Source organism: Lactuca sativa, chromosome 7 (genome assembly GCF_002870075.4).
Source record: "Lactuca sativa cultivar Salinas chromosome 7, Lsat_Salinas_v11, whole genome shotgun sequence".
Lineage (NCBI taxonomy): Eukaryota > Viridiplantae > Streptophyta > Magnoliopsida > Asterales > Asteraceae > Lactuca > Lactuca sativa.
In genome coordinates this window covers 117535971-117608059 of record NC_056629.2, presented here as the reverse complement: position 1 = coordinate 117608059, position 72089 = coordinate 117535971, and the positions used below count along the sequence as shown (strand labels likewise).

The 72089-nt window shown below is 39.0% G+C and overlaps 1 protein-coding gene across 1 annotated transcript; it reads left to right on the top strand.

Annotated features, from left to right (window-relative positions):
* The first annotated feature begins 36469 nt into the window (after positions 1-36469).
* Positions 36470-38379, top strand: LOC111897073 (zinc transporter 1). Its single transcript, XM_023893042.3, has 3 exons — positions 36470-37208; positions 37306-37455; positions 37747-38379. Exons 1-3 carry the CDS (start codon positions 36567-36569, stop codon positions 38050-38052), a joined length of 1098 nt encoding a protein of 365 aa, XP_023748810.1. The 5' UTR covers positions 36470-36566; the 3' UTR covers positions 38053-38379.
* The last annotated feature ends 33710 nt before the right edge of the window (positions 38380-72089 follow it).

The following is a 72089-nucleotide window of genomic DNA, read 5'->3' as shown; positions in this document are numbered from 1 at the left end:
AGAGAGGGCCTCGCATGGTCCAACCCTTTGTTCAACTGCAAGGGCAAGGAGATTGCTTCATCAGGGTTGCTCGGGATTTATGGCTTATATCTCAGACATGAGGGTTGAGACCACGACGGATTTGGGCAATGCACAAATTGTACAAGAGTTTCGGGATGTATTTCCTGTGGAGTTACCTGGAGTGCCTCCGGAGAGGCAGGTGGAGTTTTAGATTGATTTGGTGTAGGGTGTCGCTCTGATAGTCAAGGCACCATATCGGCTAGCTCCGCCCGACATGCAGGAGTTCTCTACGTGGCTTCTAGATCTGCTAGATCGAGGGTTTATTCGTCTGCGTAGTGCCCCGTGGGGAGCTCCGATCCTATTCATGAAAAAGAAGAACGGGTCACACAAAATGTGTATTAATTATCGAGAGCTAAACAAACTAATGGTGAAAAACCGTTATCCGCTATCAAGGATCGACAATTTATTCGATCAACTGCAGGGTGCGTCTTGGTTTTCCAAGATTGATCTTCAGCCGGGGTACCATCAGATGATGACTCGGGATGAGAACATATCGAAGACAGCTTTCAGGACCCGATACTGGCACTATGAGTTTGTGGTGATGCCATTTGGGCTCACCAATGCCCTAGCAACTTTCATGGATCTCATGAACAGAGTGTGTAGACCGATGTTGTATCGGTCAGTGATTGTTTTTATTGATGATATCCTGGTCTATTCTAAGACCAAGGAGCAGCATGAGCAGCATCTGAGGGAAGTATTGGAGACACTGAGAACAGAAAGTCTTTATGCTAAGTTCTCAAATTGTGATTTCTGGCTGCGAGAGGTGCAGTTTCTGGGGAACATCATCAACCAGGAGGGTATTTCAGTTGATCCATCTAAGGTTGAGGCAGTGATGTAGTGGGAGGTACCGATGAACGCATCCAAGATTCGTAGCTTCTTGGGGTCTAGCGGGTTATTATCAGAGATTTATTCAGGGTTTCTCCAAGATCCTAGTGCCTTTGACCCTTTTGACAAAGAAGAACGTGACATATCGATGGGGCCCGAATTAGTAGTTGGCTTTCGAGACCTTGAGACATAAGTTATATTAGGCCCAATTTTAGTACTACCTGAGGGACTAGATGATTTGGTAGTGTATTGTGATGCATCGATCTCAGGGTTAGGCACGACACTGGTGCAGAAGGGGCATGTGATTTCCTGCGCCTCGAAGCAGTTGAAGCCTCATGAGGCAAATTACCCCACTCACAACCTGGAATTGGCGGGCAGTGGTGTTTGCCCTCAAGATTTGGAGACACTACTTGTATGGAGTACGATGCACTATTTATACTGATCATAAGATTTTGAAGTATTTGATGGATTAACAGAACCTCAACATGCGACAGAGGAGGTGGTTGGATGTGCTGAAAGATTATGACTGCAAGATCTTATACCATCCGGGGAAGGCCAACGTGGTGGCCGATGCTTTGAGCCGCAAGACGGCGGATTCTCCAATTGGGAATGCTTGTCTAAGGATGACGGTGGTCTCTCCACTGCTATATATGATCAAGAAGGCTCAAGTGGGGGGTTTGAAGAAAGAGAACTGGAAAATAGAGCGTATCTGGGGGCAGTTTCCCTTATTTGTACGGGATGGTCGGGGGTCTTGTCATAGGGTGGCCTGATCTGGGTATCGATCACCGGGTAAGTGAGACAGAAGATGTTGGAGGATGCACACAAGACCAAGTTTTGTATACATCCGGGAGTTGCAAAAATGTATAGAGATCTGAGACTGAGCTATTGGTGGCCCTGCATGAAGCGGGAGATTGCTTGGTTTGTGGAGCGGTTCTTGACCTGCAGGAAGGTCAAGGCCGAACTTCAGCGGTCGAATGTCAAGGTTCAGTCGTTACCCATTCCTATGTGGAAGTGGGAGGATATCACCATGGACTTCATCATGAAGTTACCAAGGACAGCGACGGGTTAATGCCATATGGGTGATTGTGGACCGATTGAATGAAGAGTGCTCACTTTATTCCGATCTCTGATATCATCTCTGCTGAGAAATTGGCAGATATTTATGTGCGAGAGGTGGTGGCTAGACACGGGGCACCAGTTTCAGTAGTCTCTGACAGAAATGTTCGACTTACATCTAGATTCTGAAAGAAGTTCATTGAGGAACTGGGTACTCAGTTACATTTCAGCATGGCGTACCACCCCCAGACAGATGGCCAGAGTGAGAGGACAATCCAGATACTTGAGGATATGCTTCGAGCATGCATGTTGCATTTTGGAAGGAGTTAGGATACATACCTCCCACTGGCAGAGTTTTCATACAACAATAGTTATCATTCTAGGATCGACCGACCCCCATTCGAAATGTCGTACGAAGGTGTATGACCCTTGTTTGTTGGGGTGAAGTAGGGCACTGGGTCCTGGGGAGCACCAAAGTGGTGCCCAAGACTATTGAGTTGATTCAGCAAGTGAGTGACAGGGAACGAGTCGCACAGAGCCTTCAGAAAATCTATGATGACCGGCGCCGATCGGATCTTGAGTTACCTATGTGAGAGACTTCGTCTTGCTAAAGGTATCACCATGGAAAGGTGTTATTTGGTTCGGGAAGAGGGGTAAGTTAGGTCCCCAGTATATTGGCCCATTCAGGATTTCGTCCTGAGTGGGCAAGGTGGTTTACCACTTGAATCTGCCGGATGATCTTAGCCAGATACAAAACACCTTCCATGTGTCTCAGCTCCGGAAGTGTGTCACAGATGAGGCCGCGATTGTTTATCTGGATGAAATTCAGGTGGATGAGGGCCTGAACTACATTGAGAGGCCCATGGCGATTTTGGATAGGAAGACCAAGGTCCTTCGAAAGAAGGAGGTGAAGTTAGTAAAGGTGCAATGGCAGCACTGAAGGGGCTCCGAATGGACATCGGGGAGATTTGTAACACCTGTTTTAGGTATCATTTAATTTTCTATGTTTTAGAGATTTGTGCTAGGATGCGATGAGTTGGGGAGCTCCAACTCATCGAGTAGAGATCATTTATGAGGACACGGGACTTCAGATCTACTCGACGAGTTGGAAGGCCCCAACTCGATGAGTAGACACTGTAAATAGAAACTGTAATTTTTAGGGACTTGTACAGTATTTATAGAACTTATGGCTCATTTTAAGCCTCTTTCATCATTTTTACTATCCAGAGAGAAACCCTAGCTACATCTTGGTGCTTTCTTGAGTGTGTGGGCCTTGGAGAGTGGAACTTGTGCTTTTGGAAGGAGATTTGAAGGCTAAAGAGGTTGAAGTGAGGATAAGACTTTGGATCCGGCATTCACCTGTTGTTTGCATCCACTTAGAGGCAAAAGGTTGCTACCTTGGTCTCTTTTTACTTGGATGCCATCTTATGGAAGAATATGGTCACTTTTGGTGCAAAAATGGTGTCATACTCAGATTTGGACTTGTTATGAAGATATGGTTCAAGATTTGGACACCTCTAGGTCTTTCATGACATAAAGTTGCTTCTTTTACCTAGTCTAAGCCCTTTTCCATGTCCTAACTATTTCATGAACCCTAGTTTTAGTGTTTAAGCCTTGGGAGGCCTTGCATGCACGTAAAGTTTGCAACTTTACGTGGTAACTACACCATAAGGGGTTGGATCTGTGATCTAGAGCAATAGATTACATTAGAAAGGACTTAACACAAAAAAGAACTAAAGGGACTCGATGAGTTGCTTAGCCAAATCGACGAGTCAGGTAGGTTTTACTCATTTTCGGTTTGCATGAGCTTACGGTCTTCTGGACATTAAAGGAACTCGATGAGTTACTCAGGTGACTCGGCAAGTTGACTCGGATTTCGGTTGTATGGATTTAGCAGGAGCTCGACGAGTTGCTAGATGCACTCGACGAGTTGAGGTCAACATGAACTGTTGACCTTGACTTTGACCAGGGTTGACTTTGAGGGTATTTATGATATTTCGGGATTATGACAAGTTAATCACATGATGATTATAGGCAGTTGTGTTGGAGTTGTGTGTGGGATTTATCTGATCGTATCTTGTCAGCTCAACATTCGCGAGAGGTGAGTCTCCTCACCATACCAATGGGTCGCAGGCACCAAGGCCGACCCATTTCATGATATGTGGTACACTAGCTGAAGTTATACTATGAGGCATGATAGTTGGTTATGTGCTAGAAATTATGTTGTTTGTATATATGGTATATTTGTATGGAAGACCATGGGAGAGCCCATGGCTTTCCTACTAAAGAACATGGGAGAGCCCATAGCAACCGAATGTAAGACCATGTGGAGAGCCCATGGATTTCCTATCAGAGACCATGGGGGAGCCCATGGCACTTAGGTGTAAGACCATGTGGGGAGCCTATGGCATCCTGGAGTAAGACCCTGGGGACGAGCTCACGACATCCCTATGTGTTGTATGCATGGCTTATGTGGTTTATGTAGCTTTTATAGCTAACATGATTATGTGATTATGTGAATTGTGTGGGGTATGCTCTGGGGAATTCAATAAGTATTAGCTTACAGTTTGTTGATTTGTTGCAGGTACATTTGAGCCTAAGGGCAAGGGCAAGGCTTGATGGCATGACATGCACTCTTTCTCAGGCGTTTTTATGGGACACTCTGATGTTTGGAACGATATTGATTGATGTTATGAATTTGAAAACAAATGTAATTGAGATTTATGGTTGTTGGAAATGTTTTTGAATATCTAAAAATGAAAAAAAATTCTGTTGAAAATTGGGTCGTTACAACACACTTACTAGGAAATGTGCAAGAAGCTTCTAGTTCGGTGTCTACAACCTGGGATCAGGGATTATCAACTTTGCAACTAATTTTGTGAAGGTTTGACACCCATGGAGAGGCACCTGATAAATGCTTCCAGTGGTGGTTCCTAGGGTGATACGAGACCAACTAAAATTCGGGAGTTGATCGAGAAGTTGGAAATAGAGTCAAAGCATTCCGGAGACAAAGACGAGTGGTATCCAGATCAACCAAGGGTTGTCAAGGAAGTCAGCAATGCTCATCTGGAGTCTCAAATATTTGAACTGACAAAGGTTGTTTTTCTCCTGACAAAAGAAAAACAGCTGCGAAGAAACAATGTGGTATCTGTCTGAAGATCGAACATCCAACAAGTATGTATCCAATATTACAAGAGGATGTTTCTACGGTCAAAGCTGTCGAGGGTATCAGCAACATAAAAAATTTAATCAGTCTCCATTTTTTTATGAGAATAGTTATCAGCAAATACAATAATTGTAGCCACAGTCGGGTTTTCAACAGATGAACTTTCAACAAAATCTCATTTCCATCCCAACTTTCAGAATCTGAATCAAAAGCAAAACTTCAAGAACTTGAAATTCAGAACTAGAAGTTACATCAACAAACCAACAGTTCCAATGTAGCCTTAGAAGTTATTTTGAAGAGTCTTGCCATGAGTACCCAAGAATTCCAGACAGAAACCCAAGCTAGTATCAAGAATCTGAAACAACAGGTGTCTCAACTTGCCACTTCTATGGGTCGCCTGGAATCTCAAGCAAAGTTACTGAGGCACACTGAAAACAATCTGAAATACAATATGAGTGCTATTTCATTGAGAAGTAGGAAAAGATATGAAGGCCCGAGCTTATCTGAACCAGAAAAAAAAAAGATGATGAAGAATATGAAGAAGTTCCGGTAAAAGAAGGAGATGTAAAAGAAACAGAAAAAAAAGCAGAGGAGGAGTATGAAGAGGTGTTGGTTGAAAAAGAATCTAAAAAGCTGGAACATAAAGAAACTTCAAAACTAGTGAAGTCAAATCTGAAAGAATATAAGCCCCTACCTCTATTCCCGTCAACACTAAAGAATATGAAGCGCGAAAGAGAGGATGAAAACATCATGAAAATTTTTCGCAAGGTTCAGGTAAATCTTCCACTTTTAGATGTTATCAAACACATTCCTCATTATGCCAAGTTTCTGAAAAATTTATGTATTTCTAAGAAGAAGATGAAATTTAATGAAACTATCAAAGCTAGTGAAAATATCTCCCCTATTTTACAAAAAGGTTTGCCTCCAAAGTGCAAGGATCTGGGGATTTTCTCAGTTCCTTGTAAATTGGGGAACCTTACTTTTTCAAATGTCAAGCTTGACCTTGGTGCATTAGTCAATGTCCTTCCATTTTCTATTTTTGAAAAATTAAAAATGGGAACTTTAAAAGACTGGGAAAATTATCCAGTTGGCTGACCACTCGATAGTACACCTAAAAGGTGTACCGGAGGATGTTCGTGTCTAGGTGGATAATCTTATTTTTCCCGTTAATTTGTATATTCTGAACATGGGTGATTTAGACGTATTAGATAAAAACTCAATTATTTTGGAAGACCTTTTCTGAAAACTGCTAAAACAAAGATTGATGTTTTTGCTGGTACGCTTTCTATTGAATTTGATGGGGATGTGATGAATTTTAAAATGATGGTTACGATAATTGTGATAATATTTCTGTTAATTATCTAGGTGCCAACAGTCCTTTATTTGAGGGTTGCCGTGATTTTTCTAATATCTCTGTGCAAGAGATATTTGTAGACAGAAACTTATCTGCCAAATCAGAAGAGCTAGAAAAAGGAAAGCTCGGGGTAAAAGAGTTAAAGTTCGTTGCTGATAAGAAGTTGAACATAAATAAGCTTGTGAAAGAGTAGGAGCTGAAATCTACTAAGGAAAAATCAGAGACGAATCTGAAAAAAGAAACATGGTTTTGGAGAAAACAAAAGAGCGAAAGCTGATTTCTGATATAAATCTGAAAAGAAGAAAGTTTGAAGAAAAGGAGAAGAAGAATTTTGGAAGGCAGAAGATCAGAAAACGAAAGAAATCAAATCATCAGAAGAACTACCTAAAGACAATTTTGAGTCTTTTCAATTTGCTGAACAAGTTATAGATCCACCAATATTGCCATATTTGAAGGGATCTGGAATGACAAGGAAGAGAGTTGAGCTTCAGAGAAGTCCCAACTACATGAGTTAATAAATCTAGTTGGGCAAAGCCGAGCCAACGACTTTACAAATGGGCGGCTTTATGGGAGGCAACCCGAAGAGTAATTTTTAGTTTTCTTTGCTGTCAATAAAGAGATTGTCATAGTTCCAAGCAAGCTTAGGGAAATCAGAGGATCGACAGAGTAGTTGAAATTCAAATTTTTCGCCACATCTTCGTCAAAATCAGATTTTTGCAAACTTATTAGGTACATTCATTCCTAGCTGCACCTTTCTACTTTTATATGCTTTATTGAGATGTTCATTCCTCTCTGAGCATTGATGAGAATGTATCATTTTAAGCTTGGGAGGGGTAGTGTAAAAATACTGCATTTTTTTTTTATTTTGTTAAAAAGTTAAAATTTTCGTTTTTTAGGCTATTTTTTTTAAATTTTATTTTTATTTTTGCATTTTATTTTCTACATTGCATTTGCATATTTAAAAAATTCAAAAAATATTTTATTTTTCTGCTTTCATAAATAAAAAAACCCAAAAAGATTTTACTTCTAGTTATTTTTATTTTTACTTTCTGCATAAAAAATCAAAAAAAATTATTTTACATGAGATGTGGATATTATTTACATTCGATAACTCTGTTAAGATGAAATTTGATAGTTATTGAAAATAACAATCTCATTACAATCAATTTTTAATAGTTATCTTTTGAGATTGCTTTAAATGTTTTCAATATGAACCATCATATGAGTCAGATAATTTTTACAATGGAAGTGTGGGATAGAAAAATGAACTATGTTTTGAAAATAATTTCCTTAATGCCTTAAAAAGAACCTAGATTGGATAACCCTTATCATTCTTTGAAGTACTGAACCCTATAGTATTTGTGCCTTTTAAGGTTAGGAGGGAACTATTGTTATACCCACAATTTGTTATTAGTGTTGAAGTATTGAAGATGTGGTGGGCCTCAACGTAAAATCCGCGCCCAGTCAATATATATGTTAGAAATGTTATGTCAAGAAACTTGAAGAAATCTGCAACTCAAAGTCAAATCCAAGTCAAGTTCAAGTCGAAATCAAGAATCAAGCAAAGTTAAATAGGAAGAGATGATCAAGACAAAGAAGATGTGTGGTATAATCGATCCCGAAATTCAGGTCTAGGCAAGGAAGTAGGTATGAATGTCCAAGTAGAGGTAAGAAAGTACTTCCTATACTGTTTGTCCTCGCCTTCCCAAGTGATCTCTGGTCTGTGTTTGTCATTCCGACAGACCTTCACGTATGGGATGCGGTTTCCGTCTAGTGTAGCTAGTGGGTTCCAACTGGTGTATCTACAAGGTTAGGGTTCTCAATGGATTCTATCAAGATGAGTGAGGCACGAAGAGTGTTGTCGTGAAATCACATATCAAGTCTAAGAAGTGGATCGATCGGGTGTGAATCTTATGGTATATCCGAAGGTAGTAGCGGCCTGAAAAGGGTTGGACCAAGTCTCCATGGGGATTCTCATATGGTCCTAAGCTCTTGAAATGGTAGAGCTTTTCAGTACTTAGAACATAGTGTACTTCTATGGCAAGATCATCACTGGCGTGATCGCCATTCTGAAGTTCCTAACGTTCTCTCCCGTACTGGAAGTGTAGTCCTTCAGGTTTATTCTTAGAAAGCTCGTGTGGTCTTTGGTCTCACGTTTTCTGTCAACTGGCTGATAGAGACTTTCTAGATCGTCGAGTGGGTTGCGCGTAACGCCTGTGTTTCCGGGCATGCCATTTTTAGCAATGTAATAGTCTAGGTTAACCTTTGTAACCCGTTTTGAAATAATAAGAGTGTATTATTTGAGTATTATGTGTTTTGTGCTTAATTGCCTAATTATGTGGTTTGATTAATTAAGAATAAAAATAAGCGTCAAAATTTAAGTGTGAAATAAACTTAATATCTTTGGATAATGTTGTAGTAGTTGAAACAAGGTTTCCGAATGTATATAGAACGCCCAAATCTGACTTCGTATGAGGAAGTTATGATTTATCGAAGTTTCAACTTTGCGGTATGCAGCCTGAAATACTCGATTTGAGATCGAGCGGTTTTTAGCCGAAGCAATCTAAACGAGGATCGAAGGTCTCGTTGTTAGTATCGAATCCATAAAAAGTTAGGCGAGAACGGACGTCAAACGAAGAAGTTATGAATTTATAACGAAGTTTTTCTGTCACGGCCTATTAAAAATAAATAATAAAAATAAAGTCGAAATTAGCCGACGGAGTCTAAACGAAAGTTGTAGACCGTAGTCTCACCTTCGCGTGGATATAAAGAACGTCGAAAACGGAGTTCGTATGACGAAGATATGAATTTCCGAAGTTTATTAATTAATTTGTATTTATTTTTAATTGAAAATTCCGGCATTATCTGAAGGGGAGTCAGCAATCCGATCCGAAGTACACCCCGCGTACTCCGAGCATGTCGACACTCGCAATCGAGGACTTCGGATACGTAAGCAGTGACGATTTCGGACCTGTACGCCCCGCGTATAGGCGTACGCCCCGCATACTCCGAGGCTCCAGCCTCCTATAAATAGGATGCGAGGGCAGCCGGTTCTATTGTTCATTTTCTCTCTTCTCTCTCCCGTTTTGCATCGATTTGCGTGCCAGAAATATCCCAAAGCCCCGGTATCATTCTCGAGCCCCGATGCAAGTCCCGAGATCCCGAAGATCCCGGGAAGTGCGGTTCCCGAGTCGAAGCTCCGCCCGCGAGAAGTTCGATTTTTGTGAAGATCTTCCAGATCTACTGAGGATTACTACTTCTGCAAGTCGTAGTGCTGTCCGATCATCTTCTGATCAAGTGAGTGTATACTACCTTTCATAAACACGATAATAATACAAGTATGGTTCGAGTGTATTAAGTATATTGTTGTTTATATGTGTGAGTGTGTAGTTACTTTCTTCTAACGCATGATTATGAAGTATTTTATACGAAATACATGTTATGGGTAGAATTTGTTGTTATGTGTGTGAATGTATGTTCACCCTCTTCCATCTCATAGATCTGAAATGCTTTTTATGAAATACGTGTTACGTGGGTATGCCTCGTCTGTTATGTGGAATATATATTGAATGAAAATGATATACAGGTTTCAAACTATGTATGAAAGTATATATTTTATCTACTAATATGTTGGGTAGAACATGGGTAGATAGTTGGTGTGTAATAAACAGATGAGAGGCCTCGATGTTGTTGTTGTTGTTGATCTAGTTATTCAGCGGAGTATGGATAACAACCACGGACTCTTTCTAGACAGTCCAGTGGAACGCTAGCAGGTTCATAACCTGTAGGTGTTGTGAACGATGTGTTCACCGGTGTACTCTATCCCCCTCATGGTTGCCTTTAGGATATCTATTGTTGAGGAAACCCCTTAGCAGTGATGTTCGTCCCGATGAAAATCCTAGATTAGGTCCCTTGAGATAGATGTTATTTTAGGGACGTAAAGTGAGGATAACGGGAATGGGTAATCGGGATAGTGTTGGTTGGTGAAATTAAATATAACTTATTTATTGTGGGTTGAAAACCCTATATGCTCACCAGGCTCCCAAGCCTGACCCACTAAGTTTTATTTGTATTACAGGTAGTTGCGCGAGGGCATAAGATGGTTGAATCATCAAGTTGTTTTGTTTACAAGTCTGTATATGTATATATTTGTTGAATGATTTGTAATGTTATCGTTTATGCTTTATGGTCTGTATCGGAACATGACATCCTGAGTTTTGATTATATAATGAAAATACATCTCTTGATGAAATGCTTTGATAAATATTATTTTATCATGTTTTGTTTTGGGAACAAATTCCGCAACTCTTTTAAATCAAAAGGATTTACTTTGAAATTATTTAAAAAGCATAAATGAAATCGGTCTTTTCTGGCCGAGATTTTGGGGATGTCACAATTGGTCTCAGAGCATTAGTTTAAGCGAACTACGAATTTGTAGGATTTCTAGACTTAAACTTAGAATGCTAAGTGGAATTGTGAGTTGTGTCTGTTGAATTTTAGACACGAGCACTAGTTATTTTAGGAAAGTTGCCTAAAATGCTTTTATGTGCTAAATGTTATATGTTGCCATATATGATATTAATTGTTCGAATCTACGGTCTGTTGCCGACTGGATCTGGAAACCTTATGTGTGTAGGATTTTAAGCGTATGTTTACGGTATTAGAAATAGCATGTAAACGTTTTGGAGTAATAAGGATGATTTGAATATCTATTGTGAATGAGGATCTAATTTCACCTTATTCGGTGTGCAAATCAAAAATGGTGAGAACAAGGAGTGGCGTTGGAAACGCGGATGAAAACAGGAATCAACCGCCAGTGATTGAGCAAATACCTGTTGTAGCAGCAGCACCAGAACCAATAATAATGGCTGCGGTGCAAGCCATGATTCGGGCTATGCTAGCCAAACAAAGGGAGGAGATGCGATAGATGTTGCATGATAATAGGGATGAACCTATCATACCTATTGAGGAACCCGAATTGATCCCTGAGCAATCGGAGGAAGGGAACCATAGTCGCATTATGAGTCAATTTGGGACTCAAGGAGAACGAAGGAACGATCCAGAAAGGAGAAACAACAAGGATGGGCGAATGTACAAGAACTTCTTGGGCGCCCAGCCGCCAAGTCTTTCTGGAAGCCCAAAGCCTATTGAGATAATGGATTGGATCTCCGAAATGGAGATGGTATTTGAAAGTTGCGACTGTAGCAACAAACAGAAGACCGTCTTTGCGGTTAGACAACTGAAGACTGGAGTCTTGAGTTGGTGGAAGTTGTTGGCAGATACTATGCCACGACTATGCTACTGCATTTACTAAGAAAATGAAGTTGTTTCCGTACCTAGTGCCAACGGAACTCTCCAAGATAGAGAGGTTTTCTAATGGACTGCCTGCCGACTTTGGTCCGACAGTCAAGATGGCAACTACTCTGAAAACGGCTGTTCGTGCAGCTAAGAATGTGGAGGCCCAACAGAAGGAAAAGGGTCTGGAAAGGATAGACGTTGGTGAAAAGAGGAAGTTCGATGGAACTTCAGGGTCCAACAAGAAAAACAAGTTCTCGAAGTCTGGTTCGAGGGGAAGTGGAGGCGAAGCAAAATGGTGCGACAAATGTAAGAAGAAGCATCATGGAAGATGTGAGGTGGCGAACACATGCTACAAGTGTGGAAAGCCAGGGCACTATGCCAATGAATGTACCCTCACTAAGAAAGTTTGTTATGGTTGTGGTGAGGAGGGACACATGTCGAGGGACTGCCCGAAGAAGAAAGAGGCAGCTAGACCCAACATTCCACTAAAGCCAAAGGCGAGAGCATTCCAGATGACACTGGAAGCTGCTAAAGATGAAGCTGATGTCGCTTCAGGTACCTTTCTCGTTAACGAATTGCCTGCCCAAATTTTATTTGATTCTGGAGCCAACTACTCCTTTATATCGCATGAATTTGGTAGAAAGCTAGCTTTGCCTGTTGTTAGCCTAGAGGATGCCTTATTAGTCGAAGTTGCTAGTGGCAAGTTTGTAGCTGTTAGCCATCGTATGAAAAACATCTTAATTGATCTGAATGGGAATAAGTTCCATGAGGAATTATTGCCTATAGAACTTAATGGTTTCTACATCGTGCTTGGAATGGATTGGCTTAGCACCAATGATGCCGAAATTTTATGCAAGAAGAAAATAGTCAAAGTAAACCCGCCTGGGAAAGATTCGTTTATGGTGTATGGGGACAAACGCAAAGTGAATTCTGGAATCATTTCATTGATGAAAGCCAGAAAATGTTTGACCAAGGGGTGTACATCATATCTAGCATTCGTGATTGATGCTAAGAAGGAAAAGAAGGTGATGTAGAATATTCCAGTTGTGTGTGATTATCCGGAAGTATTTCCCGAAGATCTTCCTGGATTACCGCCTGATCGACAAGTGGAATTCCGTATTGACTTGTTGCCAGGAACAACGCCAATTGCGAAAGCACCTTATCAATTAGCACCGACGGAGATGAAGGAGCTAATGATGCAACTTCAGGAGTTATTGGACAAAGGTTTCATTAGACCTAGTTCATCACCCTGGGGAGCTCCGGTGTTATTTGTAAAGAAGAAAGATGGAAGTATGAGAATGTGCAATGATTATAGAGAGCTGAACAAGGCAACAATAAAGAATAGATATCTGTTGCCAAGGATTGATGACCTGTTTGATCAATTGCAAGGTTCGAGCTAATTCTCGAAGATCGATCTAAGGTCAGGATATCATCAGCTAAAAGTAAGAGAGCAAGATATCGAGAAGACTGCATTCAGAACTAGATATGGACACTACGAGTTCTTGGTTATGTCGTTTGGACTAACCAATGCTCCAGAAGCATTCATGGATTTAATGAACAGAGTTTGTAATCCGTTCCTAGATAAATCTGTGATAGTGTTCATAGATGACATTCTGATTTACTCGAAAAGCCAGGAGGAGCATGACAGACACTTGCGAGAAGTGTTGGAAGTTTTGAAGAAGGAGAAGCTGTATGCTAAGTTCATCAAATGTGATTTTTGGATTCGTGAAGTCCAATTCTTGGGTCACGTGGTCAACCAAGAAGGAATAATGGTTGATCCAGCGAAGATTGAAGTTGTAATGAAGTGGGAACAACCGAAAAGTCCCACGGAGATTCGAAGCTTTTTAGGATTAGCCGGATATTACCGAAGGTTTATCCAAGGCTTTTCTTCGATCGCTAGTCCGTTGACAGCTTTGACCCACAAAGGAGCTACTTATGCTTGGAGTGATAAGCATAAAGAAGCATTCGAGAAGCTAAAGAAGAAACTATGTGAGGCACCGATACTTTCTCTACCCGATGGGGTTGAAGACTTCTCCGTTTATAGCGATGCGTCTGGGGTTGGATTGGGTAGTGTTTTGACCCAAAGAGAAAAGGTGATAGCATATGCGTCCCGACAGCTGAAAGAGCATGAAAATAACTACCCGACTCATGATTTGGAGTTGGCAGCGGTAGTTTTTGCTCTGAAAATATGGAGGCATTACCTCTATGGCACGAAGTACAAACTTTTCACTGATCATAAGAGTCTCCAATATCTCTTTAATCAGAAGGAATTGAATATGAGGCAACGACGCTGGCTAGAATTACTTAAAGACTACGACTGCAAGATACTTTACCACCCCTGTAAAGCTAATGTTGTTGCTGATGCTCTCAATCGGAAAGTCAATCTCGAAAGGAAAAGGCCAAGAGCGTTGAGAATTGAAATTGTCTCGACTATTGTGGAAAGTATAAAGAAAGCTCAAGAGGAAGCTTATGAGAAGAATGACCGAAATGAGGAACGTTTGGGCAAAACGTTGGTATTCGGTGTAAACAGTCACTAACTGAAGGTGTTCCAAGATCGGATTTGGGTACCTATGTCCGGAGGAATTAGAGATCTTCTGATGGAAGAAGCTCACAAGACCATGTACTCAATTCATCCCGGTAGCACTAAAATGTATAGGGACCTGAAACCCTACTACTGGTGGCCGACGATGAAGCTTGATGTTGCAAAGTATGTGGCTGAGTGTGTGACTTGCGCGAGAGTAAAGACACAACATCAGAAACTGTATGGGAGTTTAGAACCTTTGCCTGTGCCAATGGGTAAGTAGGAAGACATTGCTATGGATTTTGTCACTAAACTGCCCAGAACAAAGAATGGTCACGACATGATTTGGGTGGTCGTTGATCGATTCACTAAGAGTGCGCATTTCATAGCGGCCAAGGAGAAATGTTCTATGGAAAAGCTTGCGAATTCTTACGTGATGGAAATTGTGAGGCTTCACGGTGTTCCGTTAACGATTGTGTTGGATCGTGATAGCCGTTTCACCTCACAATTTTGGAAAAGTCTACAAGAGGAATTGGGTACCAAGTTATGTTTAAGTACAGCTTACCATCCGCAGACTGATGGTCAGAGTGAAAGAACGATACAAACACTTGAAGATATGCTGAGAGCATGTACCTTAGAATTCCTAGGTAATTGGGATGAACATTTACCTTTGGTAGAATTTTCCTACAATAATAGTTTCCACTCGAGTATTAAGATGGCACCTTACCAAGCTTTGTATGGACAGAAGTGTCGTACGCCGTCTTGTTGGCTTGAGGCTGGGGAAAAGCAGTTTATGGGACCGGAGTTGGTTCATCAAACTGCTGAAAAGTTGAAAATAATTAGGGAAAGAATGTTAGCAGCTCAGGATCGTCAAAGGAGCTATGCTGAAAAGAAGCGAAGACCGATGACTTTTGAGGTTGGGGATTCGGTTTTGCTTAGAGTCTCACCGTGGAAGGGACTTATAAGGTTTGGTAAAAGGGGAAAGCTGAGTCCAAGGTTTATTGGACCGTTTAAAGTTCTTCAGAGGATTGGGAACCAAGCTTACAAGCTCAAACTACCAGAAGAACTGAATGGAATTCATAACACTTTTCATGTGTGTTATTTGAGGAAGTTCACGGGAGAAGTTCCCGACATGATTCCACTTTCGGAGTTGAGAATCGATGAGAACAAAAGGTTGATTGAGAAACCAGAGGCAATTGTTGACCGAAAGACTAAGAAATTGCAACGCAAGATGGTTGGGTTAGTGCTTGTCCGATGGAAACACGCGAATCGGCCGAATCTCACCTGGGAGACAGAGAGTGACATGATGGGTCGCTATCCGCATTTGTTTGTTGATGTGTGATTCCGAGGACGGAATCATTCTAAGGTGGAGAGAATTGTAACGCATGTGTTTCCGGGCTTGCCATTTTTAGCAATGTAATAGTCTAGGTTAACCTTTGTAACCCGTTTTGAAATAATAAGAGTGTATTATTTGAGTATTATGTGTTTTGTGCTTAATTGCTTAATTATGTGGTTTGATTAATTAAGAATAAAAATAAGCGTCAAAATTTAAGTGTAAAATAAACTTAATATCTTTGGATAATGTTGTAGTAGTTGAAACGAGGTTTCCGAATGTATATACAACGCCCAAATCTGACTTCGTATGAGGAAGTTATGATTTATCGAAGTTTTGACTTTGCGGTATGCAGCCTGAAATACTCGATTTGAGAGCGAGCGGTTTTTAGCCAAAGCATTCTAAACGAGGATCGAGGGTCTCGTTGTTGGTACCGAAGCGATAAAAAGTTAGGCGAGAACGGATGTCAAACGAAGAAGTTATGAATTTATAACGAAGTTTTTCTGTCGCGGCCTATTAAAAATAAATAATAAAAATAAATTCGAAATTAGCCGAAGGAGTCTAAACGAAAGTTGTAGAGCGTAGTCTCACCTTCGCGTGGATATAAAGAACGTTGAAAACGGAGTTCGCATGAAGTAGATATGAATTTCCGAAGTTTATTAATTAATTTGTATTTATTTTTAATTGAAAATTCCGGCATTATCTGAAGGGGAGTCAGCAATCCGATCCGAAGTACGCCCCGCGTACTCCGAGCATGTCGACACTCGCACTCGAGGACTTCGGATACGTAAGCAGTGCTGATTTCGGACATGTACGCCCCGCGTACTCTGAGGCTCCAGCCTCCTATAAATAGGATGCGAGGGCAGCCGGTTCTATTGTTCATTTTCTCTCTTCTCTCTCCCGTTTTGCATCGATTTGCATGCCAGAAATATCCCGAAGCCCCGGTATCATTCTCGAGCCCCGAGGCAAGTCCCAAGGTCCCGAAGATCCCGAGAAGTGCGGTTCCCGAGTCGAAGCTCTGCCCACGAGAAGTTCGATTTTTGTGAAGATCTTCCAAGTCTACTGAGGATTACTACTTCTGCAAGTCGTAGTGCTGTCCAATCATCTTCTGATCAAGTGAGTGTATACTACCTTTCATAAACACGATAATAATACAAGTATGGTTCGAGTGTATTAAGTATATTGTTGTTTATATGTGTGAGTGTGTAGTTACTTTCTTCTAACGCATGATTATGAAGTATTTTATACGAAATACATGTTATGGGTAGAATTTGTTGTTATGTGTGTGAATGTATGTTCACCCTCTTCCATCTCATAGATCTGAATTGCTTTTTATGAAATACGTGTTACGTGGGTATGCCTCGTCTGTTATGTGGAATATATATTGAATGAAAATGATATACAGGTTTCAAACTATGTATGAAAGTATATATTTTATCTACTAATATGTTGGGTAGAACATGGGTAGATAGTTGGTGTGTAATAAACAGATGAGAGGCCTCGATGTTGTTGTTGTTGTTGATCTAGTTATTCAGCGGAGTATGGATAACGACCACGGACTCTTTCTAGACAGTCCAGTGGAACGCTAGCAGGTTCATAACCTGTAGGTGTTGTGAACGATGTGTTCACCGGTGTACTCTATCCCCCTCATGGTTGCCTTTAGGATATCTATTGTTGAGGAAACCCCTTAGCAGTGATGTCCGTCCCGATGAAAATCCTAGATTAGGTCCCTTGAGATAGATGTTATTTTAGGGACGTAAAGTGAGGATAACGGGAATGGGTAATCGGGATAGTGTTGGTTGGTGAAATTAAATATAACTTATTTATTGTGGGTTGAAAACCCTATATGCTCACCAGGCTCCCAAGCCTGACCCACTAAGTTTTATTTGTATTACAGGTAGTGGCGCGAGGGCATAAGATGGTTGAATCATCAAGTTGTTTTGTTTACAAGTCTGTATATGTATATATTTGTTGAATGACTTGTAATGCTATCGTTTATGCTTTATGGTTTGTATCGGAACATGACATCCCGAGTTTTGATTATATAATGAAAATACATCTCTTGATGAAATGCTTTCATAAATATTATTTTATCACGTTTTGTTTTGGGAACAAATTCCGCAACTCTTTTAAATCAAAAGTATTTACTCTGAAATTATTTAAAAAGCATAAATGAAATTGGTCTTTTCTGGCTGAGATTTTGGGGATGTCACATTGCGCGACTATGGTTATCAGTTTGCTGTAGAGTGTCTATCTCAAGCTTGTGCAAAATGAACCTGCACTAACGATTCTTGAGACATGGAGACCCTAAGGGTCGGGGAGATAGGGTTTCACCAGACGAGTGTTGGACTATCTCAGGAGGTGGTTCTACTCTCTCTGCGTGAGATAGTATTCGTGGAACACCTAATAGTCCAAGGATTTTCCAAGACTTTGGTTTACTCTAGTGTGGAAAGCGCATGTTCCTGCATAAACCTTCGACTAACACCAGGGCTGGTGTCAAGCCTATGATCTCTTCGGGATCCGGGTCATGAGGCTTAACGCAACTACTTTCGCACTTGACCAAGTATTCTTGGCTGCGAAGGTTATCCTGTGGTTCTCGGCATCCTAGTGTTCACTTTGGAGAATGTATTTTATCATCTACAGGGCGACGACAATTTCCTCCATGCAAGAGGGTGGAGGATGATAGGCACTATTTGTCTATAACAGGGTGGACGAAGTGCCTGAGTAGTGCGAGCATCTATTGCAACTACTCATCCGAAGGTTCTGAGTTTCCTCGGTCTAGGTCAATTCTAGTGAGTATAGGGTCTCATCACTCGGAACTTTACTAGCTTAACCCGCAATGATTCTCTTGACTCCGGCTCCTATGTTATGGAATAGGGTGAAGGGATTTTCTAAGAGGTTCGTGGTAGAGCTCACGCTTAGCCTAACTACAAATACCGGGTGTATGCAAGCAGTATATAATTGAGGTCAGCGGGATGTTCAGCTGTGCGACTCCACCCCAAACCCACAACCCAACGAGGAACAGGGAATAGGGAGGAAACACACACCTTAAATCTTTTTGATCTCAATTATATGCCACCTTTATGCATATACCTGGTTATAGTGGTCAGTCTCATGAGTTCTGTTCACTGGGTTCATGAACCTGATGTGCGAGGTGCGAAGGGTCTTTCTGGGGAATCTACAAAGTATGCTTCGGATGGTTATCGTCTTCTGGAGTATCTGCATTGTCGTTCACTTCGGTGTCCATATGACTACGAGGGGTCGGTCAACAGCGTACGGTACCCTCTCTTAGGTACTTCGGAAGGTTTTAGATAAGAGAGACAATTGACGGATCGCATTATGTTTGATTATTTGTGTTAGGTTTAGGTTCGGGAAAACCTTTATTTGCCGACATGGCTATGGAGAAAGTTCTTTTTGCACAACACTAAGAATGTACACATGGTTGCACGAAGTCAAACCATGATCAATAGAGTCGTCGAAGTTGGCACACTCCGACATGATATATAATGAAGATCGATAGAGTCATGTGCCGAACAGGCACACATGTTCTAGGCGTCTCGGGTTTTGTCCTGTGTATCACTACCGCGGATACTTGGACCGATAGAGTCGACGCGGAACTATAGAGAGTTCTAAGTGTTTCCGAATAGAGTACCTTTTCATGACTGGATTCTCACAAGGCATTTCTATAATCGCCTCACATATACTAGTCATGTATATTTAAGGTGGGGAGGACTGTTGACTGAGCGACTCCGTCCTAAATCCACAACCAAACGAGGAACAGGAAATGAGGCGGCATTCGCTCACTCTAAGTCTGTCCATCTTAAATATACATGGCCATAACGTATATGTTTATCCATTATAGTTTTACCTTATGAATTTTTAAATTTTATAATAGTGCTGCGACTTTCGCCCTACTGGAAAGAATTTACATTTGGATTAGTCTTTTATTGTTTTTAGTTTAGTTACTCGAGATCGAGAGACGTACCAAAATCTAACGAGTTCCTTGATGCTTCTCTCTAAGCAGTAGAGTCAGGCTCCTTCTGTGTCTTTGTTGTTTCCTTCAATTGGGAAATCCTTCTTGAAGTGTCCAAACTCGCCACATAGGCGGCAAACCTGCTTGGTCGCTGCATTGGCGATTAATGCAATACGTTCCACCAGAGTTCTGCATACACGAGCAGTATCCCCCTTCATGTTGCACCTAGCACATAAGAGTTCCCGGCAGGCACCATGATGATGGTAGCTGCACTTGCTGCAGTGGGGAAGGTCTCCTAGGTATGGTCTTCTTGAGGTCGGGAGGGAAGGATTGACAGGGGTATAGACTGCCTCAGCTCATCGCCTTTCAGAAGGTCCTTGAGCCGAGGTACTTCCCTCCTCAATCTTGAGTTTTCTCTTTAGTGGGTTCGGTGAAGGTTCTTGGGTGACTGGGTATGAAAGTGTTGGTTGTTGTTGTCCATCGTCAGGATTGGAAATCCCAACAGGGCCCTTGCTAACATTGGTGGTGTTAGCATTCAGGTGAGCCATGACAGCTGCTACGGCTGCTGAGACTGCAGCTTGGAACGTAGCTTCATTGAATAAGAGAGCAGGTTTCTTGCTTGCGGATTGGTTACGCTTCTTCGGTGGCATGGTTTTTCCTACATAGAAATGAATAGAAGGTAATGAGAGACGATGGTTAACCCTGGACATTTATGTCCTAAACGTATTAGGCATAAATTTTTCCCGTGCCTTGGGTACTGGTCGTCTGAGTGTCGACCTACATCCCTATGATGTAGTCCTGGTAATCGAAGTGGGTGTATGAGTATCGGAAAAAGGCCATAAGATGCGAGTCGTTCCTACTAAGTTACCTTTATACTGGGAAAGGTTTCCACTCTCCTGCCTGGAGAGATTTGAGAACGGTTCGGAACGAAACTACGGAAAGAGAGGCTCACAAGGGCAAATGGCTAAAATTCCCTCAATAGAGATGCGGGGATCCGCTCTAATCGTGTAACTAGCAACGGGAAACGACGATTTACCTAACACATAGCGTGAGTAGTGTAACCACTAACTCACTAAATTGTATTATTTTAAGGGTGTATTAGCGTGACGAACACGAGGAAAAGACAATTCCCGGGTTCTATGTGCTGGCTCCCTCGGTCTGCCTCGAATCTTTGACTGGAATCGGCGTTAGTTTCCTTCGGGTAGTTTCCTAGGGTTCTCTTCTCGTATGGAAATATTGAATCTCTACTCCGCCTTGCCTCCGAATCCGACTCTGGGTTTCATTGCTTCATGACGGATGACTGGAATCTCGGAAGCTTAGGCGAATCTCTCACCACTGTCCCTAAAAGAATATGGGCACTTGGTGCATTCAATAGTCTCGACCCAGTTCATTTATTTCCGAACAAGAAATTTTCTCAATGAACTTCTTCAGGGTCGGACTCAACTCTTCTGTTAAGCACTGAAGTGGATAGGGTTGTCTACAGGGTTCGTGCGAGAATGGAAATGTCTAAAGAATCCTAAGAGATTATTAACATTTCACTGGATGATCCATATCGAGTCCTGCTACGATTACACAGGGTATACAAATCATATATAACTTAGATCTGATAGGCCTTCGAATATGTGATACTACTCTAGAACCACATCCCAACGAGGAAAAGGAAATAGAGCGAAACCACACATTCTTAGCCTATGGGATCCTTATTATATATAACGTAACCTTGGGAGTATACCCTCTATAGTTGTAGGTATATCAATAAGGATCTTTTTAGATCTTTTTAGTTCTTCACACATGGCTGGTTATGGATTCTAAAATACCCCTATGCTATTTTAATTCTTGTTTGATTCTTATCTTCTGATTATGATTCTGGGATTAGTGTGAATCTTTTAGTGTTCCAAAATACTCCTATAGTATTTTAACTTTATGTTTGGCTCTAGCATTCCTAGTTGGTAAGTTTCAGACCTGTTGCAACACCACTATCACTCCCAAGCACACGTTCATCGCATCTCGAATAAATGTAGTTGATCAGGCTACATTTATTCCAGCTTACGATTACATAACTGCCCAGGTTTGACGGTAATGCTCAACATCCGAAGACTTTTATTCTTGTTGTTCTTGTGATACTTGTGTTCGAGTGTTTAGGTTTTGGATGTTATTATACTTTGGTAAAATATGGTTATATTTTAAAGTATAATTCTTGGTCAGAGTGTTTTATCCCTTTTGTATTTATAGGTTGTATATCTTTTATGAATTGATATACTTAGCTCACTATAAACAATGCTCTGATACCAATCTGTCACACCCCAAAATCGGAACGGCGGAAACGTTCTAGGGTGGATGACGTCATGTCAAGTATCACAACACATGCATTATAGTAATCAAAGTACAACAAAACATTGCATTAATAGTAATAATTTTACATGGTTACATTACAATACATCAAAGTAATACAAGTAAATATAAGTAAGTACGACATGGCACTAAGCTATCTTCATCAACAACTCCTGGGATGTACCTGTCTAATTTCTGACCTGAGAATACAAGTTATTTGAAAAACAAGTATCAGCATTTTTACAAATGCTGGTGAGTTCATAAGTATTTAGTGACATTTCATTCAAATAGCTTTATAAAGTAATAGTTTAAGTGTTTAGAGTGCATTAGAGTTCTTTCCAGAGAATCCTATATTTTCTTTAATAAAAGCAGCCTTCTACCAAGACTGGTCAGTGTTATGTGGTAAAAAGTGGTTGTCCCTTAATTGCTATCATTATCAAAATACTGAATTTGATTATTAAAAAAAGCAAGAGAAAACAGGGAAATAACATATGCCTCAGCAGTGAGGACTGCTGACTAAGGCAAAGGAAACATAGACTCCAGGAGAGTATCGAACTAGCGACATGCCTGGTTCAGTCTAACAAGAAGAGACTTAGACCCCAGAAGGTACCAAATGAAAGGTACAACTGGTAAGGTCTAACACAGTGAAAAACAGACCCCAGACAGTATCAAATGAAAGATACATATTGTAAGGTCAAAACAGAGAAAACAGACCCCATACAGTATCAAATGAAAGATACGTCTTGTAAGGTTAAAACAGTGTGACTCTGAAAATGAATTACCAACATACAGTGTAAATTGCCGGTGAAATACCATTACCTTAAGGCCAATGAATTATAAGGTAACCCGGGATACTCGTAACCATACTGACTAGAGTTCCAGACGCCCGACAAGCGTCTATAATGTGACATCTTTCACCCGTTGGCCTGGTAGGCTGGGACTATAGCTAGCAGTCTGGGCGCGGGGTTGTCAATCCCGTATAGATCTATACACACAATGTCCGCTCTCCCTACAGGAGATTCTGGTTACCAACTAGACGACGGAGAAGGCCGTGTCCTGAAGATGCATCCCAAATAGTGGGTAGAGACTTCCAAATAGTGGGTAGTGTGTAAGTGCTGAACTAGAGGTAGAGACTTCCAAATAGTGGGTAGTGTGTTTCTAATGTAAGTCTAGACTAGAGGTAGAGACTCTTAACTGAACTGACTAGAGAATTCCTGTATGTCCATACTCATATACATAATATATAACTAATGAATCAAACGACCTTCGGACGGCCATCCGATCCCACCAGACCACATCTCAACGAAGAAAAGGAAATAGGGCGGACGAGCCTTCCTAAGTCTTTCAATCATTACTTATACGTACCTATACAAGTGCAGACATACATCTAACTACGACTGAGTGTGTATCAAGTAGAAGTGATTCTTGTGAAGTAGGAGTCTCTAACAAGTGAAGTAGGAGCAGTCGCAAGTGAAGTAGGAGTGTCGAACAAGTATAAACGTATCACGAAGTAAAGACGACAATAAGTGAAGTAAGAGCGTCTATTAGGTATAAGCGACTACATTTATAAGTGAAATAGAGGCAATAACAGGTATAAGCGTATCACGAAGAGAAAGCATTATCAAGTAGGAGTTTAAAATACATGAAAGCGAAGCAGTAGCAACTAACAAGTAAGAATATACGTCGTAAAAGGGAACTTTGAGGAAAAGCCTTTATACTCGTGGGAAAAATTATAATTTGTATTCTTTTGTAAAATATGATTGAAAACCTTTGGAAATCTTTCATAAACCAGTTTAAAATGAAATAGGATAAAACAGTATAATTAAGAGTTTTGAAACGAATGAAAACCTTTTAGAAAACCATTATAGTGTCCTACTCGGTAAAACAGTGTACAGTGTCGTAAAATCTTGTGCATGCGGGTTATCAATCACATGTGATTGATATGATAACCGACATGTTTAACTTGTATTCCCCCCCTATAAAACATGTAAAAACATTAAAAGGTTCATTCAGGGGTATGAACTCACCTGGTGTAAGTAGGTCCGACAAAGGTGTCGTTTGGGCGTTCGGTGTCACGTAAGGACTTGAACACACTCAATGACCTATTTAACATATGAAGGTGTCCTGGGTAGCGTCTAAAGGTGTGTATGGCTTAGGAATGAAGTTTACCCTCTGAGAGTAACCTTTTATTACTTAGTTTACGGCCCAGGGACTACTCACCATGATTTTACGGCCGTAAACTCATGGTGAGGGTATCTAGTGTGTTTTAGGGCTTAATCTTGTTAGTGGGATTTTTCTAAGTACAATTCCAAAAAGGCATGAGTGGGTTTAAGGCTCCTAAGGGCTTCTTTAGGGAGTTTACGGCCTAGGGACAACTCCTAAGGGAGTTTACGGCCGTAAACTCTCATTCCTTGAGTTTTGTGAAGTTTTAAAACCCTAATACCTTCCTAGCATTTTATAGAAATAGTCTAAGGCCATTTGGGAGGGGGGGGGGGGGTAAAAACCAACATTTGGGCATGTTTTGGGGAGTTTACGGCCTTGGTACATACCTGGGCCGTAAACTCTTTTTGTCCCTCCATTTTGATGTGTTTAAATGGTTTAAACCCGAAATGATAAGCCCCTAATTTATGTATTAAGCCCTAGGGTGGTTTGGGAGTGTTTTTGGGGCTTTTTGACATGTTTAAGAGGTGTTTACGGCCTTGGCATATGCCTGGGCCGTAAACTTTCTTTTAAGCCTCAAAATGATTGTTTTAAATGTGCAAACACTCCTAGGCTAATTCCTCTATTTATTTCCAAGCTTATAGGGACTTTAGGGGGTCATTTTGGCCTTTATTTTGGGGTTTACGGCCTAAGGAGGAGCTTAGGCCGTAAACCCCATTCTAACAGCTTCTAAGTCCGAATTTTTAGCTATAAACACAAATCAATATGTTTAGAATAAGCTAGGGTAAGCCGACTTACGATTTGGAAGCGTTTGGTTGCGGATTCGGGGCGAAAACGAGTCTAGAGAGAGAGTATAGAGATAGAGTGTAAAAAGTCTCCAATGGACTCCACTCATCTTTATATAGGGTTTCGAGTCGGGGCTCAGTGGAATTTTACCCAATACTGTCGTTAAACGGGGCTTTTGGTCGCACCCGATTTAGTGGTCGTAATAATAAAACTTAACATTTTCCAAATAAATGGAAATGTGTGTTATGTGTTTTTATTTCCTTTTATCACGACTTAACAGCACATTAAACATAAACAACTGAAATGTTTATTTAATTGACGACCTCTAATTAACGGAACTTTTATAAACTGGAATATTCCGTTAACAGTAACGGGGAAATGTAACGGGACAACTTGGGTTGTCACACCAGTCATACTGTAGACTCAGAGAGTGGACCAGGTGGATTGAAGGCCCAGTGCGGGCGAACCAATCACACTGCAGACTCGATGTGTATGGCTAGACTCGGAGGGTGGACCAAGTGGACTGTTGGCCGGTGCGGCGGACCAGTCACACAGTAGACCCGAAGTGCATGGTTGTTCTGTGATCGGATATGTTATGGCATGTTATGCGTGTATGGTATATGTGGTTGGTATTTTGGGGATATCTCACTAAGATTTTGGGCTTACAGTTGTGGTTTTATGTTTTTCAGGTTCTTCAGGAGACCGTAGCAAGGCGAAGGCGTGATCGTACCGCTCCTCGTGTTTATGTTGTGATGAGATTCTGGGAATACTTAAAATAAATTGTATTGAAAACCTTTTTGTAATAACTTTAATGGAATCGGGTTGTTTTCAAAAATTTTAAATTGGTTGAAATTTTTGGTCGTTACAAGTTGGTATCAGAGCCTTGGTTTGAGTGAATTGGAGGAACACTCGTGTGACTCCAGTCTCAAATCGAGGAGAGTTTTGAAAAGAGAATTTAAAATGGTTTTCAAAATGAGTAAAGGAGGACGCGGAGGTACAATCAGCCGGAGCCAGTAAGTAACCCCAAAATACCATACATGATGTTTGTTTTTGAGCCTTCATAGAACAGCATGCTAGTGCTAGGCTAGGGATCTTCAAGATTTCATGATAATGTTGCCTGATTTGTGATGCCTGTAGCCTAGGGTTTCCTTGTGAGAGATTTCCAGTGTTCCTCTAGTAGTGAGGGTTGAGCATTGTTATGCATGATTTGACTAGGGTGTTGTGGTAGTACTTCATACAAATATGGGTAGGTGTGGAAGGTAGTATGGGCCCGTACTACTGAAGCACAAGATCCATACGCGTATCAGGGAAACCATGACCTCTAGGGTTGGGTTGAGAGAGTTGGTTCCCGGATTAGTGGGAAGTGTCTGAGATTTTGTGGTGTTTTTCGGTATGGAGATTCCGAGGCATGCTGGGAGTGGATCCAGGTCAGGATCGGGAGCAGGAGAGGGAGTTTCAGGCGGGTTAGTACCGCCCGAGGTTATTGGTCAGATGAGCACGTGCGAGCTGGATGCGAGGATTCGTGAGATCCTGCATGATGAGGTTGTTGCGTTGTTCCGGGCCGAGTTGCCGGAACTGTTTGGGTCGATCAAGACCGCCATGGTTGAGTATTTTGATGAGCGCTATGCAGCTCTCACAGAGACGGCTGCCGCTGCGGCTACAACGGCTGTAGCAGCGGCATGGGGAGGAGCTGGTCGGGGCTTTTAGTATCGGGACTTCGAGAATACGAAGCCTCCCGCCTTCGATGGAGTTCAGGACCCAATTGTTGCTATGAGGTGGTTATCGGACATGGAGGGGTGTTTCTTCACGTGTTCATGCCCTGCTGAGCAGAGGGTGAGGTGTGCTCTGAACCTGTTGAGGCTCAAGGCGAAGGATTAGTGGAGATTGACCACGGGGTCATATTCAGATGCGCAGAGGGCTGCGGTTTCATGGGATCAGTTCAGAGAGATGTTCAGCACTCGTTATGTTCCGCGAGTTGAGAGGGAGAGATTGGATCAGGTGTTCCTTGAGCTGAAGCAGGATTCAGAGTCGGTGACTGAGATCACCAGGATGTTCACTGAGAAGGCGATGTTCTGCCCAGAGTTCGCTTCGGAGCAGGCTCAGATGTCTCGATATCTTAGCATGCTCAAGAGGGACATCGGACAGTTTGTGTCTACGCAGAGGTGCGAGACCTTGTTGGAGCTGCAGGAGGCCGCCAAGCGGCGTGAGTTAGAGATTGAGTTGCAGTTGCGTGAGCTGAGGCAGGCTCCGGTGCAGTCGCAGCCGGCGCCAAAATGATCCAAGACCGTTGATGCTAGAGTGGGAGATCTGAGCAGCCACACTTGTGGGAAGTGTGGGAGGGGTCACACCGGAGTTTGTAGGTTCGGTGGTGTATGCCGCAAGTGCGGAAAGGAGGGGCACTATGCGAGGTTTGTCGGCAGTCAGCGTCGGTTCGGGATTTGAGGATTTGTTATCGTTGTCATCAGGTTGGACATTTGAGGGTCAACTGTCCACAGCTCGCTGCAGGACCGGTGCAGGCTCCAGCACCGGCCACTTTGAGGATCACGGGTGGAGGTCAGGGTGGAGCGGAGCCCCCAAGGGCTCGGGGTCGTGCTTTTCAGCTTACAACAGAGGAGGTCAGAGCAGTGCCGGATGTAGCTACGGGTATGTTTCTTCCTTGATGTCTTGCTATCTTGTGATTATTGTGGTGTATTGTTTATGTGCTAGTATCTTTGTGTGCTTCTCGGTGTGGTATTCGTTGTTCTTTGAGGGTTATGGCATGGCTATGGGTTTAGTTTTGGGAGTTTCGTGGTTATCATTTATGGGGGGGGGGGGGGTTGTTAGTGGAAACCTGGCATTGGTCTGAAGGCCGGGTAGCATCTGCTTTCTGAGGAGTGGTTAGCTGCAGATTGAGTTCTTTCGAGCGGGATAATCAGTGTTGATATGGGATTTTGTTAAGGTTGTTTATACTTGTGGGAAGCAGTCTGCGTGTAAGTGTTGGTTTTGTGCAGGGTTGTTTTGGGTGGTCGGTAATGGCGACCGGTGTTTGATAGTCAGTGCTATAAGTGGGGGAGAATTGGAAAATTCTCTGGAAGATCGATGAGCATGTGAGGTTGCTTAGCTGTTTAGGATTCAACAGTGTTCAGTCAGCCCAGAGTGTAGGCTGGTAGGAGCAGGTGTCGGGCATGCGGGGCGGGATACAGACCTAGAGCATTTGATTGTGGAGGGCCTGGGATCAGGCCGGGATCGATTATGTGTGATGGAAATAGAGTTCGGAACCCCTAGAGGGCTAGAACAGTATGCATGGGAGGATTTCCCGGAGAGATAGCTCGGAATGATGAATGCTAGTTGAGTGGTCCGGATAGACTGGAGGCTGGTAGGCGTACCAGTCAAGCCGAAGGCTCGGAGGATGGTCCAGCCAGACTGAAGGCACAGAGAGCGGTCCAGATTGGCTGAAGGTTCTGAGAGTGGTCCAGATTGGCTGAGGGCCTGGTGAGGCGGTCCAGTCATGCTGAAGACTCTGCAGGCGTTGTTAGATCGGTTCGAGGATATGGATTGTGTTTATGCGGCATGATGGCATTAGAAGTTCTGGCCCCGGGTTCTTGATCTTGATTAGTGGAGTTTGTGCATGGGCTTGAGAGTCCCTGCGATCAGAGTCAGAGCATGTGTGCGGTTATGCTATGTAGGGGTGGTGTAGCATTGGGCGAGCACCGTGGCACTTGTCGGAGTGACAAGGCGGTCAAGTGGATTTCCTTGGCAAAGGAAAGAGAGAGGAGTGTAACTCTGAGAGGGAGTGTAAATTCACTGAAGTTAAAGCGGCAGAGCAGAGTTATGATTATAGTGATTCAATTATGGGATTTGAGCATCATGATTGTGGCAGTGGCATGGAATCACATCCGGTTTGGGATGTCTGCTGAGGTCGCGGAAGGAATTCCGCGGGTGTAGAGCCAAGGGGCTCGGAAGGGATGCAGGGAGGGAGTCTTGGGCTCTCAGTGTGATTCTGATCAGGAAATTGTGTATATAGTAGTGGTTCATCCTGGGGGATGTTTGGAGATGTCATCAGTGTATCGGGTTTTCCCAACCTGAGGGTGCTAGAGCTAGTTCAGCATGTGTATGTGATTGCAAAAGGAGAACTCATGGGAGTTGCTCTGAAGAATGTGTCTTTCTATCAGCAGAATGATTAGAATTGGGCTCGGATCGGGAATCCGGTGGTGCATGGTTATTTTCTAGCTCATATGGGTCGAGTGATGGTTGTGATTTGGAGCAGTGTTGCATCATGAGTAGTACTCAGTTGTTAAGTGGAGTTATCAGAGCGTAAAGCCGGTGGCCGGCTCGAGACGGTGGTCAGGACACCGTAAGGAAGGAGAAAGTGATTTTCTGGTTCTATGGTTGTGATTTGAGGAACCTGGTTGGGTTAATGCCAGGTGATGCGTGGCAGGAGTATTTCTAAGAGTTGAGTTGTTGCAGGCTTCGAGGACGAAGCCTAGTGTAAGTGGGGGAGAATTGTAACATCCCGGAATAGCAAGAGTAAAGTTGAAGGGCTAACAGAGTAAAATGGGATGGAGTGACTCGGCGAGTCCATGAGTGGACTCGGCGAGTAGGGTCGCGACTCTTGTCACGTGTTAAGTGACCAACTTGGCGAGTAGCATGGGTGGACTCGGCGAGTTGGTGCTGAGTGGAGGAAACCCTAAATCCGGAGGTTGAGCCCTATATAAAGAAAATTATGTCTCCTCCCCAGCCTCCTTATCATCCCTTGAGTTCCAGAAGCCCTAATTTCATGAGGAAACCCCATTGTTGAGTGAATTAGAGCTTGGAGAAGGATATTTGGTGCTTTAAGCTTGAAGATTGGAGGCTTGTATCAGGAAGCTTGGGGGAAATAGCAATCTACAATTGGTTGGGCTCATTCCAAGGGTAAGGAACCATTTCCTTAAGCTATTTTCTGCATGGCTTCATGTGTGGTGGTTGGTATGGCATCTAAAGTGAGATAAAAGCTTGGATCTAAGGATTTTACTTCAAATCTAAGCTTGTGATGGTCCTATATGCCATAAAGTCCCTGTTGATGAGTGTTTGAAGGAGCTATTTTGTCCCAAACCCTAGCCCTAGAGTGTAAAGTGCCTAGATCTCCTTGGATTCACCTAAAGTTTGCCACTTTACGTGATGGATGGCCTTAGGAAGGGTAGATCTATGGTTTGGATCATCTGCATGGCTTGGAAAGCCTCTGTATGGATTCAGACTTGGTGGTACTCGGCGAGTCACATGGGTGGACTCGGCGAGTTGCTTGAAGATAGGCTGGGACTCGACGAGTTGGAAGAACAACTCGGCGAGTAGGTTGAAGATAGCCTTAGACTCAACGAGTCTGTTCTTGGACTCGGCGAGTCTTGTCGATGAGTCCCCAATCTTTTCTGGTTGAGCCGTGAATCGGTGAGTCAAGGGATGACTCGGTGAGTTGTGTGTGAGTGGACTCAGAGTTGTTGAACTCGACGAGTCTCGGGGTGACTCGGTGAGTTGAGTCGCGGATTGGGAAATTTTTTAGCATGGGGACTCGGTGATTCATCGGGTTGACTCGATGAGTAGAGTCAGTCAGGGGTTGACTTTGACCAAGGGTTGACTAGTGGTTTCCAGGGGCATTTTGGTAATTGTTGGATATTGTTTTGAGTTCAGTGCCTTGGTGGTTGTCCAGTGGTGGAGATCATATCAGTGATCGGAGCAGCTTGGGTTATCTATTCAGCCGGCAGTTTCGGGGTGAGTTATCCTCACTATATCATCAGGGTCTAAGGCACCAAGGCCGGCCCTTATCGGATTGAGATCCGGGTATTTGTTGTTATGTTATTGCTTTGATATGTTTGCATCCTGGTAGCTAGGATGGTATATGTTAGAGACCTGATTGAGATCGGTATTCTGAGAGGTAGGGTGATGCTATGCTAGTGACCGGTTAGGTTGGTATCCTGGTTAGGATGATGATATGTTATGTGATCTGTTTGATCGGCTTGTTGACTGTGAATTGCTATATGATTGTATGTTTATGTGCACATGGTTGTTTGGACTGGAGTTGGGTTGAGGCAGGTCCTGCTTTGTGCTGTAGGCCAAGATACCCAGGGCGGACCGGTTGTCCCGAAGGCCCAGCAAGCGGTCCGGATAGGCTCTAGGCCCCAAGAGGGCGGACCAGACGTGCCGAGGCTCAGAGACTGGACCAGGCCGACTGAAGGCCCGGTGCGGGCGGACCAGTCATACTGTAGACTCAAAGAGTGGACCAGGTGGATTGAAGGCCCGGTGCGGGCGGACAAATCACACTGCAGACTCGATGTGTTTGGCTAGACTCGGAGGGTGGACCAGGTGGATAGTTGGCCGGTGCGGCAGACCAGTCACACAGTAGACCCGAAGTGCATGGCTGTTCTGTGATCGGATATGTTATGGCATGTTATGCGTGTATGGTATATGTGGTTGGTATTTTGGGGATATCTAACTAAGCTTTCGGGCTTACAGTTGTGATTTTATGTTTTTCAGGTTCTTTAGGAGATCGTGGCTAGGCGAAGGCGTGATCGTACCGCTCCTCGTGTTTATGTTGTGATGAGATTCTGGGAATACTTAAAATAAATTGTATTGAAAACCTTTTTGTAATAACTTTAATGGAATCGGGTTGTTTTCGAAAATTTTAAATTGGTTGAAATTTTTGGTCGTTACAAAAAAAAAAGAACATGCGATCACATAGGGCAAACCTATGATCGTAGCTTTAGGCCGCCATAACTTCGGAAATTTCAAATTTGACTTTGGGCTTCGTTCAGATGTAATCCGAAAAGATTTTAAAGAAGCTGCGATCCAATGCTCTCCAAAAGTCCAGATAAGCATTGTACGTCATGAAATCAGCCCGATCCGCATTTTTAAGGAAACCTGGGATCGCATGTTAACATATTCTTTTTCAAGAAGTTTCCGCCTTGAGTTTAAATACAACCCTCATAATTAGTTGCTCCAGACGATGAAAACCACTTCTGAAGGAGATTTTTGAATTCTTTCATCGACTTTTGGAGATCTGAAGACTGCGAATCATCTCATTCATATAGTTTATCTAGATTGATTAGTAAATGTTTCTTTTATCTAGTTTAGATTTGTTTTTAGTCATGTTTGGCTAAATCTTAGTTTTAAGTTCTGTATAGATTAGTACTTTTCATATGATCGGTTATCATATCTGATTTTTTTTTTCATTTCTATCGTTATTTTTTTTTCCAGATTTGAGCTTAATAATTGTTTATTTTTTTAATTTTTATTAGTCTGATCATATAGCTAGGGTTTTATCATTCCAGTTAATCAGTTAATAGAATCCGTAATTATTATTGTCAACTGGTAAAAAGTAACAAGTATCAGACTGGTTCCGTTTTGGGATTTAACTCTGATATAAACTGAAAAATCGTATCTTTACGCTTCCGAGCTTGTGAGAAGTATTGGGTAATGATGGGAATTTTACACAGAACTTAAAGCTGTTTTTTTTTATTTAATTAAGAGCTTATTTAATTAGACAGTAAAAAAGTTAGGGTTAATTCAAAGAGCTTGTTTTGGTTAACTAATTTAGGTAAAAGAGATTATACTAGAGTTTGATAGTTTTTCTCAGTACCAGCTTAGATAGAGCACATTCTGAATAACAAGATCTGAACTGATTGCATGATTAGGAAAGTCGCAGCTGAACTGAAATCATTTTTAATATTGGTTTTCGTCTAATTTTAATATCACTGCAAATTTTAGTTTTTTTTTTTGTTATTTCAACACCCCCCCCCCACCTTTTTTATATTTTATGTTTCTTGACTTGATTGTGTCTGGTGCAAAAAGACATTGACCGTTAGGCTGTGTCCGTATGATTAGACCCTGCTTCCCTGTGTCATATTTTTAGTGCAACCAACAGTGATAAATTTTATTTGTTTAAATCGAGTGTGGCAACCGGTCTTAACAGACGCATTAACCATGGTTGCACTTTAAGTTGTTTTATTCATTTGTCAGTTTACACATTTAGAAGTAAGATACCATCTGGTATATTATAATAGTTGAAATAAACTCATTTATTTTTCAGAAGATGCGCTAAAACTCAATTATTCAAATTACAAAGAGATTTATTGTGAATTGACCGTCCACGATCTTTGACCTAAATTCTGGGATGTCACAATCTACAAGAAAAAAAAACACTCGCAGTACCAGAATCTAAAAGAAAGGAAAAAGAAAACAATGTTTCAATTTAGGAGCAAAAACCATAGATCAAAGCGAAAACCCTAGATTTTCACTCAAATAGAAGAAATCAAAAAATTTCCAATAGAGACCTTTTGATCTAAACAAATTGAGTGAAGATCTACAAGGAAACAAAGAAACAAAAGAAGAAACAAAGATACCTTTCAATGATCGACGTCGAAACACCATCAATTGTCAGATAGCTTAAGATTTGAATCGTGAAGCTTTGATACCATGTCAAACACTCCAAAAACACAATATGCACAACATCACCGATTTTTATATCATTTAAGGAAAAAGAATAAGAAGGTTTCCAAGTACTTACATAGAAATCTCATTACAAAAACCCTCATATACAACACTCAACCTAAACTAAACTGATCATACAAGATCAGTCCATAACAATGGAAGAGTAAAACCCTAACTCTAACTCTGTGTATCGTAAATGAGAGAAAAGAGAGAGAGCTAAAAACTTGTGTGTGAAATTATGACCATCACAACTCCATGAACTACATTTATACTTCAGGTCAACGGATTCAAGTAGACCCATGGATCGGCTAAAGATCCGCGTGTCTTCCACATGCAGTTTACCAAAAACGAGCCACAACCCAAAACTATGCCAGAATAACAAGACTAACCCTTTGACCAACATATTTAACAAAACACGCTTAATCAAAGAATTCATGATATACAAAAGATACCTTCATGACAAAATCCTTAACAAAATAAATAAAACAAAAATAAATAATGATACTGAACATTAAAAATACAATAGTTTCAATAATTATTTATATTTAGTTGCACACCCGTTTGTTATAGGTAAAAAAAATCTGAATTTAAAGAGAGTAGAGGATGAATGGAGAGGGTCAAAGATTGGATTACAAAACAATGCTAGTTTAGTAAAGAATATTTGAAAATTCATTATTATACTCAAGCACAGGTTCAAAAGCCATTCTAAAAAAACTGATTGATTGACAACAAATCGACATGGTCTAAAGAAAAGTGCATGGCCTTAAAAATTCATGTAATGTTGATTTTATTTTTCAGAAAATAAAAGAAATAATAGAATAATTAAAATAGAAACTGGTTGTGGTGGTGTACGATCCAAACGCATGTTTAGACAATAAAAAAAAGTGAAAAGTGTTTACAAAATCATCATCCTATTGATGATGCATTTAAATGATCAACGAGTTCTACTAAGCTTCACTAAGGGTAAGTTTTGTAAAACTAACTAATGATGTAACTATTATTCGGATAGAAGTATTCGGAAAAAATAAATGTAAACTTTTGATATGTATAAACCATATAGTAAATAAGTTAAAAAAAAATCTTAAAGATTATTTGAAATGATTTCTGAATTATAAGCATTTGTTTAAAATAAAAGTTTAATCACACACTTTGGAACAAATGTTTTCCTCAGTTAAATTTTATTTATTAAAACTAAATACTATAAAAATTTATTTGCGAACATACTCTTCCCTAAGTATAGAAATTAACACCGATAAAAAAAACTTAGATTTGGCCTATTTGATAAAATTGAGAAATTGAAGCGTGGAAACTGTTACTTCTAACTCCTAGACGACTGAGACCAACCCTCTTTCATTCTTGTCCCTCTTTCATTCTTGTCCCTCCATCTTTCTTCTCCATATATTCTCCCACTCAAGCCACCCCTTTTTATTCTCCTTCCACCCCATCTCTCTCTCTCAAAATATATATATATATATATATATATATATATATATATATATATATATATATATATATATATATATATATATATATATATATATATATATATATATATATATATATATTCTAAAAAAAATGATTTGAAAAGTTAAGTCGATCGTATGTAGGTATACTTGCTAAAAAAACTCGAAAAGATGTGCACATATGAAATTTCTTTTTGACAAACATATACACACATTTTCTACGAGATTTTGTTTTTGTGATGCACTTTTAGATAACGGATTTAATGTCTTAAGTTATTTAAAAAAAATCATTTGAAAATGTTTGGGGAAAAATATTCATTTGCAATATATATATATATATATATATATATATATATATATATATATATATATATATATATATATATATATATATATATATATATATATATATATATATATATATATATATATATATATATATATATATATATATAGAAAAAGTGAATATACTCTTAAAGATATATAAGCTTAGGTACCCAAACTCATCATATTATATTGTTTTGCATCATATATATACATTTTAATTGTCCAATGTTTTAATAATTCAATTTCTAACTTGATTTACTACTATGATTTATATAAATTTCACATTAATCTTTCTATTACATACTTTTCATTTTCAATTATAATATATATATACTCTAGTATGTGTTCCGCAAAAAGATGTGATATAAGAGGAAGATAATAGTGAAATTTCGAAAATCTTCAAAGTAAATAAAGTTAGGGTTTGAAGTTTAATAACATTATAATGAATATATATCAGACAAAACGACTAATTATATTGGGTTTGAATATCTAAGCTTATATATCCTTAAGGTAAATTCACTTTTCTATATATATATATATATATATATATATATATATATATATATATATATATATATATATATATATATATATATATATATATATATATAGGGTTAGGTTCATTTGAGACCACTTATATTTTGTGAGACCGTGAGACGCATTTGTTTATTTTTTTTTATTTTTTTTATTTTTTTTTTATTTTTTTTTAATTTTTTTTTAGTTAATTCATGTTCCGAAAATAATATTTAAAAAAAGAATTTTTTGATTTTTCCATTTATTTTGCATTTTAAAATTATTTTTAGAATATGTACAGTGTAATATTCTATTTAGAATATTTCACGTATTTTTCAAAAAAAATAGAATTTTTTTTAAATTTTTTTAATTTTTTTTTTAGTTAATTCAAGTTCCGAAAATAATATTTAAAAAAAGAATTTTTAGATTTTTCCATTTATTTTGCATTTTAAAATTATTTTTTAGAATATGTCAGTGAAATATTCTATTTAGAATATTTCACGTATTTTTCAAAAAAAAAAACGGAATTTTTTTTATTTTTTTTATTTTTTTTATATTTTTTTATATTGTTTTTAGTTAATTCAAGTTCCGAAAATAACATTTAAAAAAAGAATTTTTGGATTTTTCCATTTATTTTGCATTTTAAAATTATTTTTAGATTTGGTCTCACGGTCTCACAAAATTAAAATGGTCTCAAATGAACCTGAACATATATATATATATATATATATATATATATATATATATATATATATATATATATATATATATATATATATATATATATATATATATATATATTTATATATATATATATATATATATATATATATATTGCACATATATATATTGATGAACCAGCAGAGGTTTCTCTGTCAAAACAATCAAAAAGACATTTTGTCCCTCGCACACAAACTTCCATCGAAAAGTAGTAATCCGAACGACACAGAGGGACCCACTCACAATGAGCCAACATCTACGCCTGTATTCCAAGAAAACCATGAATCTAATGGTCTTGTTTCTTGCTCTTTTGCCTACAATGGTAGCACCAGATTGCAAGGTGGAGGATGACAGCGCCACCACCACCACCACAAGCGACAGCAGTCATGAGTCCCTTAAATACAAAATAGCTGCTATGCTCACCATCCTTTTTGCTGGTGGAATTGGTGTGAGCATCCCTCAGCTCGGCAAGAGAGTGGAAGCGCTGAACCCTGATAATGACATATTTTTCATGATCAAGGCCTTTGCTGCTGGCGTCATCCTAGCGACCGGCTTTATCCACATCCTACCGGATGCATTTCAACATCTAACCTCACCATGCCTTCCTGAGAATCCATGGGGTAAGTTCCCTTTTGCCGGTTTTGTTGCAATGACTTCTGCCATCGGGGCCCTTATGGTGGACACCTATGCAACCAGCTTTTATAGAAAGATGCACTTCAAAAAGCAAAAGGCACAGCAGGTGGTAGACGTTGAGTCCGGGAGTAGTAGTATCGCTGTTATGGATGACCATGCGGGTCATGTTCATGTCCACGCACATGCTACAGATGGCCATGCTCATGGCTCCGTTCATGATTCAGAACTCATCAGGCACCGTATCATATCCCAAGTAATTAAAATTTATTATTATTGAAACCTTTATAATACACTATTATTATTATTATGTACGCACCAATGTGTTGACATGTGTTAGATTACTTAATTAGGTGTTGGAGCTGGGAATCATAGTTCACTCGGTAATAATTGGACTTTCGTTAGGGGCTTCCCAAAATATCTCGACCATAAAGTCTCTACTTGCAGCCTTGTCTTTTCATCAGTTCTTTGAAGGCATGGGACTTGGTGGATGCATCTCTCAGGTATTACTTTGATCGAATAAGTCAATTTAGCAAGTTTTTTGGTTGGTTTGATTATATATATATATATATATATATATATATATATATATATATATATATATATATATATATATATATATATATATATATATATATATATATATATATATATATAGAGAGAGAGAGAGAGAGAGAGAGAGAGAGAGAGAGAGAATCAAATAACATATTCTATAATTGCTGATATCCAATTAATCCACTAGTAAGCATATGAATATTACACTTATACTGTGGGTGTGGGGCATATATTTGCAGGCAAAATATAAATCTTTGTCAACAGCGATGATGGCAATATTTTTCTCCCTGACGACACCGATAGGAATAGCAGTAGGTGTTGGAATATCAAATATTTACAAACAAGACAGCACTAAATCCCTGATAGTGGAAGGAATCTTGAACTCTGGCTCGGGTGGAATACTGATTTACATGGCACTGGTTGACCTTCTTGCTGCCGATTTTATGAACCCAAGGATGCAAAGCAATTCAAGGCTTCAGTTCGGAGCAAATGTGTCACTTCTTCTAGGGGCTGGATGCATGTCTTTCTTGGCCATATGGGCTTAATGATAGAAAGCATCATTATTTTACTAGTAGGTGGCTGAGTATTTAATTTGGAGGAAGCTTTTTATAAATCAATCAATTCAACAAGAGATTAATGCCCGAAAAAAGAAATCAACTTTACGACTCCACTAACAAATAGCTACAACAAGCCTCATAAAGTTTCATTTACTTTTTAGTTAACAGATGTATAAAAATTGCAAGTTGATCCAACATTCTAATCACTTGCTTTAGATGCCCATGAAATTTTGCACAAAGGAAAATGGAATGTGTGAACTTTTCAACGGGAACCATGAAGCACTACAACTTAATTTACAAATTCTTTATCCTTCACTTATTGATTCCTTACCTCTTCCTCTTTTATTATTGAAGTTTCTTTTTTGTTGTCACCTCTTCGTACATATGTTGGTGAGCAATAGTTATAACTAAACAATCTTGGATATCAAAATAGGTCCTATGAGATATTTTTCATGAGTAATATTTCAACTCTAATTTCACCAAGTACGTATAAATTAGCTCGAAGGATAATTCTATCAAAATGGAAACTGTAAAATTGATGGAAGAACCCGGTTTTACAATCGGGTTTTGCAAAATGCCATTGGAGAAAACGTTGAAGACATGAGGACATGAGGAAGAATTTTTTTGTGTAAAACGATATAATTGTTTTACTAATAAGACATCAAGTGGATTTATATTAGATAACATTTGTACATACATATATGCACATCGGTAGAGTTACACCGAAAGTCCACAGAGTCCACAATGTATAATAGAATGAAAATATACAATAAAAAGTAGAATAACATTTAAACCTTCAAAAAATGTTATTTTATAAATTTTTAATACATAGATCCACCATTTTATAATAACATTTAAACCTTCAAAAAATGTTATACTTTATCCTACGGTCTCATTTTGTTCTCCAATCAAACTTATGTTTTTCAAGAAAGTTCCTCTGAAAGAGAAATTTCAAACTTATTAAGACGGCGAAGAGAAATTGTGCATTTCATTAAATATCTAAAAGCTTTAATGGAAAAGCTTAATGAGATTTTATGTTCATTCTTAACAACATTATTTTGTAGGGGCAATACCTGTTATCAAAATATTAAAATGTGTTTATATGTTCAATAATTATTAAAATGTGTTTTGTAATAACATATGATCTTAAAAGGTCAGGCCAGCAACAAGTTATCAAAATATATTATTTGAAACAACTCAAATATTTAAATAAAATTTTCATTTTTAATTAACCAAAACATTCCCATAAAATTTGAAATATCACTAACAATTGTTTTCAAATCCATAACATCAACATTTTATTTCAAATATTAGATTGTACTATCAAATCAAATGTCGGAGAGTGCATGTAGCGCCATCAAGCTTTGCCATTGCCCTTGGGCTTAGAAGTACCTGAAACAAATCTACAAACTGTAAGCTAATGCTTAGTAAGTTCCCTAGAGCATACCCTACACAGACCACATAAGCACATATACCACCTTAGCTATAAAAGCTACATAAGTCATGCATACAACATATAGGGATGTTGTGGGCTCCCCCCAAGGTCTTAGTCGAGGATGTCATGGGCTCCCCGCATGGTCTTATACATAAGTGTCATGGGCTCCCCTCATGGTCTTTAATAGGAAAGTCATGGGCTCCCCACATGGTCTTACATCCAAGTGCCATGGGCTCCCCCATGGTCTTCAATAGGAAAGCCATGGGCTGTCTACATGGTCTGACATCTAAGTGTCATAGGCTCCCCCCATGGTCTTTCATACAAGTATACCACATATATAACTAACATACCATATATCATATAACCAACTAGTGTACCACATATCACAAAATAGGTCAGCATTGTTCGACCCATTGGTATGGTGAGGAGACTCACCTCTATCTACTGAATCCGAAAGCTGCTCTCCTAACAGTCTGTGAACACCCGTGCTGAACAATAATACCATTAACCCAAGGTTAGGGTTGAACATAATCTAATTAAAGAGCCCAAACCCCAAGTCCTTTCATAATGGCCCAAAAGTCTTCCTTTGCTAATGGGCCCAAAGTCCATGTCCAAAATCATTAATGGGCTCATGGCCCAATAAGGCCCAACTTTAGCAACCATGGCCTAAAACAGATAAATTGACCCACTAACTCAAAACATGTCCAAACCTAATGACTGATTAAGGTCCAAAGGGCTCTTAAGCCCAAAACAAGTCCAAGTCCATCTGAGTGCGTTCGCCCTGCATACCACTCCTATACGCTTAGTGTACTGAGTCCTTGAGATGTACGCGCTGCGTACATTATACTACGCCTAACGTACAAACATATTAAGCACATTTTCCCATTAAGTGCTTATTACTTGATGTTCCAACGTCCAATCTTTAGATCTGAGTTCATTAAGACGTCCTAGGGCATAAAGTTGGCAACTTTATGCCTTTACATGTTCCATATGCTCCTAACAACCCATTAAGACCTTTCCAAGAGTCTTAATCCATGCATGAGGTCAAAACACCCATCAAGATTCCATTTTTATGCTATGATTGGATCAAAGGAGTTCAGATCTATCCTCCTTAAGCTCTAGAGTTGCACAAACTCTCAAGGGGTGGCCCAAGAACAAAAAAAGGGACTATAGAGAAAAACCTAGCTCTAGAAATGAAAATGATGATGAAGGTGAAAGCTTTTTACCTCCTCAAGCTTCCTAAGTTGCTCAAAATGTAAGATCCAGGAGCTCTTCCACGTTCAAGCTTTTTTCCTCCTCTTCCTTATAGCTAACACACCAAAATGATGGTGTTTAATCACTCACAAGCTCAAGAACACACACTCGAATAATTTTAGGGTTTTCAGGGACGTTTGAGGGTGAAGGAGGCTAGTTAGGGGGAGGCTCAAATGAGATAAGGATGCTTATATAGGTCTTATGTCCGGAAATTAGGTTTTGAACAATCGTCACGTACGCCCCGCGTACCCTTTGGTACGCCCAACGTGCGTGCTGGCCCTCCGTGGTCATCCCTGCATGGTACGCTAGGCGTACTCCTAAAGTAAGTCCAGTGTAATTAAGGGACCATTATGCAATATTTATAATTTCAAGGGTTCCAAAGGTAATACCTAATTTGGAGTGTTACAACTCTCCCCCACTTGAACTAGACTTAGTCCTCGAAGTCCGTAGACGCAAACAGATCGGGGTAATGCTCTCGCATATCATCCTCCGGCTCCCATGTCCATTTAGAGCCTCTTCAGTGCTACCATTGCACCTTTACCAGCTTCACCTCCTTGTTACGAAGAACCTTAGTCTTCCTATCCAAAACCGTAATGGGTCTTTTAATGTAGTTCAGGCTCTCATCAACCTGAATGTTGTCGAATGAAATAAATGTTGCCTCTTCCGTCACACACTTCCGAAGCTGAGATATATGAAAGGTGTTGTGAATCTGGCTAAGCTCGTCTGACAGATCCAAACGATAAGCCACCTTGCCCACCCGGCAGAAACCCTGAATGAACCAATGTATCGGGGCCCTAACTTTCCCCTCTTCCGAAACCTGATGACCCCCTTTCATGGCGACACTTTTAGCAAAACAAAGTCCCCCACCTAAAACTCAAGATCCGATCGGCGCTGATCAGCATAGCTTTTCTGACAGCTCTGTACGGATCCTAGCCCGTCGCGTACCTGCTAAATTAACTCGGTAGTCTTGAGCACCACCTGGGTGCTCCTCATGAATCGGTATCCAACCTCACCCTAGCAAACAGGAGTCCTACATCTCCGACCATATAACATCTCAAACGGCGTTCGGTTGATACTAACATGATAACTATTGTTATATGAAAACTCTGCTAGTGGCAGGTATGTATCCCAACTCCCTCTGAAGTCCAATACACATGCTCGAAGCATATCCTCCAATGTCTGGATCATCCTCTTACTCTGGCCATCTGTTTGGGGGTGGTAAGTCGTTTTGAAATGTAACTAAGTGCCAAGTTCTTTGTGGAACTTCCTCCAGAATCTGGATGTAAATCGGACATTCTGGTCAGAGACCACCGCACTGGCACGCCATGCCTAATCACCACCTCTCGCACATAAATATCTGCTAATTTCTCAGTAGAGATGCTCTCGGAGATCGGAATAAAGTGGGCACTCTTTGTCAACCTATCCACAATAACCTATATGGCATCCACACCCCTCACTGTCCTCAATAACTTTGTGATGAAGTCCATGGTGATCTCTTCCCATTTCCACATAGGAATGGGTAACGGCTAAACCTTGTCGTGAGGCCTCTGATGTTTGGCCTTGACCTTCCTGCATGTCAAGCACCACTCAATGAACCATGCAATCTCCTACTTCATGAAAGGCCACCAGTAAGTCAACCTCAGATACCTATACATCTTTATGGCCCCTGGTTGAATAGAGAACTGTGATTTGTGTGCATCCTCCAAGATCTTCTGTCTCACAACCCTGGTTACCGGTACCCATACCAGACCACACTTTATAACAAGGCCTCGACTATCCCGAAAAAACAAGGGAAACTGACCCCAAATCTGTTCTATCTTCCAGTTCGCTTTCTTCAAACCCTCCACCTGGGCCTCCTTGAAAATATACAACAATGGAGAGATCACTGTCATCCTCAAACAAACATCCAATCGGAGCACTTTCCACCTTACGACTCAAAGCATCGGCCACCACATTGGCCTTTCTATTGGATTAGGTATCTAAGACCATAACTATAATTGGTATGTACTTGACCCAAGAGTAACATAGTCCATTTCAGGATGCATATCATCGGGACAATTTGACGATGGATATATATATATATATATATATATATATATATATATATATATATATATATATATATATATATGGATTGAGCTATTGATCCATGATGGGCTAAGATTATGTAAGTTTCCATGAAGAGTTAGCCCACATGGAATATGAATCATAACCCAAAGTGTATGGATTAGGGTTTACCCATGACTCTTAGATTCCTACATATAAATACATAATCCCATGGCTAAAATCGGAAACTACAAGGGTTCTTGGAGTTCATAACCGATTTATGTGCCTAGTAATATCTCAGAAGTAATCAAATTGTTCAAGGGTATGTTGTGAACCGTTTGAGGCATCACACTTCGGGTGCTAAGTTCTTAAAGGCCAAAACTACAAGCTACAACAAAGAGGTAATTCTATAGCTCACTTTTATGTTGATTATGTCAATAGTATGCCAGTTGTAGGATTTATGATTTGGAAACAATATTGCGTGTATAATTAGAGAAAACATAGATCTAAAGGATTTAGGGTTGTATGTGCACCATAGGATGTTGTAGTATACACAACCCAACAGTAGTATTAGAGACTAGGATTGTTTTCTATTATATTTGACGCATGGTTTAATTTTAAAAGTTGAAAAAAATCGATATTCTATCCTTTAACTAATGAACTCGCCGAGTCCACTTAGTATATGGTCGACTCGGCGAGTCGTGTTCATGCACTCGCCGAGTTGATGCTTCTGATGGCAGATTTTCGTTTTTTTGGCCTGTTTTGGATTAGGATCATTACCACAAAATGTTTTAGTTCATAAAATTTGATTTTTTGATATGGTAATGATCATGCTCATCCAATTAAAAGATCATTGTCAAATTTCAAGATGTGTATTAGTTTTAGGCTAATTTCTTGTAATTTTTTATATGAATTGTCTTGACTTATGAGTTTCACTAGATCATAGATAAATTATTAGTTAAAATTTTATCTAATTGTTCTTTAAAGTCCTCTATAACTTGTTCCCAAGTTATGGAATATGAAAAGTTTTTTCATAAAAACCACATTAAATTCATAAGTTATTGAAATCAAACGTTTTCAAGAGTTACAAAACTTGCCCTCAAGTTTTGGTATTTGAAAAGTCTCAAATAAAGAAACTATTGTAATTAAAAGGTGTAACTCATTCATAAAATTAAAAATAATTAAATAGTTTTTAATTTTGAGTTTTTTTTATATTTAGAACGTTGAAGTATTTGAGTAGTTCAAATTCCATCTTATGGACTTTATTAAATTAATTAAATTGTTTAATTAAAAGAGAATTAATAATTCCATAATGACATGTTTTAAGTTAAATTAAATTAAGAGTGTAATTTATTAATAGATTAAACCATCTAGTATTTTAAAAGTTTAAAATACACCCTTATACTATATAAAATTAAAAGTTTGATATATATATATATATATATATATATATATATATATATATATATATATATATATATATATATATATATATATATATATATATATATATATATATATATATATATATATAAGATAGCTCAGTCTTACTGTTAGTAGACCTCATTCACGAAGCCGGTCTATAAGTGAGTATAAGGTTACTGCCTATAAAATGGTAGTTTAATGGGTGTCCACTCTTACCCACGATTTCCTTGATTGGTGGAGGGTCGTTAGCCGAACGGGTAGGATAGGATATTCACATTAAAAGTATAATGAAAATACCAAGTTACTAAACACTTATAAATTCCCAATCTTAGTTACTTAGGAAAAATGTGAATTTGGTGGTAACCCATGAAATTGCACATTGCATCTTGCCAAGTCGTTAATGGAGCGTGTGTAGTTAACCAGCACACTAACTTGGACTAACAAGGGTGGAAAACGGTAGCTCGATGTTTGTCGTAGATCAATGGAGCGTGTATGGTTAACCGACACATTGACTACGCGATAAATAACATCGAGAGTACCAAGCTTATTTGCATGGTTATTCACACCTTGTTTGTGATCCTTGGCATCCCAGTCACAAACTTGAAGGGCACAATCGAGATTTAAACATGTCATTGAAAAGTTTAATGAATCTCAAAGGATCTAGGAATTTCAATTCATTTAAAACTTAATAATCAATTTCGTTTTTCATGGTGGAAATTGGTAAATCGTCATTTACCTACCTTCAAGTATTTTGCAATTGGTACGACATCCCTCTTCTGAATTTTAAAGTATTATGTTGGATCCTAGCCTTAATATTTCATTTGGGTGTTATATTAAGGACTTAAATCAACTAACTTGAATTTCTCCATTATAGATGTCTAGTTCTGATAACTATGGCGTACTTCATCCTTTTGGAAAAAGTTTTCTTTCTAAAGATGATATTCCATAAGATGATCGAGGTGAAAGATTAATCACTTGTTCGTGCTGTAGTGGAACTTCTCTTCTTCCACTACCTCCAATAATTCTCCCCGACCCACAAGTTCAAGGTCACTTAAACCCTATTAGCTAGCAAATACTAAGATGGAAGGTCTATGTGTGCACATGTCTTGGAGATGAAGTCACACATTGACCGACTGGGAATGTTAGGTGTCGTTGTTTTAATGAAGTTGGTTGTTAACTTGGTTCTTTAATGACTTCCTAAGTCATATAGCAGGTTCATTAAGGACTACTATATTGGAATCACGACATGACCCTTATCGATCTTACCTAATTGCTTGTTGCTACTGAATCAACAATGATTTGGCGCACTAGTCAAGCAAATTTGATTGGAAGATCTACTTCCCCAAACTTCCATGGACATTGACAATGGTAACATCGGAAGTCCAGAAAAGCTTTCTTTTTCCAATGGATAGGAATCAACCATAGTCAAGTCATTTGACCAAATGGTAAAGAGAAAGGTGAAGTCTGAGATAGTCCCGTGTATCATTCCCAAAGAGTCATCGGTTTCTATTTCCAAGAGAATGGGCATTGGTCGCGAAGCTGTCGTAGCTACCTGAAGGACCACAAGGATGGTAAAGTCAAAATATTTGAATCTACTTCAGGTAAGTCCACTATCTAACTCAATTAAGTTCATGTTTCTAGATTATTAATACATGATGTAATGTAATTACATTTTGATATTTTATAGAATCAAAGAAAAGAAAGGAAGCTTAAAGGAAGAGTAAGCTGATTCTGATTGTGAAGAGATGGATTTCGATCGCATAGTTCGATGATCAGAATTTTGAGCTGCTGCTTAAGAGTTATGATAGATTGCTTAGGAATAGATAATAACATAGTTTTCATATGTATTTGCATTGTAAGGATAGGGTTTTCGTAATTTTTATAAACAAAGAAATTTTTTGAAATTTATCTTATTTTAAGTTTCCTTACAATGGCATTTGTGAAAATTATTGCTTATATGTTTTTATTAATAGAAATATTGGAAAATGGATTTGATTCTTCGTTTGTGGTAGTGTCATAATTTACCAAATAAGGAAAGATTCTCATCACCCAAGTTTCAATTGGATAGAAACTTGGAATCATGCAACTTGTATTTCGTGATGAATGAGATCTTCATCTTTGGGAAATTAAGACTAATTCATTGTTCACATGTATATGTGAGTCAAGTGAAGGACTAGGGGATCCAGTACACTTTTTGTGAACTAGTCAGGTCCACCACAAAGATCTATAAGACTGTTCGTCATGATTTACTAAAAGTTCAGTAAATATGGTTATGCTTACAAGATTAAGTGTAACTCTGAATCATTGGAAAAGTTTCAATGTATGGCAGAACAATAAGAAGAATAAAATTAGGCATAAAAGTTTCTCCTATCTGAAAAGAAGGGAGAGTACTTGAGTGTCGTGTTTTATGATTATCTTAGAGATTATGAAACCATATCACAATTAATCCTCTAAGGACATCTTAGTGCATTTGTATGGCTAAAAAGACGAATCATGAATTGTTGAAATGGTTAAATCAAAAGGTGAATCATACTTCGTTCCAAAATCGAGTCTTAGAGTCACACTCCAAGATCGAGCCTTGAGTGACGTAATCTTAAGAAAAGTTTATAAAACTTATCAAATGTAGAGTAAAAAGTTTCTTACTCTTGTACAATTGAAATTGGTAAGTTGTGATGTTTTGAATAAAACAAAGACCAACTAAGACCAATCGTGTGAAGTGTTTATCTTGATAAGAAACCACACTATGAATTGTATTCCATACGCTTCAGATATAGGATCAATTCCATTTGCTTCGGATATAGGATCGATTACATAAGCTATGATATTAATTTATTCTAATCTTCCAATTCCTAGGGCATTAAAAGGGAAAGGGACTAGAACGAGATATGACTAAAAAATGGTTAAGCAATTGTCGTGGACAATCTGAGGTTTACCAAAGATTGGTTACTTATGGACAGTTGGAAGTATATTGTAAATTTTGGAAAGGACCATATTGACATACTCTGAGAAGAGGTAACTATTGTTCAGAAGCGATAATCAAAATGGGAATATGGAAATTTTTCCATAAGTGGAAGTTATTCTTTAAGTCTGTGTAAGATTAGGAAACTTAATGCAATAAGGATGTTCAAAGGAATGTACTTTGAATGTGAGTCTTCATTTCCATGGAATTGCTCTCTATTGGAATACTTTGTAATTTTTGTTGCCAAGTCTATGTAACTTTTGTGCATAGTCATTACAAAAGGATCATTGCATATAAGTTTATGTAACAACCCGAAACTTTGCTTCCTCGCCGTAACCGTTCCGTCAAAACTCGTCTTAAGCGAATTGTTCCGATTTCGTCCGGAACTAGGTCAATTAAGTCAAAACATTTATTTTGACTTGGTAAGTATCCAAACATGTTGGAAACATGCAAAAACGTCCCGAGCTAGTAATTTGAAAAATTATAGTTTCGACCATATCGGGTAACGACAACTTAATCGGGTGCGACCCAAAGCATCGGTTAACGTCGGTATCGGGTAAAATTCCACTGTGTATCCAATTTAAACCATATTTAAAGTGGATTAAGCCTCATTTGAAGCTTTTTCACTCTCTCTCTAACCTCTCTCCTCAAAGCCATATTGTTAAGCCAAAATCAACCATTTCAAGCCTTAAAACACCAAGGTAAGCATCCTAGCTCCTAGTATAACATCCTTAGCTTTCAATTTCATGTTTAAATCATGTGTTAGGACCATAAACATGTGTTTACATCCCTGGATCAGCCTTAGGCCATGAACACATGTAATTGGGGTTTTTGAGCCTTAAAACCCTTCCAAATCACCATAGGAGCTTAGATAAGGCTTAAGGAATTATTGGAATGGACTTGGAACACCTTGAATGTCATTTTTGAGGAGTAAACAAGATTTTACTGACCAAGAACAAGCTTGGGCCGTAAACTCATATAAATGGGTGGTAAACTCCTCTTTTGGGTGTTAAAATGCAACTTACACACCCCTTAGGCTTTGGAATAAATTATGGAACCAACCAAAAATCATTTAGGAGCCTTCAACATATCAGAAACTCTCTAATTGAGAATTTACGGCCAGAGCATATGCTCCAGGGCCGTAAACTCCTAGATGGATGCCATTTGAAGCCTTTAACTCACCCTAAGCCTTGTAAAAATTAGTTGAATCACTTGTGATTAATCCTTGGCCTTCAAATTAATTAAGTTGGATGTTGGTGAGAGTTTACGACCGTAAACTCTTAGTTTACTGCCCTAAACTCTTCTATTAATTCATATAGTGATTTAATCCCTTTCAAATGTCCAAAAGCCAAACCTAGCAACACCCACTATTTGATTTAAGGCCATTTAGCTCATAAAAACACCCACCATGAGTTTACAGCTGTAAACTCATGGGAATGAGGTGTTTAAGGCCATGAACACTCCCTAGAGTTTACTCTTGGAGAGTAAACTCTATATCCTAGCCATTCATGTCCTGAAACGCCACCCGGGTCACTTTAAACGCTCATTTTGGAGTGTTTTCACGTCTTAGAATGTTCACGTGTATCTAATTATTTATTTAAATCTAATTAGATATATATTGTGTATTATTTAATATTACATAGGAACCACGCTCGTATTCAAGCCTCGGTTCGACGTTTAGCATCTCATTCGACACTTTCCGCGTCCGGTGAGTTCATACCCCTACCCTTTTTCAATGGGTTTTCAATGTTTTCAGGGGTGGAATACAAGCAAATGTACAAGAATATCTTGTACTTAAACTTATGATTTTAGTTAAATGGTTTCATACTTGTACATTTTTAAGGATTGAAAACCCTTTTAACAAACTGTTTTATCTTGCAGAGTTATTTGTTTAAAAACCGATTTTCAATTCTTATTATATACTGTCATATTGTATACTTCACAATTGATTGTTCATACTTATATTGATAGAAAACATAAAACGTTGTAAAGTCTGTAATAAAATACCATAGGTACGAGTATAAAAGTCAGACACCATAAAGAACACATAAAACTTTGGTATGTCATTAATAATACACCTAGGCTCGAGTGTAAAGGACATCAGTCATTTGATAATATAGAACATTGTAATGTCTTTAAGAATGCACCTCGGCTCGAGTGTAAATTGATAGTAGTCATTAGAAAACATAGAACATTTGTAATGTCCTTAATAATAACACCTAGGCCCGAGTTTAAAGGACAGGCTCATTAGAACTTAGTTAGTTATAGATACTACTTCTCCTATGCGAGAAGTAATGAGAAATCTTAAAGATTGGAGACACATCCTTGTAACACTTCCTCGGCACAAGATAGTGGAGGACTAACCCTGTAACCAGAATCTCCGAACGTAGGAGAGCGTGACTGGAGTGTATAGATCTATATGGGACTGACAATCCCGCACCTGGCTGCTAGCTACAGCCGAACCGAAAGGTTCAAGGGTGACAAAAGTCATAAAAAGGATACTGGCCACGACTCGAGTCATATCTAGTCTGAGTATGGTTAAGGACTCGCAATCTAGATTATTGACGTTTTAGACTCATTTTCTAGCTTTATGTACATAGTAAAGCTAATGTACGTTCAAGGATGACAGGCACACACATACACACATTCAGGAAAACATGGGGTTTTCCTGGGGAGAACATTGAACATAACCAAAATCGGTAATGATGCACACACACACACACATTCAGGAAAACCTGGGGTTTTCCTATGGATAACAATGAACATAATCAGAATCGATAACAGTTAGCATACACAGAATTGGTAATAGTACACACACATTCAGGAAAACATGGGGTTTTCCTATGAATAATAATGAAGATAATCGGAATCAGTATCAGTTAGCTCACACAGAACCAATAATAGTTCACACTTACACATATAGGAAAGTATAGGATTTTCCTGAGTAACAGTAGTTTGTAACCAGATAAGTGTAATAAGTTAAATAACTAAACTTTACAAATCATAAGAACAATCATGTTTTCATTGTACATCATTTACATTAGAATTTGGATTTGGTATCTAACACTTAAGAAAATATGGGATTTTCTTGGTTAACCACTTTTTCAGGAAACTAAAGGAACTCGTTCTTTTCATAAAATAAACTGCTTATGAACTCACCAGCTTTATGCTGATTTTCAAACTGCTTGTATTCTCAGGTCCACTTTAGACAGGTACCCGACGATCTCTTTTGGTGAAGACGGAGTGCGTAGAAGAATCGTCTTTCTTTTGTTTAAACTATATATCTATGAAACTTGTACTATTTTACTTTTCAACTGATGTAATGAAATCTATGTAATGTAATGTTTTGTATTTTACTTCTCTTACTATGTACATTGGTTATGATTCACATGAAGTCACATCCGCCCCGAGTTGTTTCCGCCTTCGGTTTCGGGGTGTGACAGATTGGTATCAGAGCCCTTGTTTATAGTGAACTAAGTATACCAAACTTTACATGGTATAAGACTATAAACATTAAGGGGCCTAAGTGCTCTGAACTAAAAGTATATCTCAAATATAAGTATTTTCAAAAGTATACAAGTATCCTAGCCGTCGAGAATCATATCTATAAGTAGAACAGAACATAAATAAATGGGTGTTGTACGCTACAGTTAAACCTGGGCAATTATGTAGTCGTGTCTAGGATCAATATAGCCTGATCAACTATATTCATTCGAGACACGGCCAACATGTGCTTGGGAGTGACTGTAGAATGCGACATACCTAAAACTTACCCAAATACCACAAACAACGAATCGTTGTTGCAGTGAATCGTGAAATACTATGGGAGTATTTCTGGATCCAACCTTGTAGTAGAAATTCCTCATTCAAGCATTGCCCCTCGATCATTCCGTTAGCGATAAATGTCTTCTTTGATAATTCATTCCTGCTTATTCGCCTAATAGAATTATATGTCTGTCATAAAGAGATATCCTTTTTTTCATATCTCTTGATTTAATTTAGAGGACTTATTATCCTCTTTTCCTAAACTTTTAGATCGAGATGTCTTCAAAGAAAGAACCTAGCCCAAGGAACGACAACTATTCGCCGTCATACTCTTATTCGCGCGACTATTTTCTGATACAAACAACTGTTACCGCTACATTGGTGGCTGCCATGGCAATTTTAAACCCTGTCAAGTCCAGTGGGCCAGGAAGTGTTGTGTACCCTCAAAACCATGAAGATGATCAAGAGCACCAAAACGAGAGTAATCAGAAAAAGAAGAAAGTTTTATGGAAAAAGCGAAAGAGTCAGAGCTCCCAAGGACCCTCTAAGAGGCATAAAACTATGGCAGTCCAAGTTGCCACTAATCCTGCCACTGTTCCTATAGTTCAAACTCCCACTATTCCTGTTGCTGCGCCTACAGCTCCAGCACCTACCACTAGGTATGCTGGTAATCTCCCTTGGTGCGACAAGTGCAAATATCACCATTATACCTCCGGTCCGTGTTTTGAAAAGATTTGCAACAAATGTGGCATGAAGGGCCACTTCGCTCGAAACTGCAAAACGCCAATTCAATTAATTGGTCAAGCTTCCGGATCGAGTACCGTACGTGCTTGTTATAATTGTGGAGGGATTGGTCATTTCAAGCGGAATTGCCCAAAAGCTGTAACCGCCAACAACGTCAACATCACTGGGATGATTTTAGCTATGAAGCAAGAAGAGGCAGCTGCCGATCCCACTAACGTCGTAGGTATATTTCTTTCCGACTATCGTTATGCTCGCATCCTCTTCGAATCTAGTGTCAACAAAGTTCAATTAGTCATTCATTCAATTATCTTGTTAAACATAGTCCTTGTTTGACAACCAAAAACATTTACCGTCAAGATAGTTGTCAGTGAGAATGAGTGTATAAACGACTTATCTCTACGTTGTGTCCTTACCTTGAGTAATCATTCATTTCTCATTAACCCGATGTCAGTTTCAGTAAGAGCTTTGATGTTATCCTTATTATGTATCGATTGAGCCCCGATTGTGTTGATACACCTCGTTATAGAAAGCTATCTGTCTCAATCTTCCTTCTGATCAGACCCTTATAATTCATGGTGGCGAGTTTAGCCCAAATCTTCGCTTCGTTCAATGCGTCAAAACTCGAAAGTTCCTACGAAAGAAGTGTCAAGTATTCCTAGTCCATGGATCAGCGAGAAACAAGGAGTTAAAGACCCCAAGAGCGTCCCCGAGGACTATAATGTTCCCGATATCTTTCTGAATAGATCCCGAGAATTCCTTCCGAACGCCAAGTTGAGTTTCGTATCAACTTAATCCCTGGATCTATCCCCGTAGCCAAACCTCCATATCACTTTGCTCCAGCAGAAATGCAGGAGTTATCCAATCAGCTTAATGAGTTGACCGTCAAAACCGATATTCTCTTTTCTAAATAGACGATTTCTTCGATAACTTTAGGGAGCCAACTACTCCTCGAAGATATGCCTCAGGTCGAGACACCACCAGCTACGAGTTCATGTTTCAAAGACAGCATTCAGGATTAGATATGATCACTGAGAGTTCGCATTGATACCCTTCGGTCAAACTAATTTCTTTTCGGTCATGTAGTAGACGATAAAGACGTACGCGTAGATCCTCCTAAGATCGAAGCAATAGAGAATTCTTCGGCACCAAAGATACCCATAGTAAACTTGATAAGGCATGGAAAACTTAGTCTGTGGTACATTAGACCCTTTGAGATCCCCATTTGGATTGATTCCTTAGCCTTCATCTCCGAAATACGTTCCGTAATTAGCAGCGTTCATCCTGTACCTTGCATCTCTATCCTTAATGAATACCTGCCTGATAAAACCACAGAAATCCATTCTAGTGTGACCAAGAACCTTGATATACCCAAACTCTCTGGACGAGCAAACTAAGATCATAGACCAAGTAATCAAGCGTATGAAACCGAGCCGCGTCCCGTTAGTGAAGGTTCCAAGCGAGAACCTGAATTTGCATGGGAGCATGAAGACCCGATACAGCAGACACATTCACATCCTTTGTCCATAATCCTATATCTTAATTCTTAAATTTCGGGACGAAATTCCCTCTAACAGGGGGATAATGTAACAACCCGAAACTTTGCTTCCTCGCCGTAACCGTTCCGTCAAAACTCGTCTTAAGAGAATTGTTCCGATTTCGTCCGGAACTAGGTCAATTAAGTCAAAACTTTTATTTTGACTTGGTAAGTATCCAAACATGTTGGAAACATGCAAAAACGTCCCAAGCTAGTAATTTGAAAAATTATAGTTTCGACCATATCGGGTAACGACAACTTAATCGGGTGCAACCCAAAGCATCGGTTAACGTCGGTATCGGGTAAAATTCCACCGTGTATCCAATTCAAACCATATTTAAAGTGGATTAAGCCTCATTTGAAGCTTTTTCACTCTCTCTCTAACCTCTCTCCTCAAATCCATATTGTTAAGCCAAAATCAACCATTTCAAGCCTTAAAACACCAAGGTAAGCATCCTAGCTCCTAGTATAACATCCTTAGCTTTCAATTTCGTGTTTAAATCATGTGTTAGGACCATAAACATGTGTTTACGGCCCTATATCAGCCTTAGGCCGTGAACACATGTAATTGGGGTTTTTTAGCCTTAAAACCCTTCCAAATCACCATAGGAGCTTAGATAAGGCTTAAGGAATTATTGGAATGGACTTGGAACACCTTGAATGTCATTTTTGAGGAGTACACAGGAGTTTACTGCCCAAGAACAATTGGGCCGTAAACTCATATAAATGGGTGATAAACTCCTCTTTTGGGTGTTAAAATGCAACTTACACACCCCTTAGGCTATTGAATAAATTATGGAACCAACCAAAAATCATTTAGGGGCCTTAAACATATCATAAACTCTTTAATTGAGAGTTTACGGCCAGAGCATATGCTCCAGGGCCGTAAACTCCTAGATGGATGCCATTTGAAGCCTTTAACTCACCCTAAGCCTTGTAAAAATTAGTTGAATCACTTGTGATTAATCCTTGGCCTTCAAATTAATTAAGTTGGATGTGGGTGAGAGTTTACGGCCGTAAACTCTTAGTTTACTGCCCTAAACTCTTCTATTAATTCATAGATTGATTTAATCCCTTTCAAATGTCCAAAAGCCAAACCTAGCAACACCCACTATTTGATTTAAGGCCATTTAGCTCATAAAAACACCCACCATGAGTTTACGGTCGTAAACTCATGGGGATGAGGTGTTTAAGGCCGTGAACACTCCCTAGAGTTTACTCTTGGAGAGTAAACTCTATATCCTAGCCATTCATGTCCTGAAACGCCACCCGGGTCACTTCAAACACCCATTTTGGAGTGTTTTCGCGTCTTAGAGTGTTCAAGTGTATCTAATTAGTTATTTAAATCTAATTAGATATATATTGTGTATTATTTAATATTACATAGGAACCACGCTCATATTCAAGCCTCGGTTCGACGTTTAGCATCCCATTCGACACTTTCCGCGTCCGGTGAGTTCATACCCTTACCCTTTTTCAATGGTTTTTCAATGTTTTCCGGGGGGGGGGGGGGGGGGGATACAAGCAAAATTACAAGAATATCTTGTACTTAAACTTATGATTTTAGTTAAATGGTTTCATACTTTTACATTTTTAAGGATTGAAAACCCTTTTAACAAACTGTTTTATCTTGCAGAGTTATTTGTTTAAAAACCGATTTTCAATTCTTTTTATATACTATCATATTGTATACGTCACAATTGATTGTTCATACTTATATTGATAGAAAACTTAAAACATTGTAAAGTCAGTAATAAAATACCATAGGTACGAGTATAAAAGTCAGACACCATAAAGAACACATAAAACTTCGGTATGTCATTAATAATACACCTAGGCTCGAGTGTAAAGGACATCAGTCATTTGGTAAAATAGAACATTGTAATGTCTTTAATAATGCACCTCGGCTCGAGTGTGAATGGATAGTCGTCATTAGAAAACATAGAACATTTGTAATGTCCTTAGTAATAACACCTAGGCCCGAGTGTAAAGGACAGACTCATTAGAACTTAGTTAGTCGTAGATACTACTTCTCCTAGGCGAGAAGTAATGAGAAATCTTAAAGATTGGAGACACGTCCTTGTAACACTTCCTCGGCACGAGATAGTCGAGGACTAACCCTGTAACCAAAATCTCTAAACGTAGGAGAGCGTGACTTGAGTGTATAGATCTATACGGGACTGACAATCCCGCACCTGGCTGCTAGCTACAGCCGAGCCGAAAGGTTCAAGGGTGACGAAAGTCATAAAAAGGATACTGGCCATGACTCGAGTCATATCTAGTTTGAGTATGGTTAAGGACTCGCAATCTAGATTATTGACGTTTTAGACTCATTTTCTAGCTTTATGTACGTAGTAAAGCTAATGTACGTTCAAGGATGACAGGCACACACATACACACATTCAGGAAAACATGGGGTTTTCCTGGGGAGAACATTGAACATAACCAAAATCGGTAATGATGCACACACACACACATTCAGGAAAACATGGGGTTTTCCTATGGATAACAATGAACATAATCAGAATCGGTAACAGTTAGCATACACAGAATTGGTAATAGTACACACACACATTCAAGAAAACATGGGGTTTTCCTATGAATAATAATGAACATAATCGGAATTAGTATCAGTTAGCTCACACAGAACCAGTAATAGTTCACACTTACACATATAGGAAAGTATAGGATTTTCCTGAGTAACAGTAGTTTGTAACCAGATAAGTGTAATAAGTTAAATAACTAAACTTTACAAATCATAAGAACAATCATGTTTTCATTGTACATCTTTTACATTAGAATTTGGATTTGGTATCTAACACTTAAGAAAATATGGGATTTTCTTGGTTAACCACTTTTTCAGGAAACTAAAAGAACTCATTCTTTTCATAAAATAAACCGCTTATGAACTCACCAGCTTTATGCTAATTTTCAAACCGCTTGTATTCTCAGGTCCACTATAGACAGGTACCCGACGATCTCTTTTGGTGAAGATGGAGTGCGTAGAAGAATCGACTTTCTTTTGTTTAAACTATATATCTATGAAACTTGTACTATGAAATCTATGTAATGTAATGTTTTGTGTTTTACTTTTCTTACTATGTACATTGGTTATGATTCACATGAAGTCACCTCCGCCCCGAGACGTTTCCGCCTTCGGTTTCGGGGTGTGACAGTTTAAAATCTAACAAATTATAGCGAATGGCAAGAATTTGGTATTCTTAAATTTACGATAAGGATTTGGAGTTGTGAAATGAGTGTCATTGAAATGCTTTCATCTGATCTATTTCACAAAGAAAGGACCATAGGCAGACATAGTGTGCATGCTTGGAGCATGGCATAACTGTTGTTTTAATTCAAGTATTATGTTGATTCATCGAAACATTTTACAATGAATAATGTGTGATCAATATGGTGATTTAATAAATGGTGTTTTATTTATATTCATAAGTTCTGATACCATATTGGATTCGATTATTCTTGTGTTTCACTTTGCATGTTTTGACTTCCCGAATAACTAGGTTTTTCAAACCATCCATAGTTGATCATACTTCGGAAGTGGTTATTGAGGCAAGACTGTCATGAATCTGATTGTAGATTGTGTAGATGTTTTAGACATAACACAAGTTTGCTGTAGTGTTCATGAGTACTCCTGGAAAAAGATTCGAGTATTGGATTAAAACCACACTCATGTGAATAACTTCATGGATTTTTATCATGCGTGATTATGAGACGATAATATCTTTAATTCTTGAAACCAAGACATGTGAGTTGTATTTTACAAGTTGATTGCACATTGACATATGTAAACACACTAGTAACTTAGTGTTATAAAACATATTGTTGTGTGTGATTTGATGAGTAAGTATAAGCAAGCATTTGAGTCGAAGTTTATCCATTCCTTTTACCCTTAGAGGGATAAAAGCAATATATGTAGGCCCCTCGTTGATTTAGTGATGAAAACCCTAAGTGCTTGGCCAAGCCTGGACTGATTTGATTTATTCAATTAGTCAGTCGTCATAAATCGGAAATCGGGAAACAATAGATGGATAGAGAGAATTATTATAATCCATGTCTCAGTCCATATAATATCATGTAGAATGGAGGAATATATGATCTCTTATCTAATTGACGCATAATTGACTAGGTCAAAGATCGACAGCAGCTTTTAAGAGCTACGATTGTTGGTCGGGTTGTGGATTCGTACTTGCAATAATAGTTATTAGACTTATCCAAGTGGGAGTCTGTTGGGTTAGGTGTCTAAGCTCATAACTATAATTGGTATGTACTTTACCCGAGAGTAGCATGGTCCATTTCGGGTTGCATATCACCCGGACAATTTGAGGATGGATATTTGAGTAAGAGGTTATTTATGATTTATTAATATATTTAAAGTTCTGATAAATTAATATGAAATCATATTATTTAATTAGTATTGATCAAGAATTAATTTAGTGATCAAAAGAGACTAATTAATTTAACGGGGACTGATTATGTAAATCAATGATATATATATATATATATATATATATATATATATATATATATATATATATATATATGGTTTGGGCTATTGATCCATGATGGGCTAAGCTTATGTAAGTTTGCATGAAGAGTTAGCCTACATGGAATATGGATAATAACCCAAAGTGTATGGATTAGGGTTTACCCATGGCTCTTGGATTCCTATATATACAAGGGTTCTTGGAGTTCATAACCGATTTGTGTGCCTAGTAATCTCTCAAAAGTAATCCAATTGTTCAAGGGTGTGTTGTGAACCGTGTGAGACATCACACTTGGGGAGCTAAGTTCTTAAAGGCCAAAACTACAAGCTACAACAAAAAGTAATTCTATGACTCACTTTTATGTTGATTATGTCAATTGTATGCTAGTTCTAGGCTTTATGCTATGGAAACAATATTGCATGCATAATTAGAGAAAACATAGATCCAAAGCATTTAGGGTTGTATGTACACCATAGGATGTTGTAGTATACATAACCCAACACTTTCCTGGATGGTACAAGATCTCGTAATCATAATCTTTCAGTACATCCAACCACCTCCTCTGCTGCATGTTCAGGTTTTGCTGATCCATCAAATACTTCAAACTTTTGTGAATAGTGAAGATGGTGCACCGAACTCCATACAAATAGTGCCACCAAATCTTGAGGGCAAACACCACTGTGCCCGATTCGCCTCGTGAGGCTTCAACTGCCTTGAGGCGTACTCGATCAAATGTCCTCTTTGCATTAGTACAACTCCTAACCCCATGATAGGCGCATCACAGTGCACCACCAAATCATCCAACCTATCAGGTAGTGCTAAAATCGGAGCCTCACATAACCTCTGTCTCAAGGTCTCGAAAGCCAACTGTTGATCCGGGTCCCATCGAAATGTCACATTCTTCTTTGTCAAGCGGGTCAAAGGCACCGCAACCTAGGAGAAATCCTAGATGAATCTATAATACTACCATGCTAGACCCAAGAAGCTATGTATCTCTGAAGCATTCTTCGCCACTTCCCACCACATCACTGCCTTAATCTTGGCTGGATCAACCAAAATACCCTCTTGGTTGATGATGTGCCCCAAAAACTACACCTCTTTCAACCAGAAATCACACTTTGAGAACTTGGCATAAAGCCTCTCCGTCCTTAGTGTCTCCAATACCTCCCTCAGATGCTGCTCGTGCTGCTCCATGGTCTTAAAATAGACCAAAATATCATTGATAAACATGATCACTGACCGATCCAACATCGGCATACACACAATGTTCATGAGATCCATGAACGTTGTTGAGGCATTGGTGAGCCCGAATGGCTGTGAGTCCCCAAATCGCTTTGTATCAATCGGATTTCACTATGATGGTGCGGAATCTCAATCAAGTGAATGATGCAAGATATAATATGGAATAAGAACATGATGATTAACCTTCAATGCACACTATATTCAAGATAGCTTGGTACATAAGATTCTTGATTACACACGGTTCTCTCTTGTTTTTCTCTAGATCTCGTTCTTGACTTGTTGACCACCACAAAAACGTCCCTCTCACGTTACAATGCTAAAATAACACTATTTATACCTAGACCTAATAACCAAAGCCCAACCTAAAACACAAATAAGACAATATTAAGCCTAACCGAAATCCCATGTGACTTCGGGTCAAACAACACCAAAACATGGTGTTTTCGGTCCTAGACCAAGAACTTTAATAGCTTATGGAAAGCAAAGTATAAACCACAATTTATGACCTAACAATCTCCCCTTGGTTTATAGCTTTCTTTTCTTATGTCCTAACTATCTCCCCCTTGGTTTGTAGCTTTCTTCTCTTTTCAATTTTCGCTTTGTGCTTGGCTTCAACTTTTATCTTCGATTTCTTCACAATTTCAAGATGAACATATGAATTTCTACATGAATGACTTTATCTTGAACAGTTGGACTTCGTTCAAAGATTTGAACTTGAACGCACATTGGGTGCAAAGGCTTCTTGTAAAGATTCTTGAAAATCAGCACTTTCAGTTTTGAAAAACTTCAGAGATAATAACAGAGAGACCGATTCTTCTGGATCACTTCAGCAGGTTCATAGATAGCAACAAATTGATTGAGGAGGCTTCAATGCAATCTGTCACATAATTTGAAGTACAACTTCACCTTGCTTCTGGGGTTGAAAGATTGAATGTTGAAAAATAATCTTCACTTCTTGTTCCTTCGAATGAGAATTCTTTAATGAGCACCATTGCGCCTTGAAAAGTAACCATGACTAAAAAGTCACTGTGGATCACAGAATCATAAAGACCCTTCTCACCACAATTGTTCAAGGACCCAACCTTGGCTTAGAAGGAGACTACTTGTAGTACTTGTGTGAACATAGAAGAATGCACTGCGATTTGTTGAGTATCAGAGAACTACTCATGGCCTTTTTGACGTTAGCCCCTGTATATCCTAGATCAAAGATCTCAATAGAGTTTTTCAAGTTAAATAGGTTAACTTGGCCCTTGGCGAGATGTTCAACGATAATCTTTCCTTACGTGGTGCATCGCCCTAGTGCCATGACATCTGTATAGTTTCAGACTTTTAATTCTTCAAATACGATAGTTCTTAGAAAGATATTGCCTAACTGAAAATTTGTACAGTTTCAATGCTTCAATTCCTTGTGAAAATAGAGTGAGGTGCAATGACGATCAACTCCTTTCAAAGTTTCTTCTCGTTGCTCAGAAAATTCTGATACAGTCTCCTTGAGTCTCTTCTTCTTTTTGAATTCGTTTTTTAAGACAATTAAAAATAAACTTAGCGCACAATAGAAATAACTAAGAAATAAAAATAAAATTGAAAATACACTCAAAATAAAATATTTTTGGATCTTTTATTTTTTTTTAAAGAAATAAAAACAGAAATTAACATATTTTTGGATTTGTAAATTTTATGATTTTGTTTGATTTTTTGAATTCTCCCCCTTAAATTTATGCATAGAGGAAAAATATGAACAAATTTAACAAAAAAAATAATAAATAAATTTAAAACTTTTGGGATCAAAGTTGTCAAGCAATTCAATATCGTTTATCAGCACACAGCTGCTTGTTTAGCTCTGGTCAATCACCAATATTGTGTTCCACTTAAACACAAAGGATATTGAAAAGTTGGACATAATATATATGACAAGACATTGTGATTATATTCCTAAATAAACCATTTTGCTGACGACGATCACAAATATTGTTGTCCACTTAAATTTAGTAATGAGATCTACAAACAACCTTTAGTCATGAACCAATTCAATTTTAAGTTCACTAGAACGTGTTCCCCAGATCCCGACATACCCTAGCAATCAAGAAATTCCAAAGAACTCTTTACTTTAGGTGAGTGCTCAATTATTTGAGAGAGAATATAGATATAGAGACGCATATGTTGTGCCCCAGGTCAGATATCTTCCAATCACGTAGAGGGGACAACATATGACTAACACAGATAGAGGGATAGAGAGATAGAAAGGTGCATATGTTGTGTCCCAGGTGGGATCTTCCGATCGTGCAGAGGGGACAACATATGACTGACATAGATGGATAGAAAGATGCTTAGAGAGAGATGCGTAGAAATAGAAATATAGATGCATATGTTGTTTCCCAGGTCGGATCTTCAGATCACACAAAAGGGGCAACATATGACTGACATAGAGGATATGAAAGAAAAGCAATTTCACACATACTTACTTTATCAGAACCCCCAGTCACCCTATCAGCACCATAATTAAGGACATTAGTCTGTACATAGAAGAAATGTTGAGCTACAGTTCTAGATGATAAGTAACTTTAATGTATCTTGTAGGCTCCCTTGTTTATCTCACTACTCAATCTATCTAAGCGTCGTATGGTCAGTCCAAAAAAAACTATATAAGTCCAGATGAGTTAACATTGTCTAGTCCTTTCATTGTCAGGTGTGTCTAGTCCTTTAATTTTGAATCCTTCATGCCTACCAGTGCATTGAACATAGAGTCTAAACAATTTAGTTTCAGTGCTTCACACGCATCTCATAATACCCTTTAGCACTAAACTTCGTATCACTTCCTAAGAATACTTACGAAAGAAAACATATTTTTGTATTTTTTTGTTTTATAATTTTTTTTTTAATTTCTCCCCCTTAATTTATGCATGTGGAAGAAATAAATATGCAAATTTAAAAAATTGTCTTCAAAACGAATCATTTTAAGAAAAAACTTAGAAGTATCGAGAAGAAAACTCAAACTGTAATTCAACAATTGAAGTTGCACCTAGATGATTTGAGAAAAACACATGGATGCAGCAACATGTTTAGCCTTAGCTGTTTTTCAATTTCGGAATGAAGTTAAGATATTCAATATTTATCATGCCATTAAATGCGATCCCCATTTGTGATCTTTTCTTTCTTCCTTCCCGCAAAGGACACATACCCTCAACTAAAGTTCTGAATGTTTTACAGATGAAAGATGTCTCCTGTCATGTGCCTGGAACAGCCACTATCAACAAACCAAAGTCTGATGATATTCCTCCATAGCTGCTCCGACACATAGTGTGTGATTATTTGCTTTTTGGAACCCAGTCCGATTTAAAGTTGGGTTGACCATCACTATCTTTAGATGGTACTCTTTCCCATGACATATGATGTTTATCACACACAGAAGATGAATAAATGTTAGAATCGTTAGATGATTTAGGAGTGTGAACTTTTGGTATCCATCTGTATTCTGGTTTAACTCATTTCTTGTTTGATCGGATGGATGCATCATCACTCGTTTTCGAACTTGAAACCGACCGTTGATATGACTTCGACCTAAACGATCTTGATCTAACATAGCTATCTCTTGAATTTGGCTTCTTGTTCGGCATTTCCTTCTTGTCGTGGGAGACTGATTCTTGCCCTTCATAACATTCCAGTCACCATTGTGTGAACGTGACCTCAAAGGGTTTCTTTTGGAGGATCTCCCTCTAGGCACGTTCTACCAAACTTGTGCATAGTAAGGAACATATGAACGATTTGGACAAGTTCTGGCAATGTGTCCAGGTGTTCCACAGTGGAAACATGTATGTTTCTTCACATAGAAGTTGTTTCTGCCTGTCCCTGGTAACGTGCCCATGCTTTGTCTCTGATTGTTCCCACAAGCACACTTACAGCAAGCAGTATATTTCGCTTTTTTTGGTGTCCTGTATTTACCAACAGCAGGTTTATCAGAAGTAACAGATTCAGTGTTGAAAGTGACATTGGTTTGACAATCAACAGAATTAACAGAACTAGAATTACTTTTGTTCTCCTTCTTTTCATCTTCCACTACTTTACCTGCACATGAAGTAGAAGCATTAGTATTGTTTACCTCAATATTCTTAGTTGGGCCAGATTGTTCAGTCTTAACTGAAGCTGGTATAGGGGGCTAGCCATACTGAGCAGGTATCTCTACCTCATTGGTTTCAAGGGGCGGGGTATAGTTATCATTGAAGGGAGATGGAACACTGTGATACCTTACACCCTTATTCTAATTATCTTTAAATTTTAATTGTTTTTCTATCATGGACTCCACTTTCTTACTTGACACATCAAAATTTTTTAAATTAAAGTCTACATTTTCAAACTTATTTTTCAATGTCAAGCTCTGCAGTTAGATTGGCAATCTTTACTTGAGCAAAATCATAGTGTTCACATTTAGTGTTATATTCTGCTTGAAGTTTTCTATAGTCCTTGGTTTTGGCCTCTAATTGCTCTTTTAAGGGTTTTGGGCCTTTCTGATAGTATATCTTTCATATTTAAGGTCCTCAATTTCCCTAATTAATAGATCATGTTGATCAAGGTAATGTTTAATTTTAGCTTCATAGGACTGAGAGCATGAGTTTTCACTTACTTTGGTGACTAAAGAACTTATTATTCACCAAAACTAATAATTTACCAAAAATAGAACTGATTATGAAACAAATAAAAATGCCCTTTGACTTGAAATCTAGAAAGTCAAACTTGAAGGTCAAACTTAAAAGTCAAACTTGAAGGTCAAACTTAAAAGTCAAACTTGAAAGTCAAACGTGAAAGTCAAACATGAAAATCAAACTTTTTTTCCAAAAAAAAAACCTTGACCGAAAACAAAGGTTTCTAGGCCGAAAACGAGGGTTTGTACCAAAAACGAGAGTTTTGGACCGAAAAATGATTTTTGGAACGAAAATGTGAGGCTTCTTATTCTGTCCAAGAAGTCTCGTACTGAATACTGTTGTGACAACCCGAAATTTCCATTCTGAACAAACCATATCAAGCCAATAGAGGTTAGAACAGTTTCAGTGAAATTCCAGACTTCGGGTATAAGTTTGGCAGTTTTTCAGGATTTACCCTTAAGGAGATATCAAGAGAGTGGTTGCACTAGGGTTTTGTGCAACACTGTTATTCTGACACTCTGTTATATGAGAAATCATTTCAGGAATAAAAATATTTTCTACCAAAAATATCTCAGGACTATAAATAGAATTCTGAACCAAATTCATTCATTATTCACATTTCCAACTAGAGAAAAGCCATTTTCTCTCTCACAGATCTTCAGGTTTTTATACCAAAAAGTGCGTAACTCTTTCTAGTAGTGTTAGAAAGCTTTAAATGTGTTGATAACATAGATTACATAGCTAAATCATTAGATTTAGGAGTTTACTCCCCAAGGTGTTCTTGGGCGGTAAACTCCCGAAACCGAGCCTAGACTGTCCCCCGTGATATACTCCTGCCTTGGACTTGTATAGGAGTGTATTAGGGACATGAAATCAAGCAAGAATCACCCAAGTTTGCGAGTTCACAGCCCAAGAGTATCTTAGGCCGTAAACTCCAAAATGATGCACAAAAGGGTGCTTTTAAGGCACCTAAAGCATTGGACATTTACTAGGAATTGTTCCCAGTTAAATCAAGGACCAAAAAACATCAAAATCACCTTCCAAAGTGAGTTTACGGCCAAGACATGGTTCTTGGGCCATAGACATGAAAGTAGGGCACCAAAGTGTGCCTAATGCCTTCATATGCTTTAGGTAAAAGTCTAGAACCTATCCTACATATGCAAAAGACTTGAAAGCAACAAAAACACCATTCCAAGGGAGTTTACGGCCGTAAACTCAAAAGGAAATGGCCTTGGGGCCGTAAACTCCTCTAAGGAGTGTTTCTAGGCCTTAAACCCTTCCAAGAATTTAACCACCAAGTTGGAATAATTCTAGGAATCATTCGGAACTTCAAAACACACAATACACCCATGGTTGGGAGTTTACGGCCGTAAACTCAAGAGTTTACAACCGTAAACTCCATGTGTGATGGTATAAGGAGAGTAAACTCATATATGGGGTCCTTTGGAACCCTAAACACAAGTGCCTTGTCCCACAATAGCTTAGATGCAATCCTTACGGCTTAAAACATTTTTATAAAGTGTTTATTTTGTCTAGGATGTCTTAACATTATCAATTAGTAATTTGAGACTAATTGAGTGCATATATGTGTGATTATATGTTCATTAGGATCGTAGTGTGTGTACAAGTCCTCACTTGACGCATAACAATCCTACACCGTCCAGTGCATGTAAACTACCAACTACAGGTGAGTTCATACCCCTTAATCAATGTTTTAAATGATTTTAAACGTTTTAATGGGGGGGGGGAATACAAGTAGAAAACAGTATGTTATTAAATCAATCTTATGTATTTTATAACTGTGTTTTCACTCAGTAGATTTCACATATTTCAAAAGGTGACACATGAAGTGGTTTTCTATCTTAAAATACCTTGATAACAAAAGTATTAGTTTTGAAATGTTTATTAAAATGACATCAAGTCATTCTTAATTATTGCTCAAAACTCCTAGATATCTTGCAAAACCATTATTTTACCTTCTTGAATCAAACTATACTTATGCACATATGTTCACATATATGTTAGAGATTATAGTTTTCACCCTTTATTTAGTTTCCAATACTCTTGGGTAGCAAGAGTGCATAAACCTACGTAAACAACCAATTACCTTTCAATTAACTATCATAGGGATAGTTAGAAGATATCAAACATTATTACTACTACAAGGAATCACACAAGAGTCAGTTCATTCATGAGTCTATACCAATACCTTACATGATACATGAGTACACTTACTTAGGATTACATGATACATGAATATGTTTACATATACTTACCTGTTACATGAACACACTTACATGAATACCCTACATGAACACTGTTACATAGATATATTATCCTGTATTCACTTACCTGGATACTTGTATCTCAACTTGTGAGGATATCCGATTTATTAGTATTTTCTGTATAAATTATCTTTCTTATCCCGGTTCAATGGGATATCTCCACGGAACTAACCATTCCTCCATCCTACTGTTGCAACAGAGGATGAGATGAAAATCTTCGGATGATCATTAGGTTAACGCTTGTATTAGGAGCCGGCCACGGAACTAACCATTCCTCCATCCTGCTGTTGCAACATAGGATGAGATGAAAATCTTCGGATGATCATTAGGTTAACGCTTGTATTAGGAGTCGGCCATGGAACTAACCATTCCTCCGTCTAACTGTTGCAACAGTGGATGAGATGTGAATCTTCGGAGGATCATTAGGTTAACGATCTGTATTAAGAGATCGATATCGGGACTAAACCTCCCTCCACCCTGCTGCCGCTACAGAGGATGAGAGGACACTCTTCGGATGTTCATATGGTCTATCTTTCGCTTCGGCGATGTCGTGTTTGTCCTGGTAACCCAAGATAATAACACTTACATGATTATATTTTTCCTGTTTACTTTATTTTGTGATATATTCACATAAACGATGAGTTAGACTAAGTACTCTTAGTACTAGTCAATAGAATGGAAAAACTATCATTTTACTTACAAAACGTTTAGGTCTTGGTAGAAGACTATCATATCATTTTCCTATTTTACTTTATTTTGTGATATATTCACATAAACGGTGAGTTAGACTAAGTACTCTTAGTACTAGTCAATAGAAAGGAAAACCTATCATTTTACTTTGTCATAACAAAACATTCAGGTCTTGGTAGAGGACCACATTTCATACTTATATCAACTGTTCTATTTAAGGATTTATACGGCATTCTTAACAACATTCCAAAACAGGACAATAACACATAAATACTTATGAATTCACTAGCTTTAAAGCTGATACTCGCTTTCAAAATAACTTGTATTCTTAGGTCATCAGTTAGACAGGTGCGATGGCCATGTTTTTGAGAAGATGGAGTGGTTAAGAGATTTACGAGTTACCGAGACACGCGAGGTGAGTCTTCTCACTATACGTTACCTTGAGTGGTATTATGAGTTGACCAGAGGGTCTTATGTGCTATGTATGAGATTATGTGCTATGTGTTATATGTATGTTGTATGATTATGTAGACCGGACCAGAGGGTCCAACGATTCTGACCGGGCCGAAGGGCCCAACGATTCTGACCGGGCCAGAGGGCCCAATGAGCTGTGACTGGACCGGAGGGTCCGACGAGCTGCGGGACTAGAGGGTCCCGCTGAGACGTCTAGACCAGAGGGTCGGATTTAGCCTTGAGTGGCGTATTTGTGGTATGTGGTATTTTGGGGAACTCACTAAGCATTTATGCTTATAGTTGTTGTGTTTGATGTCTCAGGTACCAACGAGGAACGTGGGAAGGCGACGGCTTGACACGTACACACACCGATGGAGTTTATTATGTGTAGAGATCTTGGGATTTGTTTTGAAAACAATATTGGTTATGGATTTGAATTTGTGATGTGATACATTATGTGATTTTGAAAACGAAAAATTATTTTGAAAATTTATGATGTTACAAGTTGGTATCAGAGCCTTGGTTTGAGGGATTCAGATGCACCTTCGAGCGTATTTGAACTCAAACCGAGGATTTGAGAAATTTTCAAATAAAACTAAAATTTTCTTAGAAGAAAAAGAGGTTTTGGAAAAGAGTAGAGTGGAAGGTGTGTACGGTCAGCCAGCGCCCGAACGGTGAATCCCCAAAATACCCTTACATTATATGTTATGAGTTACGAGATATTATGTTGTGCATGTTAGAGAGGCTAGGTATTCCTATTAGGACTAGATTGTGCCTGATTTGTGATGCCTTAGCTTAGGAGATCGCTGTTGCTATGAGATACTTTGAGAGTGAGTAGGCAGCAGTGAGGAGCTCGGGAGAGGGCTATTGAGGGTAGCCAGTGCATAGCGAGAGTAGAGTATTTGCGACTTGGGATCCTAGGAGGAGGACTTGGGTTGTATATCGATTCGGTGTGGACGATAGTATTGGGCCCGTACTATTGAAGACACCAGATTGGTGCGCAGTCCAAGTAAGAATCCTTGGGGTACCAGAAGTTGAGGATGATTGAGTTATCGAGTGTGAGTATACTCGAGAGTTTCCCTAATATTCCTTATGTTGTATTTCAGAGGTTGATCATGGTCGGGACACGCCATACCACCGGGAGCAGTGGGATGAGTGATGAGGAGATCCGTCGGATCATCCATGAGGAGGTGGCTGCTGCCATCAGAGCCGAGATTCTGGAGATGTTTGGGTCTATTAAGACCACACTGATCAAGACGTTTGACGAGCGTTACGCTGCTTTGACTGATGCTGCTGTTGCTGCAGCCACCACAGCTGTTGCTGCTGCGAGACCCCCAGGTGGTGATTCGTTGTTGTACCGAGAGTTCAGCAACACGAAACCACCAGAGTTCGATGGTACACAAGATTCGATCGCCTCTATGAGGTGGATCTCAGACATAGAGGGGTGTTTCTATACGTGCTCGTGTCCGGAGCAATTGAGGGTGCGGTTTGCACTCAACCAGCTTCGCTTGGGGGCGAAGGACTGGTGGAAGTTTGTAACCGCGAGCTATTCGACAGCTGAGCTGACTGCAGTGACTTGGGAGAGGTTTACTGCGATGTTTCGTGACGAGTATGTTCCCCAGGTGGAGAGGGAACGTTTAGCCCAGGAGTTTCTGACCCTCAAGTAGGGGACTGAGTCGTTGACAGTGATTACGAGGATGTTTCATGAGCGAGCGTTGTTTTGCCCGGAACTGGTGAGCACTGAGCAGGCTCGCATGAGCCGTTATCTAAGTATACTGAGGAGGGACATCCATGAGTTCATGGCGAACTCGACTTACCAGACATTTTCCGAGCTCCAGGGAAATGCTCGGAAGAGGGAGATTGAGCTTGAGACACAGGCGAGGGAGGAGACCGAGTCTCAGAGGGGTGATCGGCGACCGGCTCAGTCGCAGCCAGCCGCCAAGCGGGCAAAGCCCGCTGATTCGAGAATGAGTAGCTCGAGGAGCCGAACTTGTGGGAAGTGCGGCAAGAGTCATGATGGGTCATGCAAGACTGGGGTATGTTACAAGTGTTCGAAGGAAGGACATTTCGCGAGGGATTGTCCTAAGGGGTTCTCGGTTTGCTTTCATTGCAACCAGACCGGCCATTGGAAGGCCGAGTGCCCCTAGCTTCAGAGGTCAGCGTAGGGATCTGCACCTGCGATTCGAACTACCGAGACCCGGCCAGCGAAGGCCAAAGCACCGAAGGCTAGGGGAAGAGCCTTCCAGTTGACTGCGGAGGAGGTCCGCACAGCACCTGACGTCGTGGCGGGTATGTATTCTTTATCTATTTTATGTTGAGTTTATGCTATGGTAATTGCTATATGTTATGTTGGATAAGGTGTCTAAGTCCATAACTATTTCGGGTGTGTACTTGACCCGACCCGGCATGGTCCATTTGGGTTGCATGGCACCATGCAATTGGATAGACTAAATGAGAGAAATAACACTTGGAGATTATTAATATATTATAAGTTCTAATATATTAATAATATTATTTGATTAGTTTGATCAAAGAATTAATTTGGAATTAATTAAGTGATCAAAGGATAACTAATTAAATATATGGGTTGATTATGTAAATCATTCATATCTTGTATAGTGGGCTAAGAGGCTCCATGGATTATCAAGTTGGGTTCTACCCATAGGATGCTCCATGGGAGTTACAAACCCATGGATCATGGAAATGAAGAGTCATGACACATTAGGGTTTACATGGTGTAACCCTAGATGTGTCAACACTATATAAGAGTCCCATTCTCCACAAAATCGGCTACACATAAGAAACTAGAGGGATTGGCCGATTTTAAGTAGTGTGTATTATCTCAAAGGTCTTTCCAAGAGCATTTGGTGTTGTGTGAAGCATTTGAGGCATCACACTTGGGGTGCTAGGCTCACAAGGTTTCAAGGAACATAAGCAACAACAAGGTAAGTTATTCTATCTTTCATTCAAGTTAAAATTGTTCCCCATGTATGCTAGATAGGAATATAACCTTGGAAATTCAACTTTGCATGATAATTAGACAAACATAGATCCAAGGTTATTAGGGTTGCATGTACACTTAGGAAGTGTTAGAATGCTCAAAACCCATCAGTGGTATCAGAGCCTAGGCTTGTTTGTTTGTTATTTGTGCTTAAAAGTTGAAGAAAGTCGAAAAACTTGTTGTCTGACTGCTGGACTCGGCGAGTCCATGGGGGGACTCGTCGAGTTCACTTGTATCTTCAACCTACTCGACGAGTAGGTTCATGTACTCGGTGAGTAGGGTCAACAGAGTGCAGATTTTCGACTTTAGTTGCCGGAAATGGATTAGAAACATTACCCTAAACTGTTTTGGTACTTGAAAACTTGTTTTAGATGGTGTAATGTCTTCCTAATTCATTTACAACAACTAGTTATCAAAATTACAAAGTTTTAAGTGTAGTTTTGATTCATGAAAATGCTTATGTTCATGTTCTTGATCTTATGATGTTTAGATGATCATAGGAATTATTTGTAACCTATGTGGTAGTTTAATTCTTGATCATAATGTGTTTTAATGGTATCCATAACTTGTCCTCAAGTTATGGAAAACCAAAAGTCACTTGAGTTAAAAACCATTAAAAGAACACAAGAGTTAGAAAAATGAAGAGTCTTCATTTTATTACTCTATTAAACTCATAAGTTACAAGAAATGAAAGGTTTTGAAATTTTACAAGACTTGCCCTCAAGTTTTGGAACAAGTAAAGTCAAGTTAAAACTTTAGTTCCAACCCTTAGAATTTTAAAAGTTAAAATTCAACCCTTATACTTATATTATTATGATTTAATAATTATATATATATATATATATATATATATATATATATATATATATATATATATATATATATATATATATAAGAACAAAGTCGTCTTACCGCTAGTACGCCTCATTCACGAAACCGGTCTATAAGGTGGGTATAAGGTTGTTGCCTATAAAATGGCAACTTAATGGGTGTCCACTCTCACCCACCGCTTGCTTGATCAGTGGAGGGTCGTTAGCCGAACGGGTAAGACAAGGACTTATAAATTCTCATTAAAAGTATGATGAATATTATAAAGTAACTAAATGTTTTATTAAATTCCCAATCTTAGTTACTTTAGGAAAAATGTGAATAAGATGCTAATCCATGAAATTACACTTTACACTTTGTTTAAGTCGTTGGTGGAGCGTGTGTGGTTAACCGGCACACTAACTTGGACTTAACAAGGTAGGTAAAGGGTGACTTAAGGTTTATTATAGTATCAGTGGAGCGTGTGTGGTTTACCGGCACATCGATTGAGTGATAAACTTTAAGGGTACCAAGTGATTTTCATGGTTACTTCACACCTCGTTTTGTGATCCTCGGTATCCCAGTCACAAAACTTGGAGGGCACACTCGAGATTGAAACATGCCTTTGAAAAGTTCATTGAATCTCAAAGAATCTAGGAATTTCTAAGAACCAATCAAAAACCTAATATTTAATATTTCGTTTTTCGTGGTGGAAATTGGTGAATCGTCATGCACCTACCTTTCAAATGTGTTATAGCTTGGATTACGGCATACCTCTTCCAAGTTATAATATATTGTGATTGGATCCTAGCCTTAATATTACATTTGGGTGTTTTATTAAGGACTCTCCTAATATCTAAACTAATCTTGTCCTCTTTTTTCAGATGTCTTCAAACAATGCTGGCTTTAACCCTAACAGCTCCTTTACCCTTATGAACTTGTGTGGGAAAGTCACCTTTGATGGATCCAACTTCAATGAGTGGATCAGAAACATCAGGATGATTACCCGCTACGAGGACAAAGAATATGTCCTTGACAAGGAGCTTAAGGAGATTGATGAGACCACTGCAACTCCTCAGGAGATCGCTGACTTTCAGGCACATGAAAGGGATGCTACGAAAGTGGCATGCATCATGATGGCCACGATGACAGCGGAACTCCAAAAGTCTTATGAGGATTTCTACCCTTATGAAATGCACCAAGATTTGATGGAAAGATACCATCAAAGTGCACGACAAGAGAG

Bases quoted from the DNA above. Each gene is read 5' to 3' on its own strand.
- LOC111897073 (XM_023893042.3), top strand. From the start codon at position 36,567: ATGAGCCAACATCTACGCCTGTATTCCAAGAAAACCATGAATCTAATG. The intron at 37,209-37,305 runs GTAATTAAAATT...TTACTTAATTAG, and splicing joins GGCACCGTATCATATCCCAA to GTGTTGGAGCTGGGAATCAT. The intron at 37,456-37,746 runs GTATTACTTTGA...ATATATTTGCAG, and splicing joins TTGGTGGATGCATCTCTCAG to GCAAAATATAAATCTTTGTC.